Below are 72089 nucleotides of genomic sequence, written 5' to 3'. Positions count from 1 at the left end.
ATTATCATGAGGGAGGAACATATGCTTGTAGGAATTGCAATAATATCAAGTTTCCTCTCAATGTGTTGAAAATCTTGAAGATTTGCTTGTTTTACCTTCCTAAGCTAGTTGATTATTGTTCCGGTAAGTTGTTTGGTCACAAAATCCCTATGCATAGGAAGTGGGTTAGGCTTAAATGTTCTAGTCAAATTCTTCATGATTCTCTCTTTATTTTTCAATTCGCATCTTTTATGTGAGCATCATTCAAATCATCATGCCTAGCTAGGGGCGTTAAACGATAGCGCTTGTTGGGAGGCAACCCAATTTTATTTATGTTATTTGCTGTTTGCTCCTGTTTAGTAATAAATAATTCATCTAGGCTCTGGTTAGATGTGGTTTTATGTTTTAATTAGTGTTTGTGCCAAGTAGAACCTTTGGGACGACTTGGGTGAAGTCTTTGTGACCTTTCTGTAAAAAACAGAAACTTTAGCGCTCACGAGATTAGCTGCCATTTTTTACTGGAGAGTGCTTTTAGGTTGATTCCTTTTGCAGATGATTAATAGGCAAATTGCTCAGGACCACTAATATATTTCAGAATTGTTGGAAGTACAGAAGAATACGTTTTATACAGATTACTATAGACTGTTCTGTTTTTGACAGATTCTGTTTTCTACGTGTTGTTTGCTTATTTTGATGAATCTATGAGTAGTATCGGAGGGTATGAACCATAGAGAAGTTGGAATACAGTATATATTACACCAATATGAATTTATAATGAGTTCACAACAGAACCTAAGTGGTGATTTATTTTTCTTATACTAACGAAGCTTATGAGATTTTCTGTTGAGTTTTGTGTTGTGAAGTTTTCATGTTTTGGGTAAAGATTCGATAGAATATGGAATAAGGAGTGGCAAGAGACTAAGCTTGGGGATTCCCAAGGAACCCCAGGGTAATATTCAAAGACAACCAAGAGACAAAGCGTGGGGATGCCCCGGAGGGCATCCTCTCTTTCGTCTTCATTCATCGGTAACTTTACTTGGAGCTATATTTTTATTCACCACATGACATGTTTTTTTGCTTGGAGCATCATTTTATTTTGTTAGTATTTTCTTGCTGTTATTTAGAATACTTTTTTGCATCTATATTTTCAAAAAAAGTCAAGGATAGCCTTTACCATGCTTATTTTGCAAGTATACATGTTGCTGTTTCAAAACAGAAAGTTTACCGCTGTTGCAAAAATTCCCTAGAAAAGTCAGAGAACGATATAATATTGAAACTTTTTGCATATTGAGCTCTGATAAATCTTCTACATTTAGTATTTTTATCATAATTTTTGGAGTTAGGTAAGTATGCTGAATCTTGCATTCTATACAGACTATACTATTTTGTCAGATTGCTGTTATGTTTTCATTGTTTACATATGTTTGCTTGTTTAATGATTCTATTTGAGGATAGGAGTATTAAATATGCAGAGAAATTTAGTATGCAATGTTGAATAATAATTTTAGTGATTTGTTACAGTAGAGAATGATAAGGTTTTTGCATTGGTTTATACTAACTTATCTCACGAGTTCTTGTTGAGTTATGTGTGGATGAAGTTTTTGAGATTTAGGAAAAACCGTGATATGAGAGGAATTAAGGAGGCAAAAAAGCTCAATATTTGGGATGCCCAAGGCACCCCAAGATAATATTCTAATAAGTCTCAAGCAGCCAAGCTTGGGGATGCCCCGGTAGGCATCCCACCTTTCTTCTTCAACAATTATCGGTTAGTATCGGTTGAGCCTAAGTTTCTACTTCTTCACATGAGTAGTGCTATCCTTGAAATGTAATTTTGTTTTCTTTTTTGCTTTCTGTTTGAATAAAATACCAAGATCTAAAATTCTTAAATGTTAGAGAGTCTTCACATAGTTGCACAATTATTTGACTACTCATTGATCTTCACTTATATCTTTCGGAGTAGTTTGTCATTTGCTCTAGTGCTTCACTTATATCTTTTTAGAGCAGGTTGGTGGTTTTATTTTGAAGAAATAGATGAACTCTCATGCTTCACTTATATTATTTTGAGAGTCTTAAACAACATGGTAATTTGCTTGGGTTATAATATAAAGTGCATTGAATACTATGAGAAGTTAGATTCTTTATGATTGTTTTCAGATATAACGGTGGTAATGTTAGAGTCATGCTAGTTGGGCAATTATGAAATTGAGAAATAATTGTGTTAAAGTTGGCAAGTCCCGTAGCATGCACGTATGGTAAAAGTTGTGTGACAAATTTGTAGCATGGGGTGCTCTTTGATTGCCTTCCTTATGTGTGGAGGTCGGGATCGCGCGATGGTTAACTCCTACCAACCCTTCCCCTAGGAGCATGCGTAGTAGTACTTTTCTTCGAGGGCGAATAAACTTTTGCAATAAGTATATGAGTTCATTATGACTAATGTGAGTCCATGGATTATACGCACTCTTACCCTTCCATCATTGCTAGCCTCTATGGTACCGTGCATTGCCCTTTCTCATGTTGAGAGTTGGTGCAAACTTCACCGGTGCATCCAAACCCCGTGATATGATACGCTCTATCACACATAAACCTCCTTATATCTTCCTCAGAACAGCCACCATACCTGCCTATTATGGCATTTCCATAGCCATTCCGAGATATATTGCCATGCAACTTTCCACCGTTCTGTTTATTATGACACACTCCATCATTGTCATATTGCTTTTGTATGATCATGTAGTTGACATCGTATTTGTGGCAAAAGCCACCATTATAATTCTTTCGTACATGTCGCTCCTGATTCATCGCATATCCCGGTACACCCCCGGAGGCATTCACATAGAGTCATATGTTGTTCTAAGTATTGAGTTGTAATTCTTGAGTCGTAAAGTAAATAAAAGTGTGATGATCTTCATTATTAGAGCATTGTCCCAAATGAGGAAAGGATGATGGAGACTGTTGGGGATATAGCTATTAGGCATGACCAGCCCAGGAGGGGTTGGGTCATACCTATGGCGATTCACTATTACGAAGCCCACGAAGATACTTGAAGATGGCGGTTCAGTTAAAGGCCCAAGGCCCAAAGGCGACTTAAGGCCCGTAGAGATAAACTGCCATTTATGTGTAACTTGTATTGTAAGGCAAGAATAGATAGTCACCAAGCCGGATACTGTTTATGAGCCGGCCGGGACTCCGTGAGCCGCTGGGTATCAACCTCTATATATAAAGGGACGACCAGGCGGCGGTTCAGGTCAAGGAACAACAAATCAGGAACTAGGTCAAGCGGAATCGCTCCTGGTAATCGAGACATAAGCAATACCATCTAAAACTGGATCATAGGCTCTTACCTTCACCGCAAGGGGCCAAACCTATTGGGGAACGTAGCAGAAATTCAAAATTTTCCTACGTGTCACCAAGATCTATCTATGGAGAGACCAGCAACGAGTAGAAAGAGAGTGCATCTACATACCCTTGTAGATCGCTAAGCGGAAGCGTTCAAGTGAACGGGGTTGATGAAGTCGTACTCGTCGTGATTCAAATCACCGATGATCAAGTGCCGAACGCACGACACCTCCACGTTCAACACACGTACGGCCCGGTGACGTCTCCCGCGCCTTGATCCAGCAAGGAGAGAGGGAGAGGTTGAAGAAGACTCCATCCAGCAGCAGCACAACGGCGTGGTGGTGGTGGAGGAGCGTGGCAATCCCGCAGGGCTTCGCCAAGTACCATGGGAGAAGAGGAGGAGGAGAGGCAGGGCTGCACCAACGAGAGGAGAAGTTCTCATGTGTTATGGGCAGCCCCAGGCCTCTATTTATATAGGGGAGAAGGGGGCTGCGCCCCCTTTAGGGTTTCCCACCCCAAGGGGTGCGGCCAGCCCTAGATGGGACTTGGGGAGGCGGCCAAGAGGGGGAGAGAGGGGAGGCGCCCACTAGGTGGGCCTTAAGGCCCATCTGGACTAGGGTTTGCCCCCTCCCACTCTCCCTTGCGCCTTGGACCCCTTGTGGGGGGCGCACCAGCCCACCTAGGGGCTGGTCCCCTCCCACACTTGGCCCACGCAGCCTTCTGGGGCAGGTGGCCCCACTTGGTGGACCCCCGGGACCCTCCCGGTGGTCCCGGTACATTACCGACATCGCCCGAAACTTTTCCGGTGACCAAAACAGGACTTCCCATATATAAATCTTTACCTCCGGACCATTCCGGAACTCCTCGTGACGTCCGGGATCTCATCCGGGACTCCGAACAACATTCGGTAACCACATACAAACTTCCTTTATAACCCTAGCGTCATCGAACCTTAAGTGTGTAGACCCTACGGGTTCGGGAGACATGCAGACATGACCGAGATGTTCTCCGGTCAATAACCAACAACGGGATTTGGATACCCATGATGGCTCCCACATGTTCCACGATGATCTCATCGGATGAACCACGATGTCAAGGACTTAGTCAATCCCGTATTCAATTCCCTTTGTCTATCGGTATGTTACTTGCCAGAGATTCGATCGTCGGTATACAATACCTTGTTCAATCTCGTTACCGGCAAGTCACTTTACTCGTTCCGTAACACATCATCCCGTGATCAACTCCTTGGTCACATTGCGCATATGATGATGTCCTACCGAGTGGGCCCAGAGATACCTCTCCGTTTACACGGAGTGACAAATCCCAGTCTCGATCCGCATAAAACAATAGATACTTTCGGAGATACCTGTAGTGCACCTTTATAGTCACCCAGTTACGTTGTGACGTTTGATACACCCAAAGCATTCCTACGGTATCCAAGAGTTACACGCTCTCATGGTCGAAGGAAGAGATACTTGACATTGGCAAAGCTCTAGCAAATGAACTACACGATCTTTTGTGCTAGTCTTAGGATTGGGTCTTGTCCATCACATCATTCTCCTAATGATGTGATCCCGTTATCAACGACATCCAATGTCCATAGCCAGGAAACCATGACTATCTGTTGATCACAACGAGCTAGTCAACTAGAGGCTCACTAGGGACATATTGTGGTCTATGTATTCACACGTGTATTACGATTTCCGGATAATACAGTTATAGCATGAATAAAAGACTATTATCATGAACAAAGAAATATAATAATAACCCTTTTATTATTGCCTCTAGGGCATATTTCCAACAGTCTCCCACTTGCACTAGAGTCAATAATCTAGTTCACATCGCCATGTGATTAACACTCACAGGTCACATCGCCATGTAACCAACATCCAAAGAGTTTACTAGAGTCAATAATCTAGTTCACATCACTATGTGATTAACACTCAATGAGTTCTGGGTTTGATCATGTTGCTTGTGAGAGAGGTTTTAGTCAACGGATCTGAACCTTTCAGATCCGTGTGTGCTTTACAAATCTTTATGTCATCTCCTAGATGCAGCTACCACGCTCTATTTGGAGCTATTCCAAATAACTGTTCTACTTGGAGCTATTCTAAATTGTTGCTCCATTATACGTATCCGGTATCTCTACTCAGAGCTATCCGGATAGGTGTTAAGCTTGCATCGTCGTAACTCTTTACGTCGAACTCTTTATCACCTCCATAACCGAGAAAATTCCTTAGTCCACTAGTTACTAAGGATGACTTTGACCGCTGTGCTGTGATCTATTCTTGGATCACTCTTGTACCCCTTGACTGACTCATGGCAAGGCACACTTCAGGTGCGGTACACAGCATAGCATACTGTAGAGCCTATGTCTTAAGCATAGGGGACGACCTTCGTCCTTTCTCTCTTTTCTGCCGAGGTCGAGCTTTAAGTCTTAACTTCGTACCTTTACAACTCAGGCAAGAATTTCTTCTTTGACTGATCCATCTTGAACACCTTCAAGATCATGTCAAGGTATGTGCTCATTTGAAAGTATTATCAAGCATTTTGATCTATCCTTATAGATCTTGATGCTCAATGTTCAAGTAGCTTAATCCAGGTTTTCTATTGAAAAACACCTTTCAAATAACCCTATATGCTTTCCAGAAAATCTACGTCATCTCTGATCTATGATATGTCGACAACATATATTCATCAGAAATTCTATAGTGCTCCCACTCACTTCTTTGGAAATACAAGTTTTCTCATGAACTTTGTATAAACCCAAAATCTTTGATCATTTCATCAAAGCGCACATTCCAACTCCGAGATGCTTACTCCAGTCCTTAGAAGGATTGCTGGAGCTAGCATACCTTTTAGCATCCTTAGGATCGACAAAACCTTTCTGATTGTATCACATACAACCTTTCCTTACGAAAGTTGGTAAGGAAACCCGTTTTGTCATCCATCTGCCAGATTTCATAAATGCAGCTAACGCTAACATGAATCCGACGGACTTAAGCATCGCTACGGATGAGAAAATCTCATCGTAGTCAACTCCTTGAACTTGTGAAAAACTCTTCGCCACAAGTCGAGCTTCATAGACGGTGACATTACCGTCCACGTCCGTCTTCTTCTTAAAGATCCATTTATCTCAGTGGCTTGCCGATCATCGGGCAAGTCCACCAAAGTCCATGCTTTGTTATGATACATGGATCCTATCTCGGATTTCATGGTTTCTAACCATTTGTCGGAATTTGGGCCCACCATCGCTTCTCCATAGCTTGTAGGTTCATTGTTGTCTAGCAACATGACCTTCAAGACAGGATTACCATACCACTCTGAAGCAGTACACATCCTTGTCACCCTACGAGGTACGGTAGTGACTTGATCCAAAACTTCATGATCACTATCATAAGCTTCTACTTCAATTGGTGTAGGTGCCACAGGAACAACTTCCTATGCCCTGCTACACACTAGTTGAAGTGACGGTTCAATAACCTCATCAAGTCTCCACCATCCTCCCACTCAACTCTTTCGAGACAAACTTTTCCTCGAGAAAGGACCCGATTCAAGAAACAATTCATATTGCTTTAGGATCTGAATTAGGAGGTATACCCAACTGTTTTGGGTTTCCTATGAAGATGCATTTTATCCGCTTTGGGTTCGAGCTTATCAACCTGAAACTTTTTCATATAAGCGTCGCAGCCCCAAACTTTTAAGAAACGACAACTTAGGTTTCTCTAAACCATAATTCATACGGTGTCATCTCAACGGAATTACGTGGTGCCCTATTTAAAGTGAATGTGGTTGTCTCTAATGCCTAACCCATGGACAATAGTGGTAATTCGATAAGAGACATCATGGTACGCACCATATCCAATAGGGTGCAACTATGATGTTCGGACACACCATCACACTATGGTGTTCCAGGCGGTATTAATTGCGAAACAATTTCCACATTGTCTTAATTGTGTGCCAAAACTCGTAACTCAGATATTCATCTCTATGATCATATCATAGACATTTTATCCTCTTGTCACAATGATCTTCTACTTCACTCTGAAATTACTTGAACCATTCAATAATTCAGACTTGTGTTTCATCAAGTAAATATTCTCAACATCTACTCGAATCATCTATGAAGTAAGATCATAACGATATTCACTGCATGCCTCAGCACTCATTGGATTGGACACATCAAAATGTGTTACTTCCAACAAGTTGCTATCTTGTTCCATCTTACTGAAAACGAGGCTTTTCAGTCATCTTGCCCATGTGGTATGATTTGCATATCTCAAGTGATTCAAAATCAAGTGAGTCCAAACGGTCCATTTGCATGGAGTTTCTTCATGCATATACACCAATAGACATGGTTCGCATGTCTCAAACTTTTCAAAAACGAGTGAGTCCAAAGATCCATCAACATGGAGCTTCTTCATGCGTTTTATACCATTATGACTTACATGGCAGTGCCCCAAGTAAGTGGTACTATCATTACTATCTTATATCTTTTGGCATGAAAATGTGTATCACTACGATCGAGATTCAATAAACCATTCCTTTAGGTGCAAGACCATTGAAGGTATTATTCAAATAAATAGAGTAACCATTATTCTCTTTAAATGAATAACTATATTGCGATAGACATAATCCAATTATGTCTATGTTCAACGCAAACACCAAATGACAATTATTCAGGTTTAACACTAATCTTGATGGTAGAGGGAGCGTGCGATGTTTGATCACATCAAACTTGGAAACACTTCCAACACTTATCGTCAGCTCACCTTCAGCTAGTCTCCGTTTATTCCGTAGGTTTTATTTCGAGTTACTAACACTTAGCAACCGAACCGGTATCCAATACCCTGGTGCTACTAGGAGTACTAGTAAAGTACACATTAACATAATGTATATCCTATATACTTCTATCGACCTTGCCAGCCTTCTCATCTACCAAGTATCTAGGGTAATTCTGCTCCAGTGGCTATTCCCCTTATTGCAGAAGCACTTAGTCTCGGGTTTGGGTTCAACCCTGGGTTTCTTCACTAGAGCAGCAGCTGAATTGCCGTTTCATGAAGTATCCCTTTGTTCCCTTGCCCTTCTTGAAACTAGTGGTTTCACCAACCATCAACAATTGATGCTCCTTCTTGATTTCTACTTTCGCGGTGTCAAACATCACGAATACCTCAAGGATCATCATATCTATCCCTGATATGTTATAGTTCATCACGAAGCTCTAGCAGCTTGGTGGCAATGACTTTGGGGAAACATCACTATCTCATCTGGAAGATCAACTCCCACTCGATTCAAGTGATTGTTGCACTCAGACAATCGGAGCACAAGCTCAACGATTGAGCTTTTCTCCCTTAGTTTGCAGGCTAAGAAAATCGTCGGAGGTCTCATACCTCTTGACGTGGGCACGAGCCTGAAATCCCAATTTCAGCCCTTGAAACATCTCATATGTTCCGCGATGTTTCGAAAACGTCTTTAGTGCCTCAACTCTAAACCGTTTAACTGAACTATCACGTAGTTATCAAAACGTGTATGTCCGATGTTCGCAACATCCACATACGACGTTTGGGGTTCAGCACACTGAGCGGTGCATTAAGGACATAAGCTTTCTACTGTCCGCATAATCGCTACTATCAACTTTCAACTATATTTTCTCTAGGAACATATCTAAAACAGTAGAACTAAAGCGCGAGCTACGACATAATTTGCAAAATCCTTTTCACTATGTTCAGGATAATTAAGTTCATCTTATGAACTCCCACTCAGATAGACATCCCTCTGGTCATCTAAGTGATTACATGATCCGAGTCAACTAGGCCGTGTCCGATCATCACGTGAGACGGACTAGTCATCATCGGTGAACATCTTCATGTTGATCGTATCTACTATACGACTCATGCTCGACCTTTCGGTCTCCGTGTTCCGAGGCCATGTCTGTACATGCTAGGCTCGTCAAGTTAACCCTAAGTGTTTTCGCTGTGTAAAACTGTCTTACACCCGTTGTATGTGAACGTAAAAATCCATCACACCCGATCATCACGTGGTGCTTAGAAGCGACGAACTGTAGCAACGGTGCACAGTTAGGGGAGAACACTTCTTGAAATTTTGTAAGGGATCATCTTATTTACTACCGTCGTCCTAAGTAAACAAGATGCATAAACATGATAAACATCACATGCAATCAAATAGAGTAGTGACATGATATGGCCAATATCATATAGCTCCTTTGATCTTCATCTTCGGGGCTCCATGATCATCTTGTCACCGGCATGACACCATGATCTCCATCATCGTGTCTTCATGAAGTTGTCACGCCAACGACTACTTCTACTTCTATGACTAACACGTTTAGCAATAAAGTAAAGTAGTTTACATGGCGTTCTTCAATGACACGCAGGTCATACAATAAATAAAGACAACTCCTATGGCTCCTGCCGGTTGTCATACTCATCGACATGCAAGTCGTGATTCCTATTACAAGAGCACGATCAATCTCATACATCACATATCATTCATCACATTCTTCTTGGCCATATCACATCACAAAGCATACCCTGCAAAAACAAGTTAGACGTCCTCTAATTGTTGTTTGCATGTTTTACGTGGCTGCTATGGGTTTCTAGCAAGAACGTTTCTTACCTACGCAAAACCACAACGTGATATGCCAATTGCTATTTACCCTTCATAAGGACCCTTTTCATCGAATCTGTTCCGACTAAAGTGGGAGAGACTGGCACCCGCTAGCCACCTTATGCACCAAGTGCATGTCAATCGGTGGAACCTGTCTCACGTAAGAGTACGTGTAAGGTCGGTCCGGGCCGCTTCATCCCACAATACCGTCGAAACAAGATTGGACTAGTAACGGTAAGCATATTGAACAAAATCAACACCCACAACTACTTTGTGTTCTACTCGTGCAAAGAATCTACGCAATAGACCTAGCTCATGATGCCACTGTTGGGGAACGTAGCAGAAATTCAAAATTTTCCTACGTGTCACCAAGATCTATCTATGGAGAGACCAGCAACGAGTAGAAAGAGAGCGCATCTACATACCCTTGTAGATCGCTAAGCGGAAGCGTTCAAGTGAACGGGGTTGATGAAGTCGTACTCGTCGTGATTCAAATCACCGATGATCAAGTGCCGAACGCACGGCACCTCCGCGTTCAACACACGTACAGCCCGGTGACGTCTCCCGCGCCTTGATCCAGCAAGGAGAGAGGGAGAGGTTGAGGAACACTCCATCCAGCAGCAGAACAATGGCGTGGTGGTGGTGGAGGAGCATGGCAATCCCGCAGGGCTTCGCCAAGTACCATGGGAGAAGAGGAGGAGGAGAGGCAGGGCTGCACCAACGAGAGGAGAAGTTTTCATGTGTTATGGGCAGCCCCAGGCCTCTATTTATATAGGGGAGAAGGGGGCTGCGCCCCCTTTAGGGTTTCCCACCCCAAGGGGTGCGGCCAGCCCTAGATGGGACTTGGGGAGGCGGCCAAGAGGGGGAGAGAGGGGAGGCGCCCACTAGGTGGGCCTTAAGGCCCATCTGGACTAGGGTTTGCCCCCTCCCACTCTCCCTTGCGCCTTGGACCCCTTGTGGGGGGCGCACCAGCCCACCTAGGGGCTGGTCCCCTCCCACACTTGGCCCACGCAGCCTTCTGGGGCAGGTGGCCCCACTTGGTGGACCCCCGGGACCCTCCCGGTGGTCCCAGTACATTACCGATATCGCCCGAAACTTTTCCGGTGACCAAAACAGGACTTCCCATATATAAATCTTTACCTCCGGACCATTCCGGAACTCCTCGTGACGTCCGGGATCTCATCCGGGACTCCGAACAACATTCGGTAACCACATACAAACTTCCTTTATAACCCTAGCGTCATCGAACCTTAAGTGTGTAGACCCTACGGGTTCGGGAGACATGCAGACATGACCGAGATGTTCTCCGGTCAATAACCAACAGCGGGATCTGGATACCCATGATGGCTCCCACATGTTCCACGATGATCTCATCGGATGAACCACGATGTCAAGGAATTAATCAATCCTGTATTCAATTCCCTTTGTCTATCGGTATGTTACTTGCCCGAGATTCGATCGTCGGTATCCAATACCTTGTTCAATCTCGTTACCGGCAAGTCACTTTACTCGTTCCGTAACACATCATCCCGTGATCAACTCCTTGGTCACATTGCGCATATGATGATGTCCTACCGAGTGGGCCCAGAGATACCTCTCCGTTTACACGGAGTGACAAATCCCAGTCTCGATCCGCATAAAACAATAGATACTTTTGGAGATACCTGTAGTGCACCTTTATAGTCACCCAGTTACGTTGTGACGTTTGATACACCCAAAGCACTCCTACGGTATCCAGGAGTTACACGCTCTCATGGTCGAAGGAGGAGATACTTGACATTGGCAAAGCTCTAGCAAATGAACTACACGATCTTTTGTGCTAGTCTTAGGATTGGGTCTTGTCCATCACATCATTCTCCTAATGATGTGATCCCGTTATCAACGACATCCAATGTCCATAGCCAGGAAACAATGACTATCTGTTGATCACAACGAGCTAGTCAACTAGAGGCTCACTAGGGACATATTGTGGTCTATGTATTCACACGTGTATTACGATTTCCGGATAATACAGTTATAGCATGAATAAAAGACTATTATCATGAAAAAAGAAATATCATAATAACCCTTTTATTATTGCCTCTAGGGCATATTTCCAACACAACCAGTATAAACCCCATGTCCTTTGTCCCATTTAACCCCTTTAAGCTTTCTAGTTGCGATGGCTCCATGATTAAGTCCTTTTGTTAGGACATCTTACGTGACAATTCCACGACAGTTGGCGCCCACCGTGGGGCTAGCGCATGGTGGATTTGAGGTCTTGAAGGGCAGCTTCGAAGGGCTCAAAGGATACGTTGTGGGCTGGATGACCAAGAGTTGTCGCGGCAAGCTCTACATTGACGATGCAGGCCGGGGCCCTAACGCCGGCTCAATTGAGTACGAGTACTAGGTCCCCTTCAGCGGAATTCATGTATTCATCGGCAAGATCGGCGAGCCGGGCCCTGAGCCGGACATCTGCACCGACACCGTCGAGACGGCTCAGCGTGCGAGACCCGCCCGGGCTCAGCCCTCCGTGAAGCGTTTCTTCGTGGGATGCATCCATGGAGGGGAATTTTCTGAATGATCTGTCTCTGGGCTCAGCCCGTCGTGAAGCGTTCCTTCGTGGGATGCATCCATGGAGGGAAAATTTCTGAAGGATCTATCTCTGGCGGTGAGGCGGCCATCTACTCCGATGGTGAGTCGTCCACGGGTGAAACGGATTCGTTGTATCAACTGCAAGATGGCAGGCTTGGGTACTGTTCCGATGGCAGCAGTATTTTGGACCCCTTTGAGCCGCCAAGCAGAGTTAGGATCTTCATGGTTGGTACCTAGCCCGGGCTAAATTCTTGAAGGCGGCAGCAATGACTTCTGAATCAGCCGCGGTGACAGCAGTCGTGGCAGGCGGCCCTGTCCGCTCACTGGCTCAAGTGTTGATGTCTCTGATGGATAAATTGACGGCTCTGCTAACAGCCATGGTTAATCTGGCGGATCAAGCTCAGCATGATGCGGAGGTGGCACAACTACGTGAGGAGATAACACAGGCTAAAGAAGACATGGCGGCAGAATACATCAGGATAACTGCAGAACAGGCAGCTCTGGATGCTCGGGCCCAGCAGATTCAGGCGCAGGCCTTTCACCTTGCAATGGATCAGAATGCGTATAATGAGGTCATGAGGAGAAGGCACCAGTCTCGTCTGCCTATGGTGTATGAGCCTAGAAACCTTTTTTACACGCCTGGTGCAGGGCCCAGTAACCCGCCGGAGGTAAACCGGACTGCGGCACCTTGGGGAGGAACGCCGGTTCAGCCGCGGGTGATGGGACCCTCACGTCCGAATACTGCTCCTCCTCAGCATGTACCAACACCACCGAGTCATTATTCTAATCCACTGGAGAACATGATTGCTGCGGCAGCGTGATTGGCGGCTCTCCCAATCGATGGCGTCTCTCCGACGACGGCTGAAACGCGAAGGGTCAGAGAACTTCTTCGGACGGCCTTAGCACAGCAGGAGGCGTACTCTCGTAGTAGAGACAGGATTCATTCAACTCCACGTCCAAGCCGGAGCAGGAGTTATAGCAGGCACATAGATTCACCGGCCGTTTCAAGCAATGCGTAGCACCGTGATCAGGAGTTATAGCAGGCACATAGATTCACCGGCCGTTTCAAGCAATGCCCAGCGCCGTGATCAGCCGCCCGGGCATGACCCGGCCCGGGATGGAGTTCCTAACGTGCATAATAAGGACAGAGTGTGTCAGCAAATTGAGCAGGTGGCTCAGCAGGCGGCCCAACTAGCGGCTCAATAGGCGGCTGAGATGGCCGCTCAGCAGGCGGCTTTTCAGCCCCTTCCGGTTTATCCGACGACTTCAGTTGAGGTATGCTTGACCACTAGGACTAGAGGCATACCTTGTTTGGTACCGGCTCTGCGTAACGAGCATTTTCCCAAGGATTTCAAGGGACCTCGAAAGGTGCCTAATTACGCGGCCGACTTACAACCTGGGGCATGGATCGAAAGCTACGAGATGGCCATGAAGCTGCTGGAAGTTAGTGATGGCCAAGTATTTCACCATCATGCTGGATGGAACGGCCTGTAATTGGCTGAAGGGGCTGCCACCTAATTCCATCGGTTCATGGGCAGAGTTAAAAGAGCGGTTCATTCAGAATTTTAAAGATACAAACAAGCAGCCCATATCGATTGTGGACTTGACTAATTACAAGCAAGAAGAGGGTGAGTCCACGACCCATTGGGTGCACCGGGTCAAGGCCATAATACATTCATCTGATAAGATGGACGCCGGCTCTGCAGTCTTAGTGTTGGAGAAAAATTGTCATTTTGAGCCTCTGAAACAGAATCTGGGGCGGCTCAAGCGCGATTGTAATGACATGGGCCAGGTGATGGTGGCTCTAGTCAAGTACGTCGATTCTGATAGTATCGAGGATCCCGAGTCTGATGATGAGAAGATACGGAAGGGAAAGAAGAACGGTAACGCGAAGGGTTCGTAGCATAACCCGGCGAATCAAGGGGGCTATAAAAAACGTAAGGCTGATGGTAGCTCGGAGTTTGTGGCTAACACCAATGCACACAGCAACAATCAATGACGTAAGGGGAGGCCACCTCCTCGGTCTGGCGGGTCAGGTCCCATGCTTGAGCAGTTGTTGAATGAGCCTTGTCCAAGGCATGGCACTCGAGAGAATCCAGCTACTCACCTGTGGAAGGATTGTACGATTATGAAGGCTTTCAAGAATTCTAACGTGTTTGACAACAATCATGGGCCGGGCGGCGGCTCAAGCGCCGGCGGTTTTCATGGTCCGGGTTATGGAGGTGGCGGTTCAGGCGCCAACGGCTTTCAGAGTCACCAAAATAATCAGGGAGGTTATAACCAGCAATCCGGCCAAGGGGGTCAGCAACAGCAGCAGTCCAGATATCAGTCATCCAAAACAGTGGAACAGTGGGGAGTATCATGTTTTCACAACAATTTTGTGCAAGCGAGACATGAAGCTTCATAAGAGGGCAGTGAATGCCGTTAAGCCGGCAGTTCCCCAGTACTTGCGATGGTCTGAGCAACCCATTGTGTGGAGTCGGGCGGATCACCAGCCCCGGGTTGATAACCCAGGTCACATGGCTTTGGTGGTGGCACCTCAAGTTGGGGGATACAAGTTTACTAAAGTACTCATGGATGGAGGCAGCAACATCAATATCCTTTATTACGAAACCTTCCGTCTCATGGGGTTAACTGATAAGAATCTTAAGCAGTCCAATACTGTTTTTCATGGTGTGGTTCTTGGTAAGTCGGCATACCCAGTTGGCAAGATTGAACTGGATGTAGCCTTTGGAGATGAGAACGATTCTAGGGCGGAGAAGTTAATGTTTGAAGTGGTCAAAATCAAGAGCCCGTATCATGCTCTGTCTGGACAGTCGGCTGATGCCAAGTCCATGGCGCGGCCGTGTTAAGTTTACCTGTAGCTTAAAATGCCGGGTTACAAGGGGACCATCACGGTTCATGGCAGTCATAAGGTAGCCTTAGAATGTGAATTGGGAGACGCGGCTTACGTTGAGTCGGTCTGTGCAGCGGAAGAGTTGAAGTTTTACAAGGACAATGTTGATCTGACCTATATGACATCTTTGAAAAAGCCAACTACGGAGCATGACCGGATGATAAAGTTTAAATCGGCCGATGATACCAAGCATGTTGATTTCGTTCCTGATGACTCATTCAAACAGTTCAGTATCAGTGCTAATCTGGATCCCAATTAGGAAAGCGCGCTCATCGAGTTCATCCGTGAGAACCGGGACATCCTTGCATGGAAATATTCTGACATGCCAGGTGTACAGAGAGAACTCGCTGATCACACTCTCAATATCTATCCGAAATTTAAGCCGGTCAAGCAGTTTCTTCGGCGGTTTAATCAGGAGAGGTGTAAGGCCATTGGTGAAGAGGTGGCCCGCTCTCGACGGCTGGGTTTATTGTTGACGTATTTCATCCTGAGTGGTTGGCTAACACGGTGGTGGTGCTCAAGAAGAATGGCACTTGGCGTATGTGTGTGGACTACATGGACATGAATAAGGCTTCTCCAGCTGATCCCTTTGCTCTCTCGCATATTGATCAAATAATTGATGCTACGGCGGGTTGTGAGCAATTGAGTTTTTTTGGATGCTTACTCTGATTATCATCAGATCAAAATGGCAGTTAAGGACCAGGAGAAAACAGCTTTTATTACTCATTTTGGAGCCTTCTGTTATGTTTCTATGCCTTTCGGGCTCAAGAGTGCCCAGGCGACTTACCAGCGCTGCGTGCAGAATTCTCTTCAAACTAAGATTGGCCGTAATGTTCATGCTTATGTGGATGATATTGTGGTGAAATCCTGGGAGAAGGAGACACTGATAGATGACCTAAAGGAGACCTTTGATAATCTTCGGTTCTACAATATGATGCTTAACCCGGCTAAGTGTGTCCTTGGTGTGCCGGCAGGCAAGCTTTTGGGGTTTCTGGATTCTGACAGAGGCATCGAGGCTAACCCAGAGAAAATCAAGGCTATTACATCTCTGGCAAAGCCCAAGTGTATCAATGATGTCCAGCGTCTGGCAGGTCGTATCGCAGCTTTAAGCCGGTTCATAAGCCAGTTAGGTGAGAAGGCCATACCGTTGTACCAGATGATGAAGAAAACTGACACCTTTGTCTAGAGCGATGCTGCTAACGATGCATTTGAAGATTTGAAGAGGCAACTGGCTGAGCCGCCGGTCCTTGCTGCTCCCATAGATAAGGACCCCTTCTTATTATATGTGGCTGATAACACACGTGCCGTCAGTGTGGCCATTGTGGTGGAGCGCAAGGTGGATGGTAAAGAGTATCCGGTTCAAGGGTCGGTTTACTACATCAGTGAGCTGCTTATTGAATCCATGCAAAGATACCCACAATTGTAGAAGCCTGTTTATGGGGTGTTCATGGCCAGCCGGAAGCTTAAACAATACTTTCTGGGTCATCCCATCACTGTGGTCCGTTCTGCTCCTTTAGGAGATATCATTCAAAACAGAGAAGCCACGGGACAAGTCGCCAAGTGGGCCATCGAGCTTGGGCCTCATGGTTTAAAGTATGTGCCTCGCACTGCTATCAAGTCTCAAGAACTGGTGGATTTCATCAATGATTGGACAGAGCTACAAACGCCTGAAGAGAAGCCGGACAACATATATTGGAATATTCACTTTGATGGGTCCAGGCAATTGGAGGGCTCGCGGGCTGGAGTCATTTTAGCTTCCCCTGGAGGTGACAAATTTTGTTATGTGCTAAGGTTGATGTTTCCTTGTACTAACAATGCAGCTAAATATGAGGCCTTACTCCATGATCTTTAGATAGCCAAGGAGATGAGCTTAAGCCTGGTAAGTTGCTTTGGCGACTCAGATTTGGTAGCTCTACAAGTCTCAGGAAATGGGACTCCAAGGATCCCCTCATGGCGGCTTATCGCTGTGAAGTTGATGCTGTTGCTGGACACATCAAGGGTTATCAAGTGGAGCACATTGATCGCAGAAAGAATGAGGCGGCTGATGCCTTTCTCAGTGTAAGCCGGTACCACCGAATATTTTCTTGGGTATTCTGCATAATCCTTCTGTTAAGTTACCTACAGAAGAAGATTTGGCTGTTCCTGACCCGGAAGCACAATTGGTGGCGGCTCCTCATGTCATCCCAGATTGGACAGTGTCGTACATGGCTTATATGACCCGGGAGAGTTGCCTGAGGATGAAACCTTGGCTAGGCAGATAACCCGGCGGTCTAAGTCAATGACAATTGCCAATGGCGAGTTGCATCATCGCAGTGTCACTGGGGCGTTTTAGCATTGTGTCTCTCCTAAGGAAGGCCAAGAGATTCTTCATGAGATTCATGAAGGAGATTGTGGCCGTCATACCGGTCCAAAGTCCCTTGTGGCCAAAGCTTTTCGTCATGGGTTTTATTTGTTGACGGCTCACGCTGATGCAGAGGATCTGGTCAGTAAATGTGATGGTTGTAAGAAATTCTCACGGCGAGCTCACGTATTGACTCAGGGATTGAGGATGACGATCGCTTGGCCGTTTGCGGTGTGGGGGCTTGACATGGTTGGCCCTTTCAAAAGATCAGAGGATAAAAAGATACACCTCTTGGTGGCGGTTGACAAATTCACAAAGTGGGTGGAAGCGGAGCCGGTCAGTAAGTGTGACGCGGCAACGACCGTTCAATTCATGAAAATGGTGATTTTATGTTTTGGCTTTCCCCACAGTATCATAACTTATAAGGGCACTAACTTGTCTAAAGGCGCCATGGAGAAGTTTTGTCAACGTGAGCATATCCGGCTTGATGTTACATCAGTAGCTCATCCCCAATCCAATGGTCAAGCTGAAAGAGCCAATCTAGAGATTTTAAAAGGCATCAAACCCCGGCTTCTAGTTCCTTTGCAACGGACGCCGGGTTGTTGGGTGGAGGAGCTACCATCAGTGTTATCGAGTATCAACACAACCCATAATAGATCTACGGGGTACACCCCTTTCTTCATGGTTTATGGAAGAGAGGCGGTTCTTCCTAGTGACATCCGTCATGACTCGCTTCGTGTGGCGGCTTATGTTGAAGCTAATAATGAACAAGCGCGTCAGGAGGCACTTGACCTGTTAGATGAAAAGCGTGACTTGGCAGCTGCCCGCTCGGTGATTTACCAACAGGACCAGCACCGTAATCACTGCCGCCGGGTTAAATCCAGAAACTTTCAAGAAGGTGATTTGGTGCTCCGACTCATCCACGATCAAACAGATGTAAACAAGTTATCCCCACCTTGGTAAGGGCCCTTTGTGATTAGCAAGAACTTAAACAACGGGTCATACTACCTTATCGATGTTCTAGAGCACAAAGACTCATGTAAGTCAGAGGAGGAGACCCGCCGGCCATAGAATATTGTTCATCTTCGGCCTTACTACACTTGAGTCACCGGCTCTTACGATGTACATATTTTTTGACGATGTATATATTATGATAAGTAATAAAGCAGGACCTCTGTCCTTTTCATCCTCAAATTATTATATGTCTTCATCAAAGACCAATTGGGGGCTACTGATTGTATTCACATAATAGTTTAAACCCTTTTCTGGTCCGACGTTGATTGTATTCGAATCAGCGTCGTTAAAAAACCTCAAGGTCACTTGGGGGCTTCTTGTTCAAACAAAGGTCGTATTCGAACCAAAGAGAACATAGCTGTTTGTACCCTCTTGATCGGTGCAATGCCAACCCCAAAAGGGGGCTTCTTGGTCGTATTCGAATCATAGCTTAACACCTTTCTGGGTCTGACGTTGATTGTATTCGAATCAGCATCGTTAAAAAACTCTCAAGGTCATTAGGGGGCTTCCTGTTCAAACATAGGTCGTACTCAAACCAAAGAGAACATAATTGTCGGTAACCTCTTGATCGGCATAATGCCAAACCCACTAGGGGACTTCATTAATCGTATTTGAATCATAGTTTAACCCCTTTTGGTCCGGTTCACTGGTCGTATTCGAACCGGCAGCCTCGCTTTGTTCTCTTTATTTGACTAAAGTTTTTTAAAGTATATTTTCTGGGTTTGTCTTGAGACCTTTTTGTGTTCATCTTTAATGCATATATATGAGGTTTCTATTTAACCCGGCTTGACATTGAATGATAAGTCCCCAGGCATATGACAAACATCACAGTTGGAAGTTATGGCTTCTAAAGATTGGGTTATCACCTTTACTGCGCAGGTCATCTAAACCGGCAGTATAAATCCGACATCTTAGGTATGGTGTTGTTATTACAGTTCTGATTCATATCAGGCTTATTTATAACTCTTGTTAAACATCAGTGGTCATATGTGAGATATTTATGACCCGCCCTGCGGTAAACCGCCAAGGGATCTTGTGATCTATTTTTGTGTGCAGGATATTTTAGGGACATTCTTTTGCACAAGGAACATAGATGATAAATATAAAAAGGGTGAATATAAAGGAGGCGGCTTAAAAGTGTTAAGCACCCAAAACATGCATGATGGCACAGCAGATCAAAGTCATTTCTACCATATTACATGACTCCTTCAGTCCAAATGATTCAATTGTTTTTCAGAAGGCTGCTCATATAAGCCGAGCTGGCGGATTAACTCTCTTGTTGACCTGATGCTTCCGGGTCAGCCCTCCACATGTCTTTGTCCTGTACGGCGTCCTAGAAGGTTGATGATGACCAGTCAATGCCGTTCAAAGCTTCAAATTCAGCTTCATCATCAATTAGCTTGGCTGGGTCAACTTCAGGGGCAAAGGTGTGCTTACGGATTGGCGGGATCAGGCATGTCAAGTTGTACGTCGGAGTTCGCTGCCTCTGGTTTGCTGCGTCATAAGCCGGATGATACTTGGTGAGATCTGCTTCATTTGCAATCATGCTAGCCAGAGGGCGTATTTCCTTCACACAAGCAGCAAAGTCCGCCTGTTCAGATGGAGTACCATCCTCCTTAAGGCTAGGGTATCCAATGGCGATGTCGGCCGGGTCTAATTCCGGCAGCCATGCTTTGGCCCGGCTTAAAGCAGAAACGGCTCCAGCTCTTGCAGATGAACGATTTAACTCATTGAACTGCTGGGGCAAGACAGAGAGACTCTTCAGCACATCACCCAGGAGTGTGGGGGCTTCATTTGACAGAGCAACTGTGGCTAAGGCACGCTGAGCTCTAGTGTATAGTTGTTCTACAAGCGTATAAACCGCCTTTAGCTTCACCAGCATGTCCTGGTTGAGGTTGCTGCTCCTGGGGCCTGCATAGCAATAATAGACAAGTTAACAACACCTCATATGATCACCAGAAAGATTCAATATTTGACACTTGTAGGGCGGCTTACCAAAGATTGCTGAGACCTTCTAGGAAAGACGGCATTTTAAGCCGGACAATTCAGTGGTCACCTCTTCCAGAGCCGCCTCTGCTTTCCCAGCTCGTTGGGTTAAGGCAATCTTTTCTTCAGCTCATCCCTTTTTATACATGTCAAATTCGGCCCTCAATTTTTCTTGTTGGGATACACTGAATTCGAATTTGCAGTTTTCTCTTTGAGTATCCATCTCTTGCAGCTCCAGGCTATTCTTCAGTTCAGACAGCTCTGATTGAAGTTGAGTAGTGGTGGTCTGTACAGATACTGGGCCAAAATCATAAACATTAGTATGTAATATTAAGTCCCAAGCCTTTTGCAAGCAACAACACTTGGCACTTGGGTGCTAATGTCTACCGGAAGATTTCGTCTAGGTGGCGGCTTATGAGACTAAAGTCCTAAGCACTTTGCAAGCAAGAGCACTTGGCACTTGGGGACTAATGCTTATTGCTGTTCAAACTTGCACAAGTACTATTTTCTACACAATCATATAAAGGACCGGCTCATTCGTATTGAATAAGCCGGCCCTTGGGGACTACAGATTAAGCCGGATTCTAAGGTTTTTACCAAAGGATATTATTAATGCTCATAAATTTGTTCTAAGTCTACAGCATATTCATTATAATCAGTAGACTTGGGGGTTTGCATAGTAAAGATAATTCAATGAAGAGAAGAGATTATATCCCGAATTTCTGGTGCATTTGTTTCACCATGTCAACTTCAAGATCACGACTGCTGTGCACTTGGCTCAGATAACCAGAGAAAACTTCACCAAGGCACAACTGAGAGTAGTTAGCTATGTCAAATCTGACCTTACGCTCTTCCTTGGTAGAACACTTGGCCAGCATAGTAGGTCTTCTTGGCTCGGTAAAGCCGGTCTGGGTAATTTCCACATCAACATCAGGTTGGTTGGTTGTCTTGGTCGGACTGGAAGCTTCAGGGTTTGAGCCGGCGGTGGCTTGATCGACAAGTGGATCAGCAGTTATTGGTGGAATATCATGAGTCGGCTCAGGTGGCGGCTCAGTGACAGAGTCCTTGGGAGCTGCAGGCTGAAGCTCCGGCTCATGGACGACCGACTCTTCGGTCGGCTTGTTCTTCTTGGTCTGTTTGCTGGGCTTTGCTTTCCCACTGCATAAAATCAAAGAGGTTAAGAAAGGTATAAAGGTTTGCAATGAGTACAGGATAAGTAAATCATTATTACCCTGGAGCGGTCTTAAAAGCCGGCATGTTGGACTGAATTGAGCCGCCGGAAGAGTGTGAAGTTTCCTGATAATTTGAATCTGAAGAGTTTAGTGGCTGACGAGTGAGACCCGCCAAAGGATAAAGGGAATTTAAGTCAGAGGTAACCTCATTCCAGCGCTTTCTTGGCGTGTTTGGTAAGCCGGAGGAGAGTTCCGCATCTTTACTTCTCCAGGTCTATCTCCGGCTCTCACAAATCTGTTGCTTCAAAATAAAGTGAGGATCCTGGTAAGCTAAGGGATGTGAAAATCTTACTTTCCGGGTTACTCTGTGGATTTTTTTGTCTTGGCAAAGGCTCTGAGTCGGAGGAAATAATAGTTACCTCTTCAGCCACTCCCTGACTCATCCGCGTGTCACCCTGATTATAATCAGCGTCAATACGGTGGTTAAAAAGTGAGCCAAGGGTGTCAAAGGTTACCTCCGACTCAGAGGAGTCATCCAGGTGAAGCAATTCGGAAGCACTGGGTTTCTTTCCTCTTTTTTGAACGGCTGCCTTCCTAGCGGCTTTCTTGGCTTTTCTGGCTCTCTTTGCAGCCTCATGATCATAATTCTTCTTCTAGAATTTATCATCAGCCTATGAAAATTAGTGAAGGTTTGAATTATGATGAAACATCCAAGGTAAAAGTAAAATAATTAGTTTTGGCGGCTTACCGCTGGAGCCGGTTAACCTTGCAGAAAGGGCTCATGCCCACTTTGCACAGTCGGGTAGGCTTTCGTTCAAAAGTGACTTTGTCGTTTCATAAACAACATCATCGGGTAGATTGTCAGGGCTGTGGCGCAGAGGATCCTTTTTGTCTCATGTATAAGTACACATCAAGCCAGGACGGCAACTCAGCGGGATGACCCGCCATGCGACCCAGCACCGGACCAAATCTATGCCTTTTAAGCCGTTCCCCAGCAGAGCTTTGATCTTTGCAAGGGTAGGGGCGACCTTCTGGCATTCTGCAGCTGACAACTTGGCTGGAAGAGGATGATTGGACTCAAGGCGCAGGGCGCGGAAACCGGGTAGAGGGTTCTCATCAGCCGGGGAAGTATCTTGACAGTACAACCAAGTCTGGTTCCAGTCTTTGGGGTGACACGGCGGTTGTGCATAAGGAAAGATTACGTCTCTCCGTCGTTGGATTGAGACCCGCCTAGTTCCAAACTCGGTCCGTTGGAATATTCATTCTGGTGGTTCGAATAAAAGAATTCTCTGAAAAGTTCCAAGTTGGGTTCTTCTCCAAGCTACACTTCACAGAACACTTGAAAGTTGCATATGTTAGACACGGGATTGCATCCAATGACTTGAGGATGAAGATCAAAGAAGTGCAGAACATCTCTGAAGAACTTTGAGCCAGGTGGCGAAAAGCCCAGGTTCATGTGATCGGTAAAGACGATGACTTCCCCGTCCTTGGGTTGAGGTTTCTCTTCTGTTGGATCAGGAGCACGGTATGACATGACATCCTTTTTTGGCAGATAGCCGGTTATCACAAAATCATCAAGTGTGCTCTCGGTAATGATGGATTTGACTCAGTTACACGAAGTGGTTGTCTTAGGCGGCATTGTGTAGAAGCAGGAAGCCTAAAAAGGAGTAAAATTACCGGTTCAAATTTAAGCCGGAGGAAGGAATATTTCAAACACATATTCATACTAGCGGCTTATAAAGGGGCCAAATGGTATATGACTAATTACATCAGGTTAATTAAACCGCCGTGAGCTGTCAGGTTATTTAAGCCGCCATGAGGAATTTATGTTATCTATTGTGTATTGCAATTTAAGCCGGTGGTTTGAACCGCCAGGCTAGGTGGATCTATCAAGGTGCAAATCTTTGGCTAAGTGCTACACAAACAGATTTCCCAGATTACAGTGATTATTTTGGATCAGCAGACGTTCAGAAAAAGGAAATAAATCAAGACCTATAAACCATTACAGATGGGTTCATATGTTCTAAAAGGATCTTTTCTTCCAAGAAAGGGGGCGTGGTGATATTGAAGGTAAAGGCAAAAACAACTACCACATCCGTTCTGTGTCGTTTTTAGATGAAAAAGACTCACGGTACGGGAAAAACAACTACCACAACCATTACAGATGAACTATGAAGAACACAAGCAAACTCCGAAACCCTAATGCGGATATGGGGTACGGGAAAAACAAGTACTTACAGAGGCAGATCTACTGCGGAGGGATGCCGTCGTTCTCTGGTGCATTCAGGGTGATGCAGTGGCCAACGGCGACGATGACGGAGTGCTCTGCGTGGCGGCGGAACTCGAACCGGCAGGGGGTCGCGAGAGGAAGAAGATGCTAGAAAGGGGAAGAATGAAGAAAGACTGGTCATGGCTATTTATAAGGAAGGACTCATGAGTGGGCGCAAAAATCGAGGAGACGAAAACATAGTTATCCAGCTGTTCAGGCGCCTTGATTCTCAGGACAGATATTAAGATAAGGACCTGTTAAGATATGTCGGTCAAAGCGCGAATTAATAGAAGATGACGTCATGGAGGGTTATCATAGATCCATAAGATGACGTCATGGCGGGTTATACACTCTCGCGCAGAAGATTTTTCCAAGTATTGAAGATCTACATGAACCAGTTCAAATCAATCAGGGGCCTAATGTTGCGGATGTAACAATTAGGCATGACCCGTCCAGGAGGGGCCGGGTCATACCTATGGCCATTCACTATTACGAAGCCCACAAAGATACTTGAAGATGGCGGTTCAGTTAAAGGCCCAAGGCCCAAAGGAGAATTAAGGCCCGTAGAGATAAACCTCCATTTATGTGTAACTTGTATTGTAAGGCAAGAATAGATAGTCTCCGAGCCGGACACTGTTTATGAGCCAGCCAGGACTCCGTGAGCCGCTGGGCATTGACCTATATAAAGGGACGACCCGGCGGCGGTTCAATGCAAGGAACCACAAATTGAGAACTAGGTAAAGCGGAATCGCTCCCAGGTAATCCAAACATAAGCAATACCACCCAAAACTGGATCATAGGCTTTTACCTTCACGGCAAGGGGCCGAGCCAGTATATACCACGTGTCCTTTGTCCCGTTTAACCCCTTTAAGCTTTCTAGCTGCGATGGCTCCACGACTAAGTCCTTTTGTTAGGACATCTAACATGACAATTCCACGACAGAGACTGATTCCCCCATATGTCGGGATGAGACTCCGGACTTTATGAAAAATAAAAGAGGCCAAAGAAGCCCAAATAATAAAAAAAGGCCCAAGAAGCCACCAAAATAAAAAAATTAGAGAAAAAGAGAGAAGGGACAATGTTACTATAATTTTTCCACACTTGTGCTTCAAAGTAGCACACTAGTAGAAAAGGGGGCAACGGTCCAGGCCGGGTCAGCCCATTAGTCCCGGTTCAGTCTAGAACCGGGACTGATGGGGGCATTGGACCCGGTTCGTGAGCCCAGGGGGCCGGCCGGGCCACGTGGGCCATTGGTCCCGGTTCGTCTGGTGATGATGATCTCCACCGGGTCATTGTCGATGCAAGGATGCAGTGCGAAAGTCAAAACGAGAAGCTGAAGTTCGATCTCATGTTAGACGATCACAAAAAAGGGTTGTACCCCAATTGCGAAGATGGCAACACAAAGCTCGGTACCGTACTGGAATTGCTGCAGTGGAAGGCAGAGAATGCTGTGCCTGATAAAGGATTTGAGAAGCTACTGAAAATATTGAAGAAGAAGCTTCCAAAGGATAACGAATTGCCCGACAGTACATATGCAGCAAAGAAGGCCATATGCCCTCTAGGATTGGAGGTGCAGAAGATACATGCATGCCCTAATGACTGCATCCTCTACCGCGGTGCATACTAGGATCTGAACGCATGCCCGGTATGCGGTGCATTGCGGTATAAGATCAGACGAGATGACCCTGGTGATGTTGACGGCGAGCCTCCCAGGAAGAGGGTTCCTGCGAAGGTGATGTGGTATGCTCCTATAATACCACAGTTGAAACGTCTGTTCAGAAACGGAGAGCATGCCAAGTTGATGCGATGGCACAGTGAGGACCGTAAGAAATACGGGAAGTTGAGAGCACCCGCTGACGGGTCGCAGTGGAGAAAAATCGAGAGAAAGTACTGCGATGAGTTTGCAAAGGACCCAAGGAACGTATGGTTTGCTTTAAGCGCGGATGGCATTAATCCTTTCGGGGAGCAGAGCAGCAATCACAGCACCTGGCCCGTGACTCTATGTATGTATAACCTTCCTCCTTGGATGTGCATGAAGCGGAAGTTCATTATGATGCCAGTTCTCATCCAAGTCCCTAAGCAACCCGGCAATGACCTTGATGTGTACCTAAGGCCATTAGTTGAAGAACTTTTACAGCTGTGGAATGGAAACGGTGTACGTACGTGGGATGAGCACAAACAGGAGGAATTTGACCTAAAGGCGTTGCTGTTTGTGACCATCAACGATTGGCCCGCTCTCAGTAACCTTTCAGGACAGACAAACAAGGGATACCACGCATGCACGCACTATTTACTTGACACCGATAGTATATACCTGGGAAGCTGCAGGAAGAATGTGTACCTGGGCCATCGTCAATTTCTTCTGACCAACCATCAATGTCAAAAGAAAGGCAAGCATTTCAAAGGAGAGGCAGATCATCGGAAGAAGCCCGCCATGCGTACTGGTGATCACGTACTTGCTATGGTCAATGATTTACACGTAATCTTTGGAAAGGGTCCCGGCGGACTGATACGTCTCCATGAGTTTGTTGTGAATGAAGCTTTTGATAAAAAGAGAAACCATGATAAGAGAGGAATTAAGGAGACACAAAAGCTCAAGCTTGGGGATGCCCAAGGCACCCCAAGATAATATTTCAAGAAGTGTCAAGCATCTAAGCTTGGGGATGCCCCGGTAGGCATCCCACCTTTCTTCTTCGACAAACTATAGGTTAGTATCGGTTGAGCCTAAGTTTTTGCTTCTTCACATGAGTTGTGCTATCCTTGCAATGTAATTTTATTTTGTTTTGCTTGCTGGTTGAATACAATACCAAGATCTGAAATTCTTAAATGAGAGAGAGACTTCACATAGTTGCATAATTATTTAGCCACTCATTGATCTTCACTTATATCTTTTTGGAGTAGCTTTTCATTTACTCGTGTGCTTCACTTATATCCTATGAGTAAATGGTTGAATAAGTTGAATGTCACAAATCTGAAATTATATATGTTTCATTTGCTTATCCCATGGGGAGTAATGACTTCACATCTAAGAAGTAGAGGTTGTAAATTTATTGACAATTAGCAAGCATTGTATTAGTCATTTGAACAATTCATGAAAGAATATTGAAGGAAGAGAGATTTCACATATAAATATATTATCATAGACATCTTTTATAATTGTGAGCACTCATTAAGTATGACATGCTAAATTGTTGATGTTGGACAAGGAAGACAACGTAATGGGTTATGTTTTCTCTCATCTCAGTTAAAGTATATTGTCATGGATCATTCAAACATGTTGAGCTTGCCTTTCTCCCCTTGCTAGCCTAAATACCTGTACTAAGCGGGAACACTGCTTGTGCATCCAATATCCTTAAACCCAGTATTTGCCATTGGTGTCCACCATACCTACCTATATGCGGTATTTACCTACCGTTCCAAGTAAATTTGCATGTGCCAAACTCTAAACTTTCAAATTATAATCTGTTTTGTATGCCCGAATTGCTCATGTAGCAACTAGGGGCTGTCAGTGTCTTCCATGCTAGGTGGGTTATTTTCAAGAGGAGTGGACTCCGCTCCTCATTCACGAGAAAGTGGCGGTAACCGGGATGCCTAGTCCCATGATAAAAAAGATCAAAATCAAATCAAAATAATTAAACAAAACTCCCCCAGGATTGTTGTTAGTTGGAGGAACTCATTGTTTCGAGCAAGCCATGGATTGATTCTTTTTCGTGGTTGGGGGAGTATAAACTTTTACAATTCTGCATGGGAAACGCCTATAATGTTTGTAGTATGGAAGATATTGGGAACTCTTGGTTGTTATGTTGACAATGAGATCATACCTGTCAAAAATATTTATCTCTTTTTCAAAATCGAGCTCTCGCACCTCTGCAAATCCCTGCTTCCCTCTGCGAAGGGCCTATCTTTTACTTTATGCAAGAGTCAAGGTGATCTTCACCTTTCCCTTTTTCATTTTATCCTTTGGCAAGCACTTCGTGGTGGGGTGATCCTGATGTATATAGCCAATTGGATATACGTTAGCATGAACTATTATTGTTGACATCACCCAAAGGTGAATACGTTTGGAGGCAACATTACAAGCCCCAATCTTTCTCTGTGTCTGATTAAAACTTCATAACCACAAGTATTGCGTGAGTGTTAGCAATTGTAGAAGACTATATGATAGTTGAGTATGTGGAGTTTGCTATTCCTGAAAATAAGATGAATTGCAATTGTTTTGATGACTAAGAATGAAGTTTGCTAGTTTTCAAGAAAGTTTATGGTCTATGCTTTAAACATGTGAATTGCTTGTTACTAGTTCGTGAAAAGTTTTATGAGATGAACTACTATTATGACATATTATCATGCTAGAAAAGGTGATTGAAATTATCATTGATCAAACTTGTGCACCTCTAGCATTCACACTTCATAAATTCTTTCTTTTATCATTTACCTACTCGAGGATGAGTAGGAATTAAGCTTGGGGATGCTCATACGTCTCCAACATATCTATAATTTATGAAGCATTCATGCTATTATATTATCTGTTTTGAATGATTATGGGCTTTATTATCCACTTTTATATTATTTTTGGGACTAACCTATTAACCGGAGGCCCAACCCAGATTTCCTGTTTTATGCCTATTTCAATATTTCGAGGAAAAGGAATATCAGACGGAGTCAAAACGGAACGAAATCAACTGGAGAAGTTATTTTTGGAAGGAAACCCACCTGATGGACTTGGACCCTACGACAGAAGATACGGGAGGTGCTCACGAGGGTGGGGGGCGCGCCCCCCTGCCTCGTGGGGCCCCCGTAGCTCCACCGACGTTCTCCTTTCACCCTTATATACCTACGTACCCTAAAACTTCCAGAACAGAAGATAGATCGGGAGTTCCGCCGCCGCAAGCCTCCAGAGCCACGAAAAACCAATCGGGACCCTGTTCCGGCACCCTGCCGGAGGGGGGAACCGTCACCGGTGGCCATCTTCATCATCCCGGTGCTATCCATGACGAGGAGGGAGTAGTTCGCCCTCGGGGCTGAGGGTATGTACCAGTAGCTATGTGTTTGATCTCTCTCTCTCTCTCGTGTTCTCGACTTCACACGATCTTGATGTATCGCGAGCTTTGCTATTATAGTTGGATCTTATGTTTCTCCCCCTCTACTCTCTTGTGATGAATTGAGTTTCCCCTTTGAAGTAATCATATTGGATTGAGTCTTTTATGAGAACACTTGATGTATGTCTTGCCGTGTTTATCTGTGGTGACAATGGGATATCATGTGCCACTTAATGTATGTTTTGGTGACCAACTTGCGGGTTTCGCCCATGAACCAATGCATAGGGGTTGGCACACGTTTTCTTGATTCTCCGGTAGAAACTTCGGGGCACTCTTTGAAGTACTTTTATGTTGGTTGGATGAATCTGAGATTGTGTGATGCATATCGTATAATCATGCCCACGGATACTTGAGGTGACAATGGAGTATCTAGGTGACATTAGGGTTTTGGTTGATTTGTGTCTTAAGGTGTTATTCTAGTACGAACTCTTTTATAGATTGATCCGAAAGAATAACTTTGAGGTGGTTTCGTACCCTACCATAATCTCTACGTTTGTTCTCCGCTATTAGTGGCTTCGGAGTGACTCTTTGTTGCATGTTGAGGGCTTGTTATATGATCTATCTATGTTATTATTGTTGAGAGAACTTGCACTAGTGAAAGTATGAACCCTAGGCCTTGTTTCCTATCATTGCAATACCGTTTACGCTCACTTTTACCACTTGCTACCTTGCTGTTTTTATAATTTCAGATTACAAATACCTTTATCTACTATCTATTTTGCACTTGTATCACCATCGCTTCGCCGAACTAGTGCACCTATACAATTTACCATTGTATTGGGTGTGTTGGGGACACAAGAGACTCTTTGTTATTTGGTTGCAGGGTTGTTTGAGAGAGACCATTTTCATCCTATGCCTCCTACGGATTGATAAACCTTAGGTCATCCACTTGAGGGAAATTTGCTACTGTCCTACAAACCTGTGCACTTGCAGGCCCAACAACGTCTACAAGTAGAAGGTTGTGTAGTAGACATCAAGCTCTTTTCTGGTGCCGTTGCCGGGTAGGCTAGGTAAGTGAAGGTATATCTTTAAATATTGCAATCGAATCTTTTTGTTTCTTGTTTTGGCACTAGTTTAGTTTATAAAAGAAAAGTACAAAAAAATGGAGTTAAGTTTGTCTCATATGCTTCACCTTTTAAATATCTTTCATGAGTATGATGGAAAGGATAATTGTGCCAAAGTGTTAGAAGAAGAATGCATTAAATTGTTTGGCACTAAATCTTTGAATGATGAGCATGATTGCAATGTTGTTAGTACGAAATCTTTGAATATCCATGACGCTAATGATGATTGCACTAGTTATGATGAAAATATCTCTTATGAGCATGTCAACTTTTGTGGAGTGCATGTTTGCATGAACACACCAAATAGAGAAGGTATTTATTGCAAGAGGCATAAGTACTTAGAAACCAAATTATTGCAAGAAGAGCTAGATGAATGTGCTGAAAGATTCAATATTTTTCGCGCTCCTTGTGAACTTTGCAATGAACATGGTCATTTAAAGCTCCAATGCTATTTGTTTCATGATCAAGTCGTGTCCAAATATTGTGATAATTTGATTACCCTTGAGCATCATAAAGAGCTTAGCCTTCTTTTGGGTTATGAAGAAATGAAACGTATAACTGAGGGTATTCCAAAATTTAGTCTTGATAAAATTCTTGATTTTGATCTAGAGAAAATTTATATGTATTTGTGCGGAGAATTGCATTGAAAATCCCTATATTGTCAATTACATAAGGAAAAGAAAACAAATAGAAGATGAAGAGAATACTAATGAAAGGGAAGAGACTTCCCAATATCCTCCTATTATTTCTTATGATGAATCAGGTAACGAAGAGGAGCCTTCCATTCAACCAATCTCATTAATAAGGAGCTCCAAAAATAGGATTGAACACACACATGATGTGGTGAAGAAGAAGAAAAGAAAAAGGAAGAGAGGTAAAAAGGTATCTCTCCCAAATAAAGTTTCTCCTATTATTGTTGTGCCTCATGAAAATGAAGATGATACACTTGATGATGATCTCATTATGCCTATTGCTTGTTGTGTTGATTATGATTGGGAATATAATGATACTTCTTATGATCTTGAAAATCTTTTTGGCACTTTCTTGGAAGAATATAATAATTGCTATACTATTGGTGCTATCCATACTATTAATGATGAGAGTGATTATACTTATGATATGAAAAGGCCCAAGCTTGGGGAAGCTATGTTTGATGAGGATGAAATATTTGAGAATATATTTGCTGCAATTAATGTTTGTCCCAAGCTTGGGGATTCTATGTTTAATAATGAAGATATTTTTAGCCTCTCAAATTTTGATATGCAAAGTTTTTATGATAATAGCATGCCTCCTACCTATGATGACTATATTAATGAAAGTGGGTTTGGAAGAGTGTCAACTTTAGGAAGTAGTGATCACACTATTTTGGAGGATCTTGAATCTTATTGTGATGAATATGAAAGTGGATTTGGAAGAGTGTCAACTTTATTTAGTGATTCCACTATCTTGGGAGAGGTTTAAATTGATTATGATGAGAACAAAGTTGCTACTTATGATGATTATTGTGATGAAATTTATGCTATAAAAAGTAGTGATGATTATATTTACAAATCTTGTCATGATTATGATTACCCTTTTTCTGAACATTACTCTTTTAATGTGGAAACAATTTTTAGTGTTCAAGTCTCTTATGATACTCCCACTATTGTTCATGAGAAGAATTTTGCTTATGTGGAGAGTAGTAAATTTTCTATGCTTGTAGATCATGAAAAGAATGCTTTAGGTGCTGGTTATGTTGTTGAATTCATTATGTCATCCACTTGATAAACCTTAGGTCATCCACTTGAGGGAAATTTGTTACTATCCTACAAACCTGTGCACTTGCAGGCCCAACAACGTCTACAAGAAGAAGGTTGTGTAGTAGACATCACGGACTAGCTGTTCCGAGTGACCTTGGGGGACACACACCCATGTGGAAGAAGAAATCTATATTTTGGGACCTACCCTACTGGAAATACCTAGAGGTCCGCTCTTCGATCGACGTGATGCACGTGACGAAGAACCTTTGCGTGAACCTGCTAGGCTTCTTGGGCGTGTATGGGAAGACAAAAGATACAGCTGAGGCACGGGAGGACCTGCAACATTTGCACGAAACAGACGGCATGCCTCCAAAGCAGTATGAAGGTCCTGCCAGCTATGCTCTTACCAAAGAAGAGAAGGAAATCTTCTTTGAATGCCTGCTTAGTATGAACGTCCCGACTGGCTTCTCGTCGAATATAAAGGGAATAATAAATATGGCAAAGAAAAAGTTTCAGAACCTAAAGTCTCATGACTGCCACGTGATTATGACGCAACTGCTTCCGGTTGCATTGAGGGGGCTTCTACCAGAAAACGTCCGATTAGCCATTGTGAAGCTATGTGCATTCCTCAATGCAATCTCTCAGAAGGTGATCGATCCAGAAATCATACCAAGGCTAAGGAGTGATGTGGTGCAATGTCTTGTCAGTTTCGAGCTGGTGTTCCCACCATCCTTCTTAAATATCATGACGCACGTCCTAGTTCATCTAGTTGACGAGATTGTCATTCTGGGCCCCGTATTTCTACACAATATGTACCCCTTTGAGAGGTTCATGGGAATCCTAAAGAAATATGTCCGTAACCGTGCTAGGCCAGAAGGAAGCATCTCCATGGGCCATCAAACAGAGGATGCCATCGGGTTTTGCGTTGACTTTATTCCTGGCCTTAAGAAGATAGGTCTCCCTAAATCGCGGTATGAGGGGAGACTGACTGGAAAAGCCACACTTGGAAGGGACTCAATAATTTGCAGGGACGAATATTCTTGGTCTCAAGCACACTACACAGTTCTACATAACTCTACCTTGGTGACCCCGTATGTCGATGAACACAAGAACACTCTGCGCTCCAAACACCCGGAGTAGTGCGAGGACTGGATTACATGTGAACACATCAGGACTTTCAGCAGTTGGTTGGAAACACGTCTCAGAGGTGACAAGACTATTTGTGATGAGCTGTACTTGTTGTCCAGGGGACCATCTTTGACTGTTACGATTTGGAAAGCATACGAGATAAATGGAAATACATTTTACACGATTGACCAAGATCAAAAGAGCACCAACCAAAACAGCGGTGTCTACTTTGATGCAACAACCGAGAGGGGAAAGGACACATATTATGGTTACATAGTGGACATATGGGAACTTGACTACGGACATGATTTTAAGGTCCCTTTGTTTAAGTGCAAATGGCTCAATCTGTCAGGAGGATGGGTACAGGTAGACCCACAGTACGGAATGACAACAGTGGATCTGAAAAATCTTGGGCACACTGACAAACCGTTCGTCCTAGCCAATGATGTGGCACAGGTTATCTATGTGAAGGACATGTCTACCAGACTGAGAAAAAGAAAAGATAAGGAAGCGAATACATCATACGATGAGCCAAAGCGCCACATAGTTCTTTCAGGAAAAAGGGACATCATGGGAGTGGAGGGCAAGACAGACATGTCTAAAGATTATGAAAAGTTTCATGAAATTCCTCCCTTCAAAGTCAAGGCTGGCCCCAGCATCCTAATAAACGATGAAGATTATCCATGGTTACGGCGCAATAAGCAAAAGGCACAAGCAAAGAAAAAGTGAAGACTTTCTCCCGCAACTATTATGATGATACCATGCCAACTTTGTAACAGACGAGTATGATACCATTGTCCGTTTTGTACATGAACATGCTATGTGGGTGAATTTATGATACCATGCCAACTTTCAACTTTTTTCAGAGTTCATTTGAAATGCTTTTATATCTTATGGTTCGGCCCTCGTAATACCATTAATCCTGGTTCGCTCCTCGTCAACTATGTTCTCACCAAGAACACTCTCAAGAGGGCAGCCACATGGGCCATTGGTCTCGGTTCGTCTGGACGTTTTGGTCCCGGTTCCACGCACGAACCGGGACAAATGCGCCTCGCCCCTGGCTCATGACCATTAGTCCCGGTTTGTGCCACAAACTGGGACTAAAGGGTTGGTCCTCGTTGCGCTTAGAGTTTGGTCCCACCTCGCCAACCGAAGGGCGCTCACACCGGTTTATAAGCCCGTCCCTCTCTGCCTTGTTGAGCTCCTCTAAAAGTGAAAATAGATGCCCCAATACAGGCAATTTGACCTAAATTCATAGTGAATTTCTCTGAAATTCATAGAAATTTATTATGAATTTAGGTTGAATTTTCTCTGTAGGCGCATCTATGTTCATTTTTTTAGTAATGTTAATCACAAACTTGTGATTCACACAAATTTCAAAGAATTCAAATTTTAACTATTTAAATTTGAAAACTAATGGCACTAGCAGAAAGTTTATAATTTTTCTAAAACTAATGGCACTAACAGAAAGTTTATAATTTTGCTAACCTAAAAGCAAAAAGAATTAAAAAATAAAGCAAAAAACAAAAGAAAATAAATAATGCAAAAAACAAAACAAAAAATGGAAACAAAATAAAAATAGCAACAATAAGTATTTTGTTGTAAGTAGAAACAAAATAAAATAAATAAAGCAACAAAGAAAACAAAAGAACAAAAAAGTGTTTTCAAATTTGAAAACTAATGGCACTAACAGAAAGTTTATAATTTTTCTAAAACTAAAAGAAAAAAAGAATTAAAAAATAAAGCAAAAAACAAAAGAGAATAAATAATGCAGAAAACAAAAAAAAAACTGGAAAAAAATAAAAATAGCAACAATAACTATTTTGTTGTAAGTAGAAACAAAATAAAATAAATAAAGCAAGAAAGAAAAAAAAAGTGTTTTCAAATTTGAAAACTAATGGCACTAACAGAAAGTTTACAATTTTTCTAAAACTAAAAGCAAAAAGAATTAAAAAATAAAGAAAAAAACAAAAGAAAATAAATAATGAAGAAAACAAAACAAAAAAACAAAAAAGTGCCTCCTACTGGGCCCCCACGGCCTGAATACGACTAGAAAGCCTACCATGGGCCAGGATTCAGGCCCGTACGAGGCCCAGTAAGCCCATCAGGCATAGCAGTCACAATTAGGCCCATAAACCTGCAATGGAGAGGAGCTCGAGAGGGGTGCGGAAGTGGGGCTTATAAACCACTTCGCGCCCCTCTCAACTAGCGAGGGGGGGACTAAACTCCCACCACCACCCCGCTGTACAAGGCCTTTGGTCCCGGTTGGTGGCACCAACCGGGACTAAAGGGGGCATTGGTCCCGGTTCGTGGCACCAACCGGGACCAATGCCACCCTTTAGTCCTGGTTGGAGGGTGCATTAGTCCCGGTTGGTGCCACCAACCGGGACTAAAGGATTTGCCATATAAGCAGCACTTAGCAGTTTTAGACCAAATCACCCACTTCTCCCCCGACGCCCCCTGCTCCTCCTCGTCCCCGTCGCCGCCCGACGCCCCTACTCCACCTTGCCGTCGCCGCCGCCACTGACGCCGTCAGGCTACTCGCCTTCGCCGTCGCCGCCGCCACCGACGCCGTCAAGCTGCTCGCCTTCGCCGTCGCCACCGCCCCCTGTGAGCACAGCCTGCTCCCGCGCCCCTGTCCTGCGCGGCCGCCGCGCTGCCACCCCGGCCCTGCGCGGCCGCCGTGCACCGCCCCTGTCCCGCGCAGCCACCACGCTGCTGCCCCTGCCCTGCGCTGGCGCCGCGCGCCGCCCCACTGCCCCTGCCCTTCTGTTTATATGTTCTTTTTTTAGAATTTTTGTTTTTTGCATTTTTATAAAAATGTATATATGTATGTATATATGTTCTGTGTATATATATGTTCATGTATATATGCAAAAGATAGAATTTTAGGAAAAATAGTATTTTTTCTGTTCCTAGATTTTTTGGTGATATTAATTATTGTAAATATGCAAATGTTTGTATATTCATATGAACAATGAATTAGGCAAAACCTTTACTTTTTTGAACATTAGGAAAAACCTTTACTTCTAAAATTTATATTTGAATATTATTTAAAAAAAACAAGCAATACTACTTCATGTATTTTTAAGAAGGAAGAAGAAGAAAAAGAATGAGAGGAAAAAGGAAATATGAAGAGGAAGAAGAGGAGAAATAAATAAGAAGAAGAAAAAAGAAGAAAAGGAAGAGGAGAAGAAAAAAGGAATAGAGGAGAAGAAGAAAAAATAGAAAAAATTTCTATTTTTCCTTCTTCTCCTCTATTCCTTTCTTCTTCTCCTCCTTTTTTTCTTTTTTTCTTCGATCTTCTCCTCTATTCCGTTCTTCTTCTCCTCTTTTTATTTCTTCTTTGTTTTCTTATGTTTTATCGGGTCTGTCGTCGTCCATATACCCCTCCCGATAACTTCAACACGAGGGGGGGGGGGTCGATATACCCCCTCCCCGATAATATTATTTTCCCATGTATATGTATGTCGCATCATTGTCGATATAACCCCCTCTCGGATAACTTCGACATGAGGGGCGGTCGATATATATACCCCCTCTCGACCGTGATAACTTATACCACGGCAGCACCCCCCTCGGCCCTCTCGCTCGACCAAAACTCTCGAGGACACCCAAACCCTAGAGAAAAAACGATGTTGGTCTCCTACCCCCTCCCGCCGCGCCCCTACCCAACAAAATCTCTCGAGGCCACCCAAATTTACCAAGTTAAAAGAGCGTTGTTGTTAAGGCCACGCCAAATACTTGAAGCGTTATGTCGAGGCCACCCCAAACACTTGAAGCATTGTCTAGGCCACCCCAAACCATTGTCTAAGCAACACGGGGGGGGGGGGGGTCGACATTACCCCCTCCTTGAAGCGTTCTCGAGGCCACCCCTAACCCTTGAAGCGTTGTCGAGGCCACCCGAAACCCTAGAGAAGCAGCGTTGAGGCCACTAATTACTATGATTCCTTATTGTGATTAGCTAGCTAGTTCTACGTTTGCCACTAATATATCCATCTGTCATGTTTGAATAATAATTGCCATGTTGTAAATATTTGTAGAAACTATGGACACCCCCCGAGACGAAGCACAAGAAGCATTGTTGAGGGACATAATTGCAGAAGGAAGTGATGTCGTCTGCTCATTGATGTTTCTAACGACACCGATGGTCTGGAAGGAGAGGGTGAAGAAGCAGCTGGCTATGATTATGATGGCTCTGGTGACCCAATGCTGGTGCAAGAAGTAGACCGTGAGGACGGCTCCGGTAACCGAACCGAGTCCGGCCAGGTATATATATTAGTTAAGCCTGTGCTGACTAGCTAATTGGTGCATTCATTGTTTTGGTATGTACACATATTAATTAACTCTCGTCTTTGTTCTTTTTTCTAGCCCTCCGGATCGAGCACAACTTCGATAAAGAGACGAGGCCCGAAGAAAAAGTTGAGCTCGGATGAAAGGTTTGAGATCATAGAAAGCGCGCGCGATGGCCAACCGACTGAACCCATCCGGACAAAGAAAGCATTTTTTGCTCAGTATGGGGTTCTGGTTAGGGACAAGATCCCGATCAGCATCCACCAATGGTATAAGCCTAAGAACAAAGACCCTGAGGTGTCTTATGTCAATGATATGCAGAAAAATGATCTTTGGACTGAGCTGAAGTCAAATTTCACCCTACCGCCAGAGGATGATCCGGAGAAGCCAGTTAAACAGCAATTAATCAAGTCTTTTGCTCTTACGAAGATGGCAGACCTATTTAGGAGGTGGAAGAAAGACCTGAATAAGTTTGTTGATAAAAAAGAGACACCAGAATTCAATGGAAAATATGAGAAGATCAGAGATGACTGACCCGCATTTGTGGCCCACAAGACATCGGAAAAGAGTAAAAAGATGTCGGCGACAAAAAAGCAAAATGCTGCAAAGAAGAAGCTTCACCATCGCACGGGGTCAGGTGGCTACCTCGTAGCCCGGCCTAAGTGGGCCAAGGCTGAGAATGATCTGCTTGATAAAGGGATCGAACCAGAGACAATGAACTGGCCAGACCGTTGCCGGACTTGGTTCTTCAGGGCTGGCGGAACCTTGGACCTTGTATCAGGGAAGTGCATTTGGACGGACGATCAATTGGACATACCAGTCAAGAGGCTTCAGCAATATATTGAAGCAGCGCAGCAAGGGACGTTCGTTCCAGACAGAGAGAACGACGAGCTCACAATGGCCCTCGGGAATCCTGAGCACCCTGGACGGACACGAGGCACGCCAGGCTCTGTTTCGTGGAAGGTTGGGTTTTCGGACGCAGGCGGTTACAAATGCCAGGAGAGGAGGAAGAAAGTGTAGCAGACCGAACTGTAGGCGCTTCATGCAAGGGTACAAGCGATAGAGGAACGAGAAGCAAATCGCAGCAAACAACCTGCCGAAGCTTCCCTCGAAGCTACCCCGCCATCTCAGCGGAGAAGCAGCGTGGCTTCCACCGAGCTGCTTCAGCCGGAACATGCCTTGACGGCTCCTGCCAGCTATCCCCTGGATGCTATCACGGAGTCTCAAAATTGCCACCTTATGACAGAATGGATGAATTTGAAGGTCAAGGCGGCTGTTGGCTCTGTTTATCCTACTGAATCCGGTGCAACTTTTCACTGCCGGCCGATTCCAGAAGGATATGCTAGGGTGATGGTGGATGAAATAACGGAGGGATTTGAGGACCTCCGGCTTGACCACCCTACCGGTGAAGGGGAGACTTGGCTGGGTTCAGCTCTGAAGACTCCATGCCTATGGCGGAAGGATCTCATCAACCTTCCCAACTGGACGCCTCCGCCTCCTCCTCCTCCTCCAGCGAGTCAGGGCACTCCGCCTCCTCCACCGCCTCCTCCTCCGGCGAGTGACGATCAGGGCACTCGGCCGGCTCCTTCTCCGGTGTGTGGAGGCACTCCGCCTCCTTCTCCGCCTGCGCCGGCCCGCTCGAGTAGCCAGCCTCCTGCTTCTCTGCCTCGTCAGCAAGGGCGAAAGAGACCCGCCGCCGCTCCGGCTGCTCCTGCGCGTCGTAGTCCTTCTCCTCTTCCTCGTAAGCAAGCACGAAAGAAGACAGACGCCGCAGCCGCTCCGTCTGCTCCGGCGTCTATAAGTATAGCCAAAGGCGAGAGGCAATATAGATACGGTCCTTCTCTCAAGCCTCTAGAGAAGTTACTGTACGAGAGGACCAAGGAGGAAAACGCGAAGATCGTGCAGGCCGAAGTGGATGACTTCTTTGAAGGGTTGAAAGCAAAGAGACATCCACTTCCGGAGGAGAATGTAGATCCGGTGAAAGCAAAGCGCACTCTCGATGCCCTGAGGAAACCAGCAAAGTCTCCGCCGAGAACCAACTATGAGTGCATTACTGAAAAGACATATCTCCAAGCGGAGTGGTCGGGAAGTACTGTCAGACATCAAAGGTCAAGAGAACGAGCAGCTACGAAAAAAATGACCAGCTCGGCGAACAAGCAAACCAATCGTGCCCCCCGCTCAATGTGTCTAGCGGCGACATCGTCGCTAATGCTCCGGGGACGGTGGCCGGTTATGGCAATCTTGCAGATTACCTGCCTGATGATCAACTTCCTGATTGCATGGAGGTGGACATACACAGATACGATTACGGGAAGCCTCTCATCAAAGATGAAAAATCTCTAACAATGATGATGTGAAGATTCCATAATTGGTACATGAAAACCTGCAGAGAGTCTAGGGGGACGAATACTTTGTATCTGAACATTAAAGAGGAGCACGACCTCGTTGGAACTGATCTGTTGCCTGTTCCATTTGAGGAGTTCTTCGAGTTCTTCAATCAAAAGGCTCTCGATAAATTAACGGTCTTTTGCTACTGTCTGTAAGTACTATTTCTGTCATTAATTAAGTCTCTATATATAGCTCGGCTCTTTCATTGCATGTATTTATAATTAATTATCCTCAATATGTTATGCAGATTGAAGATCGTCGAGTGCAGAAAACAAGAAATTTATGACACTGGGTTCGTTACCACAAATATCATAGATGAAATTCAGGTTAAAAAGCACGCCGAAGAGGCCGAGGCCAACTTGCTACAATCGTTGATCAAAAATCAAAACAAAGATACCATACTCTTTCCTTACAACTTCAAGTGAGTGTTACTGTCGTGTGCATATTCGGTTTCCCTTATTACTCGAGCGAGGTTATAGTAATGTAATTGATGAGTTATGCATGCGTGCGCAGCTTCCACTATGTTCTTTTGGAGATTAAGCTTCAGCGGGGACTAGTAACCGTCTTAGACTCGAGACGAAAAGATCCCGAAACCTATGCGGACATGACTAAATTACTCAACAAGTAAGTTCAATCGATCATTATCGCACCATATCGGCAACTTTTTGTTCATTTCCTGATATCTCAAGTAATAATAATTATTTTTTGTCTTGCAGGGTTTGGAAACAGTTCACCGCAGAAGCTCCGGAACTGCAGAAGGAGCTGCGATATACGTACCCAAAAGTAAGTACTACTGGCTAGCTAGTTGCATGCATCTCCCGTTGATTCGGTAGCTATACTTTCATAAATGCCATTTATAGTGCTTCATTATCAGTTTTATGGACCTCTATTTCTCATAAAGTGCTTGTGGCAGGAAGAAGGGAATAATTCTGTGGATACTACGTGTGCGAGTTCATCTACAACGCGACTTTGAAAAATAAGCGGGGCTACTCTAAAAGACAATATGAAGTGCGTAAGCAATAATGTTCACAATTTCATTTTATTACACCATAATTTCTGTTGAGTTTCATTCATATATATGTATTAATTAACCCCCTTCTTCAAATTAGACGTGGCAGATGCGGAATGAACTCCTACCACAAGATCGCATGAAAGCAATTCAAGAGGAATTGGCGGGATTCTTTCTTGACCACGTCATCAATAAAGCCGGAGAATACCATGTGGAAGTTGAATTCAAATGCTAGGGGATTGTAATTAAGAGATCTTACATATTGTATATGTATGTAGCCAGTAGCGTCGGATAGATAATACGAAAACTTGTTGTTTGACCAATCTCTCGGAGAAGGAGAGGTCGATCGATCACTTCTCTCGGTATGCATGACGAACTTCTGTACTTAATTGTTCCCTTCATTTTCTTACTAGCTAGCGTGTCAAGGGCCTCTCTATGTATAGTACGTAGTGTCGACCAAGCACGGACAAAAGAGAGGAAACTTCTCTCTATTAATTAGCTAGCTAACACAATATATGAAACACCTAAATTAACCCACCAAAACCCCCAACCCTCCCCCCTTTCTAAAAAAACAAAAACCCAAGCCACAGAGATGCTGACACGTGGATGCCTTTTCGTCCTGGTTGGTGCCACCAACCGGGACCAAAGGCCCTCCTGCCTGGGCTCGGCGCACAGGCCACATGGAGGCCCATCTGTCCCGGTTCTGGACTAAATCGGGACTAAAGGGCCAGGGCATTAGTACCGACCCTTTAGTCCCGGTTATGGAACCGGGACTAAAGGCCCTCAGCAACCGGGACAATAGGCCCTTTTTCTACCAGTGGCACCATGATCCTCATGATAGAGAGTCTCTTATATTGTCACTTTCATATACTAGTGGGAATTTTTCATTATAGAACTTGGCTTGTATATTCCAATGACGGGCTTCCTCAAAATGCCCTAGGTCTTCGTAAGCAAGAAAGTTGGATGCACACCCACTTAGTTTCTTTTGTTGAGCTTTCATACACTTATAGCTCTAGTGCATCCGTTGCATGGCAATCCCTACTCCTCATGTTGACATCAATTGATAGGCATCTCCATAGCCCGTTGATTAGCCTCGTCAATGTGAGACTTTCTCCCTTTTTGTCTTCTCTCACAACCTCCATCATCATATTCTATTCCACCCATAGCGCTATATCCATGGCTTGTGCTCATGTATTGCGTGAGAGTTGAAAAAACCTGAAGCGCGTTAAAAAGTATGAACCAATTGCTTGGCTGAAACCGGGGTTGTGCATGACGGGAGTATTTTGTGTGACGAAAATGAAGCATAGCCTAACGATATGATTTTGTAGGGAAAAGCTTTCTTTGGCTATGTTATTTTGATAAGACATGATTACTTGTTAGTATGCTTGAAGTATTACTATTTTTATGTCAAAATGAACTTTTATTTTGAATCATTTGGATCTGAACATTCATGCCACAATAAAAAAAATTACATTGAGAAATATGCTTGGTAGCATTCCAGATGAAAAATTGTGTTTTTATCATTTACCTACTCGAGGACGAGCAGGAATTAAGATTGAGGATGCTTGATATGTCTCCAACGTATCTATAATTTTTTATTCTTCTATGCTATTATATTATCTGTTTTGGATGTTTAATGGGCTTTACTATACACGTTTATATAATTTTTGGGACTAACCCATTAATCGGAGGCCCAACCCATATTGCTGTTTTTTTTCCTATTTCAGTGTTCCGCAGAAAAGGAATATCAAACGGAGTCCAAACGGAATAAAACTTCCAGGAGAGTTATTTTTGGAATGGAAGCAATCCAGGAGACTTGGAGTAGACGTCGGGGAAGCTTCGGGGAAGCCATGAGGGTCCAGGGCGCGCCACCCACCCTCTTTGGCCCCTCGTGGCTCCCCTGACCGACTTCTTTCGCCTATATATGTCCATATACCCCGAAAAGATCCAGGATAACAATAACTCCACACTTCCGCCGCCACAAGCCTCTGTAGCCACCAAAATCCTCTCGGGAGCCTGTTCCGGCACCCTGCCGGAGGGGGAATCCATCACCGGTGGCCATATTCATCATCCCGGCGCTCTCCATGACGAGGAGGGAGTAGTTCACCCTCGGGGCTGTGGGTATGTACCAGTAGCTATGTGTTTGATCTCTCTCTCTCTCGTGTTCTTGAGGTGGTATGATCTTGATGTATCGCGAGCTTTGCTATTATATAGTTGGATCTTATGATGTTTCTCCCCCTCTACTCTCTTGTAATGGATTGAGTTTTCCCTTTGAATTATCTTATCGGATTGAGTCTTTAAGGATTTGAGAATACTTGATGTATGTCTTGCATGTGCTTATCTGTGGTGACATTGGGATATTCACGTGATCTACTTGATGTATGTTTTGGTGATCAACTTGCGGGTTCAGTGATCTTGTGAACTTATGCATAGGGGTTCGCACATGTTTTTGTCTTGACTCCTCGGTAGAAACTTTGGGGCACCCTTTGAAGCACTTTGTGTTGGTTTAATAGATGAATCGGAGATTGTGTGATTCATATCGTATAATCATGCCCACAAATACTTGAGGTGCCATTAGGGTTTTGGTTGATTTGTGTTCTAAGGTGTTATTCTAGTACGAACTCTATGATAGATCGAACGGAAAGAATAGCTTCGTGTTATTTTACTACGGACTATTTAATAGATCGATCAGAAAGGATAACTTTGAGGTGGTTTCGTACCCTACAATAATCTCTGCGTTTGTTCTCCGCTACTAGTGACTTTGGAGTGACTCTTTGTTGCATATTGAAGGATAGTTATATGATCCAGTTGTTGGAAATATGCCCTAGAGGCAATAACAAAATGGTTATTATTATATTTCCTTGTTCATGATAATTGTCTACTATTCATGCTATAATTGTATTAACAGGAAACCGTGATACATGTGTTAATACATAGACCACAACATATCCCTAGTCAGCCTCTAGTTGACTAGCTCGTTGATCAACAGATGGTCATGGTTTCCTAACTATGCACATTGGATGTCATTGATAACAGGATCACAATATTAGGAGAATGATGTGATGGACAAGACCCAATCCTAAGCATAGCACAAGATCGTGTAGTTCATTTGCTAAAGCTTTTCTAATGTCAAGTATCATTTCCTTAGACCATGAGATTTTGTAACTCCCAGATACCATAGGAGTGCTTTGGGTGTATCAAACATCACAACGTAACTGGGCGACTATAAAGGTGCACTACATGTATCTCCAAAAGTGTCTGTTGGGTTGGCGTGAATCGAGACTGGGATTTGTCACTCCGTATGACGGAGAGGTATCTCTGCGCCCACTCGGTAATGCATCATCATAATGATATCAATGTGAGTAAGTAGTTGGTCACGGGATCATGCATTACGCAACGAGTAAAGTGACTTGCCAGTAACGAGATTGAACGAGGTATTGGGATACCGACGATCGAATCTCGGGCAAGTAACATACCGATTGACAAAGGGAATTGTATACGGGATTACTTGAATCCTCGACATTGTGGTTCATCCGATGAGATCATCATGGAACATGTGGCTGCCAACATGGGTATCCAGATCCCGCTGTTGGTTATTGGCTGGAGAGCTGTCTCGGTCATGTCTGCATGATTCCCGAACCCGTAGGGTCTACACACTTAAGGTTCGATGATGCTGGGTTATAGGGAGGATTTGTATGTGATTACCGAATGTTGTTCGGAGTCCTGGATGAGATCCCCGACATCACGAGGAGTTCCGGAATGGTCTGAAGGTGAAGATTTATATATGGGAAGTCATCATACGGTCACCGGAAATATTTGGGGGTTTACCGGTATTGTACCGGGACAACCGGAGGGGTTGCGGGGGTCCACCTGCCCCGGAGGGCCTAATGGGCTGTATGTGGAAGGGAACCAGCCCCTAAGTGGGCTGGGTGCCATCCCCGCATAGGGCCCATGCGCCTAGGGTGAGGGGGGGAACCCTAAGGGGGGCGCCCCCCTTGGCTTGGGGGGTAAGCCCCCTCCCCCTTGGCCGCCTCCTCCCATCTAGATCTCATCTAGAGGGGCCGGCCCCTTTCCCCCTTCTCCCTATAAGTCGAGGGGTGGAGGGAGGGCTGCAGGACCACATCCAAGGCGCAGCCCCTCCCCTCCCCAACAGCTCTCCTCCTCCGCGTGAGCTTGGCGAAGCCCTGCCGGAGAACTGCCACTCCATCACCACCATGCCGTCGTGCTGCTGCTGGAGCCATCTTCCTTAACCTCTCTCTCCTCCTTGCTGGATCAAGGCGCAGGAGACATCACCGGGCTGCATGTGTGTTGAACGCGGAGGTGCCGTTGTTCGGCGCTTAGATCGGAATCCACCGCGATCTGAATCGCTGCGAGTACGACTCCTTTGTCCGCGTTCTTGCAACGCTTCCGTCTCGCGATCTTCAAGGGTATGAAGATGCACTCCTCTCTCTCTTGTTGCTAGTTACTCCATAGATTGATCTTGGTGATGCGTAGAAATTTTTTAGTTTCTGCAACGATCCCCAATAGTGTCATCAAGAGCTAGGTCTATGTGTAGTTTCTATGCACGAGTAGAACACAAGTTGTTGTGGGCGTCGATTTGGTCAATCTACTTGCCACTACTAGTCTTATTTTGATTCGGCGGCATCGTGGGATGAAGCGGCCCGGGCCGACCTTACACGTACGCTTACGTGAGATAGGTTCCACCAACTGACATGCACTAGTTGCATAAGGTGGCTAGCGGGTGTCTGTCTCTCCCACTTTAGTCAGATCGGATTCGATGAAAAGGGTCCTTATGAAGGGTAAATAGGAACTGGCATATCACATTGTGGTTTTGGCGTAGGTAAGAAACGTTCTTGCTAGAAACCTATCGCAGCCACATAAAAACTTGCAACAACAATTAGAGGACGTCTAACTTGTTTTTGCAGCATATGTCGTGTGATGTGATATGGCCAAAAATGATGTGATGAATGAAATATATGTGATGTATGAGATTGATCATGTTCTTGTAATAGGAATCACGACTTGCATGTCGATGAGTATGACAACCGGCAGGAGCCATAAGAGTTGTCTTAATTTATTGTATGACCTGCGTGTCATTAAATAACGCCATGTAATTACTTTACTTTATTGCTAAACCATTAGCCATAGTAGTAGAAGTAATGGTTGGCGAGACAACTTCATGGAGATCATGATGATGGAGATCATGGTGTCTTGCCGGTGACGATGATAATCATGGCGCCCCGAAGATGGAGATCAAAAGGAGCATAAATAAGATTGCATATGATTTTTCTCATGTTTTTGCAACTTATTTGCTTAGAACGACGGTAGCATAAATAAGATGATCCCTCATAAAATTTCAAGAAAGTGTTCCCCCTAACTCTGCACCGTTGCGAAAGTTCGTTGTTTCGAAGCACCACGAGTGTAAGCCAGATTTACACATGCAAAACACTTAGGTTGACTTGATGATCCTAGCATGTACAGACATGGCCTTGGAGCACAAGAGACCGAAAGGTCGAACATGAGCCGTATAGCAGATACGATCAACATGAACATGTTCACCGATGATGACTAGTCCGTCTCACGTGATGGTCGGACACGGCCTAGTTGATTCGGATCATGTATCACTTAGATGACTAGAGGGATGTTTGTCTGAGTGGGAGTCCATTAAGTAATTTTATTAGATGAACTTAATTATCATGAATTTAGTCTAAAATCTTTGCAATATGTCTTGTAGATCAAATGGCCCATGCTAATGTTGTGCTCAACTTCAACGCGTTCCTAGAGAAAACCCAGCTGAAAGACGATGGTAGCAACTATGCGGACTATGTCTGGAACTTGAGGATCATCCTCATAGCTGCCAAAAGAGCATATGTCCTAGATTCACCGCTAGGTGAAGCACCCGTTTTCGCAGCAACTCAAGACGTTATGAACGCCTGGCAGTCGCTAGTGATGATTACTCCCTGGTTCAGTGCGGCATGCTTTACATCTTAGAACCGGGGCTCCAAAAGCGTTTTGAGCAGCACAGAGCATATGAGATGTTCCAAGAGCTGAAAATGGTGTTCCAAGATCATGCCCGGGTCGAGAGATATGAAGTCTCCGACAAGTTCTAGAGTTGTAAGATGGAGGAAAATAGTTTTGTCAGCGAGCACATACTCAAAATGTCTGGGTGGCACAATCGCCTGTCTCAGCTGGGAGTTAATCTCCCAGATGACGTGTGTCGGTGTCAAAACCGGCGGATCTCGGGTAGGGGGTCCCGAACTGTGCGTCTAGGCGGATGGTAACAAGAGACAAGGGACACGATGTTTTTACCCAGGTTCGGGCCCTCTCGATGGAGGTAAAACCCTACTCCTGCTTGATTAATATTGATGATATGGGTAGTACAAGAGTAGATCTACCACGAGATTAGAGAGGCTAAACCCTAGAAGCTAGCCTATGGTATGATTGTTGTTCGTCCTACGGACTAAAATCCTCCGGTTTATATAGACACCGGATAGGGTTAGGGTTACACTGAGTCGGTTACAATGGTAGGAGATCTACATATCCGTATCGCCAAGCTTGCCTTCCAGGCCAAGGAAAGTCCCATCCGGACCCGGGACGAAGTCTTCAATCTTGTATCTTCATAGTCCAGGAGTCCGGCCAACGATGATAGTTCGGCTATCCGGACACCCCCTAGTCCAGGACTCCCTCAGTAGCCCCTGAACTAGGCTTGAATGACGACGAGTCCGGCGCGCATATTGTCTTCGGCATTGCAAGGCGGGTTCCTCCTTCGAATACTTCGTAGAAGATTTGGAACACAAGGACACTGTCCGGCTATGCAAAATAATTTCCACATAAAACCGTAGAGAGAAGAATATTCACACAAAATCAATCTGCTGACGTATTCCGCAGCGTGCCATCACGCCACGGCCAAGTCTTCGTTCGAATCATTTTTACTGTACCGCCTCAGCGCGTTTAGCGAGGCGGTTTCCTTGGCACGTCTTGTCAAAGCAGAGATCGTGTTCCCTTATTCCGGGATTCTCATCAATACGGACGTGGGTAACCCAACCGCGCCATTGATTACGGCGCTTAGAAGATAAGAGAGTTTTACCAGGCTGGTGGGGGTGCTTAGTTGCGTCCGTCCATATAAGGGGATAAGGATCCTCCTTTTCACCTACGCCTTCTTCCTCCTTTGCTCATCCATTTCCGCGCACTGAAGCTCCAGTGCCCAAGTCCGCACATCTTTCCTCAACCTTCTCCAGCCATGTCCGGAGCGGGAGGCAAGTGGATGGCCTCCTCCGTCACAGTGGGGCACATCACAAGGCTGCGGGAGGCCGGATACTTGTCCGGTGACATCGCGTGTCGGCTACCCACAAGGGGCAGCTCATCCCCACCCCCAGGCCCCATGACAGGGTGGTGTTCCTCACCCACTTCCTCCGCGGACTAGGTTTTCCACTTCACCCATTTGTCCGGGGGCTCATGTTCTACTATGGCCTGGATTTCCACGATCTGGCCCCAAACTTCATCCTCAATATCTCAACGTTTATCGTCGTGTGCGATGCCTTCCTCTGCATCCAGCCCCACTTTGGCTTATGGTTGAAGACCTTTAGCGTCAAGCCGAAGATAGTGGGCGGCCGACAAGCGGAGTGCGGAGGCGCCTGGTGGACAAGAACCTAAAGCTTGTCAACGTAGTCGAGGTTATGCTCATCCACCGGATTCTCCCATGCCAGCAACGAGCCTTCAATTTGTGGGAGTTTGATCCGGCACAGCATCGGACCTTGAGCCGGCTCTTTGACACTACGTACGAAGATGCCTGGAAGGTGCTATTCAAGGGCGCCGAAGCTCCTGCATCCGCTACCGAAGATCGCGGATTCCACTCGCAGCGTCAAGCCAGCGAGGTAAGTTATTTTTCCCTTTATGGGATTCTTTTTTCATAGTTTGACTCTATGAGGAATCTAAAACTCCCTAACCTTTGACAGGACTGGCTGAAGACGTCCGGACAGATTAACTGTCTGGCTCCTTTGCCAGAAGACCCAGCGGACGCCCGCTTGACGGGGCTGCTAGTTCCGGCACCTCACGTGGTGACGGAGAAGAAGGCAAAGAAGGAGGCCACAGGAACTCGAAGGAGCTCCCGGCACAAGGTGCTGTCGGATTCTGAAATAGAATCCTCTCCTGAGAACGAGGAGGAGGAAAAAGAAGCCTCTCCCCCAGCGGGGGAAGAGAAGAAAAGGAAGGCTGCCCCGACTGGGGAGGCCGGAGGGTCCAAGAAGGGAAGAACCCTTCCTCCGGTCGTCTCCACCAATGCCAACAACGGCGAGGAGGAGTGGCCCTCGAGGGCCAAGCCCCTGGTGAGATCGTAAGTGTCCGGATACCCATGGTCTTTTTTATTCATTGCATACTGTTCTCTAATGCCGAACAATCATGCAGCCTGCCCAAGGGCAAGCTCGCCGCTTCGTCAAGCGGGTCCCTGAATTCGTCGAAAATGGAGAGCACTTCTCTTCCGGCCGCCTCCTCGCCTCGCACCGCCGATGATGCTGAGGTGGGGCCCCAAGGGGGGCCTGGTCAAGAGGAGGTGGTGCAGGAGGCGCCACAAGGCAACCTCCCGAACTCCAGGCGAGAGGGGAGCAAGACCCCCAGGGGCTCTAAGCCCGACCCTTGTCCGGACTCCATACCGGAACCTTCAGCGGTTCCGAAGTCCGTCAAGCGGCCACTTCGTAAGAAGGGTAAGACGCCGGTGTCCTCCGTCCAACCGGAGGCACCGGACAGCTTACTGGAGGCGCTTAACAGCGCCTCCCTCGAGGAGGAGCACCGCACTGTTATGAGTGCGGTGATCCAGAAAGTTCAGTCCGCCAAGAGCGGGTGACTGAAGCCTGCAACAGCCTTCTAACAGGCTTTGAGGTAAGTTTTCAATATATGTAAGAAGATTACCGCATAGACAGTAGCCCCTGATGCTTGGTTCGATGTTCGGAGAGAAAAGCCAGACTAAGGATCTAAAAGGATATACGCAGGAGTCTAACATAATTATGTCAATATGGGAATGCAGGCTGCCTTGCTGACCTCTGCTGCTCTGACTGCGGAGGTCAATGTATTAAAGAAGAGCCTCGAGCGGTCCGAGAACGAGCTCGGCCAACCCAAGAGGCATCTTGAGGACAAGGAAGGTAAATAATACCTTATGGAATTGTTAAAAATGTGGTTGCAAAAGATAGCAGGAATAACGTGGGTACTGCAGGGGCCACAAACGAGGTGGCGACCCTGAAGGAAGCGGTTACCACAGCCGAAAAGAAAGCGTCCGTGGAGCGCACCAAGCGAGAGAAGGGGGAGGCGCGGCTGGCGGAGGTACGGCAAGAGCTCCAGGTTCTCGTGAAAAAACACGAGGATTTGGAGCGTGACTCGAAGACCCGAGAGTCCGAGCTTGCCTCGGCTCTTGAGAGTGCCAAGGCTGCTAAGGCCGAAGCCCAGAAAGCCCTCCAGGAGATTGAGGCGATGAGGAAGATAGCGGCGGGTAAGGCATTCTTTATGCAAAGCAAGCATATAAAAGTCAATTATCTGTTACTTACCCGAATCCGAAGCTCTCCAGGAGCCTTCGCAAATCTGCCCCGCAGTGTATCCGATGCCGCCGCTTTCTACCGAGCCGAAGAGGGGAGCTCGACGGAGAAGGTGTTCTGGTCTCAGTATGCTGAGGCCGAACATCCGTTGCCCCTGAGCGACCAGCTGATGCAGCTGGTCGGGCTCCACAAGGTCGCGAACAGGCCATGAAGGGCCTCATAGTTCGGCTGTGGCCAACGGAAGCCATGCCTGGGAGCGACTTCGGTCTAGTGCGGCGGCTGGGGGACGCCTGTCCATGGATTGAAGTCATCAAGCGCTCCGTCTGCATTAAAGGTGCCCGTAGGGCCCTTGCCCGTGCTAAGGTGCACTGGGGCAAGCTGGACGGTGAGAAGCTCGTGAAGGACGGACCACCATTGGGCAAGGAGCATCGCACGCCTGAAATGTATTATGAGGGCGTCCTGAAGGGTGCTCGCCTGATAGCGGGTGAATGCTCCAAAGATGTAATTTTTGAATAGACTTGCGTTTGTTATCCTGTACGTTGAAAACTTGTTCATATGCGCTAAGCAACGCTTGTTAATTTAAAATATTACCTTCTATGCGGTTGTTTATCAAAATTTGAGAGATGGCAAGTCGTTGGCTTCAGCCCCCGTGCCACGAGTGCTGGGGTGTTCGGGATAAACTTGAGCGCTCTTGTTCCCATTCTTGTGTCCTTCGAGGGAGGCGCTCAACGCAACGAACAAGGCAACCGGACTTATAGTGCTTGAACACTCTCACTTAGCGATAGAATTCTATAATTTTAAATTTCGGCGAAGCCCCTAGTATTCGGAAGACCGAGTTCGGGGCGCTATCCACGCCTTGGCCGGACAATGCCGGTTCCTCGCTCTAAGCGGCATAAGTCTTTAGGGACCCGAAAAAACCTCTCGAACAGCGACCAGCTCTCGCCCTATCATGACGGTTAGTTTTAGCTTTCTCCACTGAGGTGCTCGCCCAGCTCAACCGGGGCACAATCGCAGTGGTTCTCCCAGCGCAACCTTAGCCGATATAACGGAATGTAAGGTACCAAAACATGGGAGCCGGGCAAACCCAACTATTTACCCAAGACATGATTCGGAGCCGATGCATATAATGCTATAAGTTCGGGGTGCCGCACTTGTGAAAGTGTTCGGACTTGTCACACCATGTTTTTGGGGTACATAAGCCCCTGGTGTGGTGGCCGTACCAAAGTGTACGGGTGCAACATGCCATAGATGAACATATACAATGGGAAAGAAAGCAATATTAGGCAAGAGCTATATATTGTTTATTCGAAGGAAACTTCAAAATAAAAGCAGAACGATACAAATTTGGCGATAAGCAAGGTACAGGACTTTTGACATGTCCCCTTCCAGGGGTAAGTTTGCGGTGTGGTATGTAAAACAGGTGTACTGCTCGTAATAGAGACCACCTGGACACTTGACGCAGTTTTCTGCTTCCCTGGCTGTTGTATCGTGTAGTCGGCGCGAATGCCGGACAGGGCTTCTGGAGAATAGAGTCCTGAAAGTAAAAAAATAAGAAAAAAAAGAAAGAAAGGAATGACACAAACGGTAGCCTCTAGTGCGGTCTAGCCGCATTCTGGGCACGTCGTGGTCATGGCCCGTCCCCTATGCCCATGGTGCTTCAGAGCGCACTTACATGCGCGTAGTACTGGCTTCGCGAGTACACGAGGGCTGGGGTTGGGGCTAGATTGCTGCGCTTGCTCGGATCATGCCAGGCGGTCTTGTTGTAGGTTACTCCGGGCGCGCTTGACGGTGTCCGGACGTTTAGTAGCCGGACTCGAGAATTGCCTTAAGAGGCTGTTCTGCACTTCTACCGCAAGGGCGGCCGTTTGCTCCTCTGTTCGGAGGGAGCGTTCGGTGTTTCCATTGGCCGTGATTACGCCTCGAGGGCCTGGCATCTTGAGCTTGAGGTACGCGTTATGCGGCACCGCATTGAACTTTGCGAATGCGGTTCGCTCGAGCAGTGCGTGATAGCCGCTGCAGAACGGGACTATGTTGAAGATTAACTCTTCACTCCGGAAGTTATCCGGGGATCCGAAGACCACTTCAAGTGTAACAGAGCCTGTACAGTTGGCCTCTACACCTCGAATGATGCCTTTAAAGGTCGTCTTTGTGGGTTTAATCCTTGAGGGGTCTATGCCCATTTTGTGCACTGTATCCTGGTAAAGCAGGTTCAGGCTGCTGCCGCCGTCCATCAGGACTCTAGTGAGGGGAAATCCGTCAATGATTGGGTCAAGAACCAATGCGGCGAATCCGCCGTGTCGGATGCTAGTGGGGTGGTCCCTTCGATCAAAAGTGATCGGGCAGGAGGACCACGGGTTGAACTTTGGGGCGACTGGCTCCATCGCATATATGTCCCTTAGTGCACGCTTCCGCTCCCTTTTGGGTATGTGGGTTGCGTATATCATGTTCACCGTCCGGACTTGTGGGGGAAAGCAATTCTGTCCTCTATTGTTCGGCGGCCGGGGCTCCTCCTCGTCATCGCTATGCAGCCCCTTGTCATTGAGTTCGGCATTTAACTTGCCTGCCTGCTTGAACACCCAACAATCCATGTTGGTGTGGTTGGCTGGTTTTTCGGGGGTGCCATGTATCTGGCACAAGCGATCAAGTATTCGGTCCAAGTTGGACGGGCCCTGGGTATTTCTTTTGAATGGCCTCTTCCGCTGACCGGGTTTAGAGCCTCTGAATCCGGCATTTACTGTCGTATCTTCAGCATTGTCACCGTTAATGCGGCGTTTATGCTTGTTGCAACGCGACCTGCCATTGATGTCCTTGGTATCCGAACTACCAGGGTGTTTGGCCAAGTTGTTGCTTCGAGCTAGCCAGCAGTCCTCTCCTGTGCAAAAGCGGGTCATGAGTGTGGTGAGGGCTGCCATGGATTTCGGCTTTTCCTGTCCTAGGTGCCGGGCTAGCCACTCGTCGCGGATGTTGTGTTTGAAGGCTGCTAGCGCCTCTGCATCCGGACAGTCGATGATCTGATTTTTCTTTGTTAGGAACCGCGTCCAGAATTGTCTGGCTGCTGAATTATGTGGCTTAGGTCATCGGCGTCTGGTGGTCGCACATATGTGCCCTGGAAGTTATCAAGGAATGCGGCTTCCAGGTCTTCCCAACAACCAATTGATTCTGCTGGCAAGCTGTTGAGCCAATGCCGAGCTGGTCCTTTAAGCTTGAGTGGGAGGTATTTGATGGCGTGTAGATCATCACCACGAGCCATGTGGATATGGAGGAGATAGTCCTCGATCCAGACCGCAGGATCTGTGGTACCATCGTATGATTCGATGTTTACGGGTTTGAAGCCCTTAGGGATTTGATGATCCATTACTTCATCTGTGAAGCATAGTGGGTGTGCGGTGCCTCTGTATTGGGCTATATCACGACGTAGCTCATATGAGCTTTGTCTACTTTGTTCGGCCTGGCCGGGGTTGCTGTATCCGGCGTGACGGTAATCATCCCGAGTCGTTGGGCGCCCACGCGATCTATAGGTCGATCTTGTTTGCTTTGCCTTATCCTCCAGTATATCTCGCAAGTCCGGCGCGTTCTCACGTGCCTTGGTACTTTTTGAGCGGCGTCGGGCGTGGCTTGAGCGGAGGGCCGAGAGGCTTCTCTGTTGCGGCCATGGGGTGGCCGCTCTGCCATGTCGTGCGCTGGTGATGCGGGTGCTTCCTCCTCTGATCGAGGCAACGGCCTGCGTTTGGGGTAGCTTTTGGAGGGGCATTCGAGTTCGTACTCTTCGGCTGCAAGGACTTCTGTCCCTCTATCAGCTAGCAAGTCTTGGTCAGCTCTAAGCTGCTGCTGCTTTTTCTTGAGGCTGCTTGCCATGGCCATGAGCCTGCATTTAAAACGCTCTTGTTCGGCGGGATCCTCAGGCACGACAAATTCGTCGTCGTTGAGGCTTGCCTCATCTTCGGAGGGAGGCATATAATTATCGGCCTCTACCTCTCTGTCTGCCTCTCTATCATGAGGGCTGGCTTCTCCCTCCTCCTGTGCTGAATCCTGCTGGAGGGGGTTGTCTTCGGCACTGTCCGGGGTGTTATTATCTCCCTTGCAGGAATCACAGTTTTTGTTGTGGCGGGATTTAGAGCGGCGCCGCTGACGCCGGCGCTTGGGCTGTTTCTTAGAGGGGTCATCCTCCGCTGTTCCATCGCCATTCCCATCTTTTGGGATGTCCACCATGTATATGTCGTATGACGAGGTGGCCTTCCAGTGCCCTATAGGTGCTGGTTCTTGGTTGTCTCTTGCATCGTCGTCCATATCGTCGATGTCTTCGGAGTCAAAGTCGAGCATGTCGGTTAAATCATCGACAGTCGCTACAAAGTGGGTGGTGGGTGGGTGTGTAATTTCTTCGTCGTCCGCATCCCATCCCTCCTCACCATAGTCTAGCTAGGGCTCTCCTGATAAAGAGAGAGACTTTAGTGAATTCAGGATGTCGCCAAAGGGCGAGTGCTGAAAGATGTCTGCGGCGGTGAACTCCATAATCGGTGCCCAATCGGATTCGACTGGCAGGGGCGCGGGAGGTTCGGAGTCCGGAGAGGAGTCCGGCACCTCAGAGTCACGGGCTTTGCAAAGGACAAGGGTTGTGTTCGGCTCGATCGCTGGAGAGATCGTAGCCCCCGAGGCGGTGTCCAGCCACTCGTTCTCGATCGGCGAAGTCGGCTCCGAACTAAGGGTCAGAGCGGACGCTCGTGCGGCCTCCAGGACACTGTTCGGCGGCAGAGCTAGATCACGCCCATCGAGACAGTGCGGCAAGCTTGGCTGTGGCTCGAATCCGTCGAAGATCAAGTCTCCACGGATGTCAGCCGTGTAGTTCAAACTCCCAAATCTGACCTGATGGCAAGGGGCGTAGCTTTCGATCTGCTCCAGATGGCCAAGTGAATTGGCCCGCAGTGCAAAGCCGCGGAATACGAAGATCTGTCCGGGGAGAAAAGTCTCACCCTGGACCGCGTCGTCGTTGATGATCGAAGGAGCCATCGGCCTACAAGTGACGACACAGAGGAACTCTCAATGAAAGCACCAATGTCGGTGTCAAAACCGGCGGATCGCAGGTAGGGGGTCCCGAACTGTGCGTCTAGGCGGATGGTAACATGAGACAAGGGACACGATGTTTTTACCCAGGTTCCGGCGCTCTCAATGGAGGTAAAACCCTACTCCTGCTTGATTAATATTGATGATATGGGTAGTACAAGAGTAGATCTACCACGAGATCAGAGAGGCTAAACCCTAGAAGCTAGCCTATGGTATGATTGTTGTTCGTCCTACGGACGAAAACCCTCCGGTTTATATAGACACCGGATAGGGTTAGGGTTACACAGAGTCGGTTACAATGGTAGGATATCTACATATCCGTATCGCCAAGCTTGCCTTCCACGCCAAGGAAAGTCCCATCCGGACACGGGATGAAGTCTTCAATCTTGTATCTTCATAGTCTAGAAGTCCGACCAACGATGATAGTTCGGCTATCCGGACACCCCCTAGTCCAGGACTCCATAAACATGGTCATTGACAGAATCCTTCAGTCGCTCCCACCTAGGTACAAGAGCTTTTTGATGAACTACAATATGCAGGGGATGGTGAAAACCATTCCTGAGGTATTTTCAATGCTAAAATCAGCGGAGGTGGAGATCAAAAAGGAACATCAAGTGTTGATGGTCAATAAAACCACTAGTTTCAAGAAAGGCAAGGGTAAGAAGAACTTCAAGAAGGACGGCAAGGGAGTTGCCGCGCCCGGTAAGCCACTTGCCGGGAAGAAGCCAAAGCATAGACCCAAACTTGAGACTGAGTGATTTTATTGCAAGGGAAACGGTCATTGGAAGCGGAACTGCCCCAAGTAGTTAGCGGACAAGAAGGTCGGGAACACCAAAGGTATATGTGATATACATGTTATTGATGTGTACCTTACCAATACTCATAGTAGCTCCTGGGTATTTGATACTGGTGCGGTTGCTCATATTTGTAACTCAAAACAGGAGCTGCGGAATAAGGGGAGACTGGCGAAGGACGAGGTGACGATGCGCGTCGGGAATGGTTCCAAGGTCGATGTGATCACCGTCGGCATGCTGCCTCTACATTTACCTACGGGATTAGTTTTAAACCTCAATAATTGTTATTTAGTGCCAGCTTTGAGCATGAACATTGTATCTGGATCTCGTTTAATGCGAGATGGCTACTCATTTAAATCGAAGAATAATGGTTGTTCTATTTATCTGAGAGATATGTTTTATGGTCATGCCCTGCTGGTCAATGGTTTATTCTTAATGAATCTCGTACGTGATGTTACACATATTCATAGTGTGAATACCAAAAGATGTAGGGTTGATAATGATAGTTCCACATACTTGTGGCACTACCGCCTTGGTCACATTGGTGTCAAATGCATGAAGAAGCTCCATGCAGATGGACTTTTGTAGTCTCTTGATTACGAATCATTTGACACGTGTGAACCATGCCTCATGGGCAAAATGACCAAGACTCCGTTCTCTGGATCAATGGAGCGAGCAACCAACTTATTGGAAATCATACATATTGATGTGTGCGGTCCAATGAACGTTGAGGCTCGCTGTGGCTACCGTTATGTTCTCACCCTCACTGATGACTTAAGTAGATATGGGTATGTCTACTTGATGAAACACAAGTCTGAGACCTTTGAAAAGTTCAAGGAATTTCAGAGTGAGGCAGAGAATCAACGTGACAGAAATATAAAGTTCTTATGATCAGACAGTGGGGGAGAATATTTAAGTCATGAGTTTGGTACGCACTTAAGGAAATATGGAATTGTTTCACAACTCACGCTGCCTAGAACACCTCAGCGTAACAGCGTGTCCGAACATCGTAATCGCATTCTATTGGATATGGTACGGTCTATGATATCTCTTACCGATTTACCGCTAAACTAGTAGAAAACAGGGCTTTTGTCCCGGTTCATAAGGGCCTTTAGTCCCGGTTCATGAACCGGGACTAATAGATCGTTACTAATGCCCTTGACCTTTAGTACCGGTTCTTACACAAAACGGACAAATGGGCCTCCACGTGGCCGGTGCGGCGAGCCCAGGCAGGAGGCCCTTTGGTCCCGGTTCGTGGCACCAACCGGGACCAATAGGCATCCACGCGTCAGCATTTTAGGTGCTCGGGTTTTTTTAAAGGGGGGGGGTTAGGGGGTTTTGTTGGGTTAATTTAGGTGTTTCATATATTGTGTTAGCTAGCTAATTAATACAGAGAAGTGTCCTCTCTTATCTCCGTGCTTGTTCGACGATACGTATACATACTATACGTGTAGAGAGGACTATACACGCTAGCTAGTAAGCAAATGAAGGAAACAGAAGATCGTCATGAACATATGCATACAGAGAGAAGTGATATCGACCATCTCTCCTTCTCTGAGAGATTGGTCGAACAACAAGTTCTTGTGTATCTATCCGACGCTACTGGCTACATATATACAATATAATTATCTCTTATAATATAATCTCCTAATTCCAAATGAACGCAGGGTACACACGGTATTCTCCGTCTTTGGCGATCACGTGGTCAAGAAAGAATGCCGCCAATTCCTCTTGAATTCCTCACATACGATCTGGTGGTAGGAGTTCATCCCGCATCCGAAATATCTAATTTGAAGAAGGGGGTCAATACATATATATATGAGTAAATGAAATTGAACACAAATGATGGTAATAAAAAAAGATTGTGAATATTATTATTTATGCATTTCATATTGTTTGTCGGAGTAGCCCGCTCACAGGTCGTGTGGCGGATGGACTCGCAAATGTAGTATCCACAGTAATTATTCCCTTGTTCCTGCCACAACCACTTTACAAGAAATAGAGGTCAATCAAACTGATAATTAGCAAGCATGCTAAATGGTATTGATGAAACTAGCGCTTGAATCACTATAGGAGAATGCGTGGAACATGCTACTATAGTACTTACTTTCGAGTGTCTAAATTGAAGCTTCTTCGGCAGTCCCGGAGTTTTTGAGTTGAATTTATTCCAAACTCTGCCAGACAATGAAAACAATTACTTAATATCAGGAAATGAACAAATTGAAGTTGCCGATATGGTGCGATAATGATCGATTTAACTTACTTCTCTAGAATTGTAGTCATGTCCGCGTACTTCTTGGGATCTTTTCGTCTCGAGTCTAAGACGGTTACTAGTCCCTGCTCAAGCTTAATCTCTAGGAAAATATAGTGGAAACTGCGCACGCATGCATAACTCATCAATTACATTACTATAACCTCGACTAATAAGGGAAACCGAATATGCACAAGACAGTAACACTCACTCGAATTCGTAAGGGAATAGTATTATAGCTTTGTTTTGATTTAATACAAACGATTGTAGCAGCTTGGCCTCGGTATCTTTGGCCTGAATTTTAACCAGATATGCATCTATGAGATTTGTGTTCATGAACCCAATATCACCGATTTGTCTTTTCTTTAATTCGGCGATCTTCAATCTACATAATATAGTGAGGATAATTAAAAATACATGCAATGAAAGAGATGACCTATATATAGAGACTTAATGACAGAACTAGTACTACTTACAGGCAGTAGCAAGTGACCGTTAACTTATCGAGGGCCGTTAGATTGAAAAACTCGAAGAACTCCTCAAATGGACATTCAACAGTTCAATTCCAACGAGGACATGCTCCTCTTTAACTCTCAGCGTCAAAATATTCCTCCCCTCAGACTCTCTGCAGGTTTTCATATACCAATCATGGAATCTTCGCATCAGCGTTGTTAGAGATCTTTCATCTTTGATGAGAGGCTTCCCGTACACGTATTTGTGTCTGTCACCTCCAAGAAATCGGAATGTGCATCGTCGGGAAGGTAATCTCCAAGAGCGTTATAACCGGGCACCATTGTCCCGCCCGGATGATTCGCAACGATGCTAGACACCTGGAGCGGGGGCAACAATTGGTTTGCTTGTTCGCCGAGCTGGGCAACTTTTTTCCCAGCTCGTCGTTCTGCTATCCTTTGACCACTGACAGTACTTCTCGACTGCTCCGCTTCGATAAATGACTTTGTAAGAATGCTCTTATAGTTGTCTTTCACCGGAGACTTTGGTGGTTCCTTCAGGGTAGCCAGAGTACGCTTCACTTTTACCGGATCTATCTTCTCCTCCGGAGGTGGATTTTTCTTTGCTTTGACCCCTTCAAAAAGTTGGTCACTTTGGCTTGTAGGATCTTCGCATTTTCCTCCTGGCTCCCCTCGTATGGTAACTTCTCTGGAGTCTTCCGCCCTTGTTGACAAGGCGGAGAAGGAGGAGGTTGGCTGCTCGGGCGCGTCGGCGCAGGCGGAGAAGGAGGCAGAGTGCCGCCACACGGCGGAGAAGGAGGCTGAGTGCCATGATCACTCGCCGGAGGAGGCGGACGAGGAGGCGGAGTGCCCTGACTCACCGGAGGAGGAGTAGGAGGCGGAAGCGTCCAGTTCGGAAGGTTGATGAGCTCCTTACGCCATAGGCATGGAGTTTTCAGAGAAGAACCCAGCCGAATCTCCCCTTCACCTGTAGGGTGGTCAAGCTCAAGGTCCTCAAATCCGTCCGTTATTTGATCCACCATCACCCTAGCATATCCCTCTGGAATCGACCGGCCGTGATAGGTTGTGCCAGGTCTAGTAGGTAAAACAGAGCCAACAGCCGCCTTCACTTTCAATGTCATCCATCGCGCCATAAGGTGGTAATGTTGAGACTCCGTGATAGCATCCAAGGGGTAGCTAGCAGAAGCTGTGAAGAAAGGCTCCAGTTGCTGAGTCTGCTTGGTGGAAGCCATGCTGCTTCTCTGTTGAGATGGCGGGGTAGCTTCAGGGGAAGCTTCGGCAGGTCGTTTGCTGCGATCTACTTCTCGTTCCTCTAGCCCTTGTACCCTTTCGTGCAGCGCCTACAGTTGGCTATGCTCCACTTTCCTCCCCCTCTCCTGGGTTTTGTAACCCCCTGTGTTCGGAAACCCAGCCTTCCACGGAAGGTAGCCTGGCGTGCCTCGTGTCCGTCCAGGGTACTCAGGATTCCCGAGGGCCATTGTGAGCTCGTCCTTCTCTCTGTCTAGAACGAACGTCCCTTGCTGTGATTTCTCGATATACTCATTAAGCCTCGTGACGGGTATTCGCAGTTTCTCTTCCGTCCAAACGCACTTCCCTGATACAGGGTCCAAGGTTCTGCCAACCCCGAAGAACCAAGTCCGGCAACGGTCTGGCCAGCTCAATGTCTCTGGTTCGACCCCTTTAGCAATCAGGTCATTCTCAGCCTTGTCCCACAAAGGTCGGGCTTTGAGGTAGCAACCTGACCCCGTGCGATGGTGATGCTTCTTCTTCGCAGCATTAATCTTGTTTGTCACTGACATCTTCTGACTCTTTTTCGATGTCTTGTGGGCCACAAATGCGGGCCATTGATCTCTGATCTTCTCATACTTTCCGATGAATTCTGGTGTCTTTTCTTTGTCGACAAACGTTTTCAGCTCATTCTTCCACCTCCTGAATAGTTCTGCCATCTTCATAAGAGCATGATACTTGATCAATTGCTCTGGCGGTAGGGTGATATTTGCCTTAAGCGTTGTCCAAAGATCTTCTTTCTGCATATCGGAGACATTAGACACCTCAGGGTCTTCCTTCTTAGGAAACTAGTAGAACAAGGGCTTTTAGTCCCGGTTCATAAGGGCCTTTAGTCCCGGTTTTGGAACCGGGACTAAAGGGTTGTTACTAAAGCCTCCCCCTTTAGTCCCGGTTCTTACACGAACCGGGATTAAAGGCTCTCCACGTGGCCGTTGCCTGGAGGTCCACCTTTAGTCCCGGTTGGTAACACCAACCGGTACTAAAGGAAATTTTATGATTTTTTTTTATTTTTGAAGCTTTTTTGAATATTTTTTATTTTCAAATTTCTGAATTATTTTAACCTCTCATCTCTAATCACCCCTCACCCCTCATCACTGCTCAATTTAACCTCTAATCACCCCTCATCATCTAACTTCCCAGACGGTCACCCATCCTCTCACTACTCCAGCCTGAGCATGCTTAACTTCCGGGTTCTATTCTCCCTCGTTTCCAAGTCTGCACTTGTTGTTTTCCTGACAATATTAAGATGCAATCCTATTAACCTCAGGAATTTAGCTTGAGCAAGAAGTCACACATTTCACAGTTTGAGTTTGAAACTATTGTTCTAAAAATAACACTAATATTTAGTAATAGTAATATTTCTTGAATAATTAGTTTGACCATAGTTTGACCACAGTTTGACCATAGTTTGACCAGATTTGACCAAAATTCAAAAAAATGAAATAATTATTTCTGTTAGGTTTTTGAGGATTTTGAAAATGTTTAACGGGGTTCCCCCGCTTAAATTCGGATGTAACTTTTTGAGTAGATGATTTTTCATATAAAAAACTTTTTCATCCGAGTTAGTATGCAAAAGTTATGCCCATTTTACAAATTCCAGAGAGATTTTGCAAATAAAGTCGAAATTCACATTTGCAAATTTTCCAAACAACTAGACCACATATCACATGGGAAACTTATTTTCTTTTATTTTTTTGACATGTCCATCATTTTCTTATATTTTTTTTAAAACTGAAAAGGCGATCCACAGGGGGGGTAGAGTTTGAAAATGGGACCTTTAGTACCGGTTCGTGGCACGAACCGGGACTAAAGGTCTCAACCCCATTAGTACCGGTTCGTGTCTCAAACCGGGACTAAGGGTCTAATCTTTAGTCCCGGTTTGAGGCACGAACCGGGACTAAAGGTCATCGCACCCTTTAGTCCCGGTTCGTGTCTTAAACCGGGAGTAAAGGGCTCAGGTGAACCGGGACTAATGCCTTAGCCGCACGAACCGGGACCAATGCTCACATTAGTCCCGGTTCGTGACTGAACCGGGACTAATGTGAATATTGCCCGGGACAAAAGCCCTGTTTTCTACTAGTGGGCTTTAACCATTTCTGGATACTAATCGGGATCTTGTCCCTAACAAGAACCCCGCACTGAGCACGAAATGCATCCGCTGTCCGGATGGGTTCAATCGGCTTGCCATCGCGCGCGATTGCTATTATCTCAAACCTTTCATCCGAGCGCAACTTTTTCTTCGGGCCTCGTTTCTTTACCGAAGTTGAGCTCGATCCGGAGGGCTAGAGAAAAGAAGAAAGACGAGAGTTAATTAATATGTGTACATATGAAAACAATGAATACATTCATTAGCTAATCAGCACGGGCTTACCTAATATATATATACCTGGCCGGACTCGGTTCGGTCACCGGAGCCGTCATCACGGTCTCCTTCTTGTACCTCCATTGGGTCACCGGAGCCATCATAATCATAGCCCCCTTCTTGTACCGGCATTAATGGGTCACCGGAGCCATCATAATCATAGCCTTCTTCACTACCCCGTCCTTCCTGACCATCGGTGTCATTGAGAAACGACGCAACGACATCACTTCCTTGTGCGATTATGTCCCCCAACATCGCTCATGTTGCTTCGTCTCGGGGTGCTCCATAGTTTCTGCAAATATTTACAACATGTCAATTATTATTCAATCATGGCAGATGGATATATATTAGTGGGAAACGTAGAACTAGCTAGCTAATCACAATAAGGAATCATATTAGTGGCCTCGACGCTGCTTCTCTAGGGTTTGGGGTGGCCTCGACAACGCTTCAAGGGTTTGGGGTGGCCTCGACGACAACGCTCATTTAACTTGGTAAATTTGGGTGGCCTCGAGAGAGTTTGTCAGGTAGGGGCGCGGCAGGAGGGGGTAGGTGTCAGGACCCCGACTCAATGCCACATCGATCTAGCATGTAACACCTCATATCACTTTGCGGCCTCACGCACGATATCCCCACGGGTGTCGACTTACCTTTGCCCGGGACCGTTTGCGCATTTTGGCACACGTATATGATGGCGTCGCTAGCATCCATATGATAAAGAGCCCGGGCTGACATGGCTAGTCGTAAACCCAAAGTGGCACTAACTTACAGGGACAGGCATCCATGACCCAGCATCGAACGTGTCGGTCATCAGCGAGTGAATCCAGGCTGTAGCACTGGGCTAACAGGACTCCGGTGAACCGGGCTGTAGCAGGCTAACAGGACTCCGGTATTCATCGCGTGACATTTCCCCGAAGGGACAGACACAGGATCGAAGAAGGACACATGCCGGCCAGCCTAGGTGTTCCGGAGCAGTAGCAAGCTACCAGGTCTCAGTGGAAGCACTAGGAGACATTTCCCGGTAAGAGAGACTACTAAGGATAAACAACTAGATAGTCAGATCCCACACATAGCAATACACATTACACGTACGCATAACATGCAAGTATGTGCTGTACAACATGGCATCACAGCATAACTCAACAACTCATATAGATAAAGGCTCAGAAGAGCCATCATAGCATTTATTGCAAACAGGGGTCACAAAACCCATCATACAGAGCATACAAGCAACAAGCGGAAGCATTACATGTCTGGGTACAGACATCTACAAATGAAAAAGGCTGAAGAGCCTGACTATCTACAACATCCGATCAAGATCGTAGCTGAGGTACTAGCTACTAGTCGAAGTCCACGAGAACACTAGTAAGACCGAAGTCTCCGCTGCAAAAACATAAATGAAGCAACATGAGCACAAAGGTACTCAGCAAGACTTACATCAGATCCTAGCATACATGCATTTGTGTCAAGGGGGTAATGTGGAGTTTAGTTGCAGCAAGCCAGCTTTGACTCTGTGGCTATCCTGTTCTACGACTACCAGAAACTCTTGAGGTGAGACAACGTACACGAGTCCACTAATCACCACACAATACACTACTATGGATTCATCCCCGTCTCCCTACGAGAAGGCCATCCATAGCACTCACACTTGTCTTGAGCATTTTAGAGTATCCACTTCAAGTTGTCTATGTACCATGTAAGCATCCAAGAAGTCCATAACCGCGGACCCGGCTATTCGAATAGATCATGTTAACCCTGCAGGGGTGTACTTCTTCACACACGCTCTCGCCACTTACCGCCATGTACACGTCATGTATCTCGGCAACCTTCAAGCGGAAGCCTGGCGAGGGTGTCGGCCACGACCTGACTAACCACACAAGACTCTAGCCCAGGTTTAACACCTATTCGGGTTCCATCCGCAAGGAGATCCTACCGGGGTGTCGCTTACGGCCCCAAACGATGTGTACAGGGTTCCCGAGCCCACCATCCGGGTGCCACTCGGTACACCAGTCCACGTGTGCCTAGTCTGTCCCAAGCCCACCCTGCCGGGTGCCACTTGGTAGAAAAATAGCACTACCTACAAACACCAGAAACTAGTTGCGACTCCTGGACAGAGACCAAGTTGGTTAATAAGTCGAGAGGGGTCGATTTACCGGAACCCAATGTGTGGTAGTATCGAGTCATTGGATAACATACATAGAACTCAGTGCTTAAGGACGGCTCCAGTGAGACAACCCACCATGTACTCCTACATGGCCTCTCACCGCTACCTATACCAAATCGTGTTCACACACTTCACTCTCAGCATCAGAACATATCGTAACACTCCAATTCATTCCCAATGAACCAGACCTGGCACAACTCTAAGCAATAGCAGGCATAGCATGGTAGGAATACAACAATGGCTTCAATCAACTCCTACACATGCTAGTGGGTTTCAACTATTTACTGTGGCAATGACAAGTCATGCAGAGGAATGGGTTCAACTACCGCAGCACAAAGTAGCAGATGAACCGTTGTTTTCTTAATGCAATAACTGAGAGCAGGAGCGAGAGAGTAGGGTTTTATCGAAGTGAACAAGGGGGTTTGCTTGCCTGGTAGATCAGCAAGGAAGGCACTGCTTCATAGATAGGCACTCTGGAACAGACTCCGGAGCAGGACCTATCGAGAAGGAACAGTGTCGGCAATCAAAACACAATCATATGCAACAATATGATGTATGAACATGGCATGTAGAGGTGATGCTGTTTGAGCTAATGCAACTAGTAATCATTTGGTTTGAAGTCCATTTGAACCAAAGGTTCAAATGCATCTCCAAATTAAGCTCCTATATATGCCATAATGTGTTTTCTCATCTTCAGCATGTATAAGTTGGTTTGTCATGCATGAAACTAGTACAGATGGAAAGATTGCATTTTTCTGATAATTTTTCATATATAAATTATTTTAATCTGAGCTACGGTTGAATTGTTATGAATTTTTGAAGTTTAAAACAATTTCTGGAATTTTCTGATTAAATTTAAATCCAGAAATCATATTATTGCGCCAGCATGACGTCATCACTACATCAGCGGGTCAACGCGGCTGTCCAGGGTCAAACCTGACGTGTGGGGTCCACACGTCAGTGACACTGGGGTTAACCCCGAGTCAAACCTGGCTGATTAGCTTTGACTAAGCCTTGGGGCCCACTGGTCAGCGTCAGTAGGTGGGGATTAGTGCCTAATTAACAAAGCCACATCAGCCCGCCGGAGTTCTGGCCGGCGGCGACCAATAGCGCGGCGGCGACTCGCCGGACTTGCGCTACAAGCGGCGTTTGGTCGCGCGAAGACCACCGGGGCATAGCCCGTCGTCGTCCGCAACCAGGGGAGCTGGTGGGGGGCTGCGGGGGCGCCGGAGCTCGCCAGAGCAAAGCTCGCGGCGGTGGCCGGAGCTCGGCTTCGAGCGGGAACGGGCTGCGGGGCACGGGGAGGCCACCTGAGGGGCTCGGCGGCACCCTCGTGGCACTGGGAGCGCGAAGAGATGCTCGGTTTGGGCGGAGGCGGGCCGAGACGGCGATGGCTTCATGGACGGCGGCGAGAGGCTCCGGCCGTGGTGGGGAACGGCGCTACGGCGTGGGAACAAGGGGGAGAGGAGAGGGGAACGGTGGCGGAGCTCACCGCGGTTGCAGCGGGCGTCGAAGCGGCTCGGGGACGCACTGGAGACGGCGAATCAACGGTGATGGTGGTCGGGGCCCGAGGAGGAAGACGATGGCGACGGCGGCTCCACAGGGCGTCCGGCGTCTTGTGGCTTGACGGAGAGCTTCAGGGCGAGGGGGCGGAGCTCCTGCGCGTGTCGGGGAGGCGAGGGGAGGCCGGTGGCGGCGGCTATGGCGAACGGCGGCGACCGACGCGTTCGGACACGAGAGAGAGAGAGCGAGGGAGAAGGGGAAAAGCACGAGAGAGAGGGGGGTGAGGCCAGGGGATCGGGGCGGCACCGAGAAGAAGCAACGCGGCGTCGCGCTGGCAGGGCAGGCAGGTAGGCGAGCTGGTGGCGTGGCGCGGTGGCGCGCGCGCGCGCCAGGCACGCTCCCCTCCCTCTGTCGAGGACGAAGACGACAGAGGAGGGGGCGGGCTGGGCCGGCCTGCTGCTGCTCGGCCAGAGGCGCCAGGCAGAAGCCCAGGTAAGGTTTTCCTGTTTTATTTCTTTTTCTAAATTTTCTGACATTTGTTTTTGATTTAATAAAATACTAAATCAATTTATTACCTTATGCCAATTTTTGCAGGAGCTAGATATATTATTCCAGAGCTCCCCAACAGGTGGCATAATTTTTGGACCATATTTCATATATGTAACAATATATATCCAAAGCAATTAATTATCGGATTAATCCAAATGGCCAAAATTAAATATCCATGAGCTCCTAAAATATTGGTTTGATTTTTATCTCTGTCCAATATTTTCAGAGGTCAACATGAGCATTTTCTTGGACCCTTTTGGAGAAATTTTTATTTGGGTCATTTTCAAAAATGATTCTAAGGGTTCCACCAATCCTCATTTCAAATTTAAATGAAATTTAAATATGATGCACAAATGGCTAGCTAGTCTAAGTCATACCACACTAGGGATGTGACAACTCGCCCCCACTTGAAAAAATCTCGTCCCGAGATTCAAGGGTTGACGGAAAGAAAGCGGGGTACTCCAGTCGAAGACGATCTTCTCGCTCCCAAGTAGCTTCTCTCTTGGAATGATGAGACCATTGAACTTTGAGAAACTTGATGTTCTGACGTCGAGTGACACGCTCTGCTTGATCAAGAATGCGAACCGGGTACTCTCGGTATGTGAGGTTATCTTGGAGATCAAGCGTTTCGTGGTCCACTCCGCGGATGGGATCCGAGAAGCAATGCGTGAGTTGAGAGACGTGGAAGACATCATGAACTCGAGAAAGATGTGGGGGTAGTTCCAACTGCTAGGCAACCTCTCCTCGTTTAGCGAGAATGCGAAAAGGACCAATGTAACGAGGGGCCAACTTGCCTTTGATACCGAAACGATGGGTACCCTTCAAAGGAGTAACCCGAAGGTAAGCCTTTTCGCCAACTTCATAAGTCATATCCTTATGATGACGATCATACTGACTCTTTTGACGAGACTGGGCTGTTTTCAAATTCTCACGAATGATGCGAACTTGCTCTTCTTCCTCCTGGATCATGTCCGGTCCAAAGAATTGTCTTTCACCGGTTTCTGACCAGTTCAAAGGTGTTCGACATCTTCGTCCATAGAGGACCTCAAAAGGAGCTTTCTTGAGGCTGGATTGGTAGCTATTGTTATAAGCAAACTCGGCAAAAGGAAGACATTTCTCCCAATACATACCGAATGAGATAACGCAAGCTCTAAGCATGTCTTCGAGAATTTGATTGACCCGTTCCACCTGACCACTCGACTGAGGGTGGAAAGCGGTACTGAAGGAAAGATGGGTTCCCATGGCAGTTTGGAAACTCTCCCAGAAATGAGAAGTGAAAAGACTGCCACGGTCTGAATTGATCTCTAGTGGAACACCATGAAGTGACACTATTCGAGAAATATATAAGTCAGCAAGCTGACTAGCAGTGATACTCTCTCGAACAGGAAGGAAGTGAGCCACTTTGGAAAGACGATCAACGACTACGAAGATAGCGTTATTCCCTTTCTTGGTCCTGGGAAAGCCGGTGATGAAGTCCATACCAACTTTATCCCATTTCCACTCAGGAATAGCTAAAGGCTGAAGGGTGCCAGCAGGCCTTTGATGCTCTGCTTTAACGCGACGACAAACGTCACATTTAGCAATGAACTCAGCGATTTCTCTCTTCATCCTAGTCCACCAGAACCTCTGGCGTAGGTCCTGATACATCTTAGTGCTACCGGGATGAATCGTGAGAGGAGATTCATGCGCCTCCTTAAGAATCAACTGCCTAAGATGTTGCTTCTTGGGAACCACCAAGCGATTCTCAAAGAAAACAACACCACGATCATCCATAGAGAAACACCCACCAACTCCCTTCTTAATGTTTCTCTTGATCCAGGTAATTCCCGTATCATGCTTCTGGGCTTCTATGATAAGGTCCACAAGGGTAGGTTTCGCCACCAAGGTAGAAAGAAATCCGTGAGGAGCAATGTGAAGATTAAGCTTACAGAATTCCTCATGGAGAAATGGTTGGCCTTGCTGCAACATGAGATTGTTGCAATAGGATTTACGGCTTAGAGCATCAGCCATGACATTGGCTTTGCCTGGGGTGTAGGTAATCCCTAGATCATAATCTGTGATCAACTCCAACCAACGTCTTTGCCTAAGGTTCAGATCTGGTTGGGTGAAGATATACTTGAGAATCTGGTGATCGGTGTAGATCTCGCAAGGTTTACCAAGAAGGTAATGTCGCCAGGTCTTGAGTGCATAGACTACGGCTGCAAGCTCTAGATCATGTGTAGGATAATTCTCCTCATGTGGATGCAACTGTCGAGATGCATAGGCAATCACATGATGATCCTGCATAAGAATGCAACCTAGTCCCTGTCGTGAGGCGTCGCAGTAGATAATAAAGTCTTTAGTGAAATCCGGTGGCACAAGTATGGGAGCAGAAGTCAGGCGTCTTTTCAGTTCCTGAAAACTGTACTCACACTGTGGGGACCACTCAAACTTTTTATCTTTCTTGAGAAGTTCCGTGAGGGGTTTGGCTACTTTGGAGAAGTTTTCAACAAAGCGGCGAGAATAGCTGGCTAGACCAAAGAAACTCCTAACTTGTTTGACTGTTTCAGGTGGAGTCCAATCGAGAACGGCCTTGACTCTCTCGGGATTGACAGCAATGCCCTTACCAGAGATTACGTGGCCTAAGTAGGTCACTTCTGGCAACCAAAATTCACACTTGGAGAACTTGGCATAAAGGCGGTGCTCTCTGAGTTTTTCTAACACAAGTCTAAGATGTTCGGCATGCTCTTCCTCGTTCTTCGAGTAAATAAGAATGTTATCGAGGTAAACCACGACGAACTTATCTAAGTACTCCATGAAGATCGAGTTCATCAGGCGGGAGAATGTAGCTGGAGCGTTAGTTAGACCAAAGGACATGACGGTGTACTCATGCTGACCATAACGAGTAATAAAGGCTGTCTTGGGAATGTCCCCGTTTCTGATCTTAATTTGGTGGTATCCTAACCTCAAATCCATCTTGGAGAAGACTGAGGATCCAGCGAGCTGATCATACAGGTCGTTGATCCTGGGGAGCGGATACTTGTTCTTTATCGTGACCAAATTAACGGGACGATAATCTACAACCATCCGGTCCGTACCATCCTTCTTCTTAACATAGAGGACGGGGCAAGCCCAAGGAGAAGAACTAGGACGGATGAAACCCTTTTGCAAGGACTCATCAAGTTGTTTCTTAAGCTCGGCTAGTTCTAAGGGTGCCATCTTGTAAGGTCTCCGGGAGATTGGAGCTGTTCCTGGGATAAGATCTATGACGAACTCTACATCTCTGTCAGGTGGAACACCTGGCAGTTCCTCTGGAAAGACATACGGAAAGTCACGGACTACCGGGATATCTTCAAGGTCTGGAAGAGGGCTGGCATTAAGAGAATAGAGCTGACGCTTTGCAACTCTAGTGGAGACGGTGACTATCTTGCCAGATGGGTGTGTAAGCTGAACAGATCTTGTGTAACAATCAATCTTGGCATGATGAGCTGTCATCCAGTCCATACCCAAGATGACGTTAATATCTGAGGACTTGAGGGCTACAAGTGATGCAAGGAATACAAGTCTATCAACAAGGATTTCGTTACCATGGCTGATTCTGGTGGTCTGCCATCTAGACCCTGGGGTTTGGATTTCAAGCAGAGTTGGCATATCACAAAATGACATGTCGTGCAAACGAGCATAGCCTTCAAAAATGAAGGAGTGAGATGCCCCGGTATCGAATAGAACTGATGCTGGGTGACAATTGACAAGGAGTGTACCAAGAACGACATCTGGATCATCATGAGCGTCTTTAGCTGAGACGTGATGCACACGTCCACGTTCAGTAGGGGCTGACTTGACACTGATCATCTTGCGTGATGGCTTAACACAGCCAACAGTCTTCTCGGGCTGGGGTGGAGCATAACTAGTCTGAGAGCAGTCACGTGCATAGTGTCCTGGCTTCCCGCATGTGAAGCAAGTCCCTGAGGTTGGACGTGGACCCGCACTGACAAGCGGTCTACCAGTAGGCAAGGGTGGAACATACGACTGAGCTGGGGAAGGCACCACATAGGATGGCCTCGGTGTATATCCGGAAGGAAGAGCGGAGTTTGGAACCCAAATCCGGCGCTTCTGGGAACTAGAGCCAGAGGAAGATCCCAAATTACGGGTGTGCTTACGAGACTCCTCGTAAGTGAGCTGAGCTGTCTCTGCATTGATGGCCTTGTTCACAAGGGCTTGGAATGTATCACAATGATGCAGGTGGAGATCACGACGCAACTTGGGGTTGAGACCCTTCCGGAACCTAGCTTGCTTCTTGGCGTCCGTGGACACTTCTTCTGTGGCATAACGGGCAAGGTTCTCGAACTCTCTGTTGTAAGCATCAACAGACATCTTACCCTGGGTGAAACTACAGAACTCTTCTCTCTTGCGATCGATGAGGGCCTGGGGAATGTGATGCTCGCGAAAAGCCTCAGTGAAATCCTTCCAGGTAGGAATCTGGCCAGCTGGAAGCAAAGCCTCATAGTTCTGCCACCAAAGACTAGCAGGACCTTCCAGGTGGTATGTGGCATAAGTGACCTTGTCATCTTCAGCTACGCTCGCGAAAAGTAGCTTATGAGTGATGCTACGGAGCCAGTCATCTGCATCGAGTGGCTCGATGGAATGATGAAAGGTAGGTGGGTGCAAGCGAATGAAATCATGAATGGTAGCAGACCCTTTGAACTGATGTGCAGTGTTCTCCTCGATACGTGCCAACAAACGGTTAGACTCACGCTTGTTCCTCTCCATTTCTAACATGAACTCTGCCAACGAAGGCTGGTCGAGAGGATCCTCATCCCTAGAATCTCCGTGGTTCTGGCTACGAGCAACGGAACTTCGCTTAGCTGATGACATCCTGAGAGACGAACCAAGGACGGAGTCAGCATCAACTATGGACTGTAGAATGTAGGACAAGGGATTAGTATCTCTTGAACTCCTAGGGAAATTCCGGCAGCATAACGGCGGTAAAATGCTCAGAATGAGACATCCTACTAAAAATGGGGTGATAACATACTCATCAGCATTACTCAAGGTTCTGAGATAGTACTAAACAGACTACACCGGAAGTACTCGAAAACTGGGGTATGACTCTGATCAACCAATCCTAAGGGACTACGGAGTAGTAACACGTGATCCTGATAGACGGAAGAGAAGCCTAGTTCCTTAATCCCGTCGGAAAGATAGGATGACTCAGATCAGAAGGTCATGAGGTATAAGGAGTA

Source organism: Triticum aestivum, chromosome 7B, assembly GCF_018294505.1.
Source record: "Triticum aestivum cultivar Chinese Spring chromosome 7B, IWGSC CS RefSeq v2.1, whole genome shotgun sequence".
Classification (NCBI taxonomy): domain Eukaryota; kingdom Viridiplantae; phylum Streptophyta; class Magnoliopsida; order Poales; family Poaceae; genus Triticum; species Triticum aestivum.
The sequence above is the reverse complement of the archived record's forward strand: the minus strand, read 5'-3'. Positions refer to the sequence as shown.